This window comes from Furipterus horrens, unplaced genomic scaffold (genome assembly GCF_987537825.1).
Source record: "Furipterus horrens unplaced genomic scaffold, mFurHor1.1.pri manual_scaffold_4, whole genome shotgun sequence".
NCBI lineage: Eukaryota > Metazoa > Chordata > Mammalia > Chiroptera > Furipteridae > Furipterus > Furipterus horrens.
In genome coordinates, this window is record NW_028327174.1 from 35,376,152 (window position 1) to 35,448,240 (window position 72,089).

Here is a 72,089-nt window from a genome sequence, read left to right on the forward strand (position 1 = left end):
TACTGAGACAACTCCTATTAACATTTTTTTGATCAGAATGTATCTGTATCTCTATCTTTGTCTCTACTGATTTGCCAGTTGACCAATGACCACAGTAATATTTTGGGATATTAACCAATTTTTACGGTAACTTATTGAAATATGATATACAGGCAAAAAGTACACAAATTATAAGTGTATTTATCCCAAGTCGATGTGTTTTTATAAGCTGAACACACCTGTGTGCCTAACACCAGCTCAAGAAACAGAAAGTTACGAGAACTGGTATGTATTCTCTCTACATCTACTTGTACCCTAAGGCCCTTTCTCAATCTCCAGTAGTTGAGAATTTTCCACCTTCACAGCCCAGGAAAAAAGGTGCTAGCAGACCACAGAGGAACACAACATTACTCTTTGACAGACATCCAAGAATACGATGAGAGATTTTTAAGAACATGAATCAGTTTGAACTGATTTTTCTAACCCCAAGTCTAGACAAAGCATTCCTGGATGGGGGAAGAGGAGAGAAGATAGTACACAAATAGAGCGTAACCATTGGTGGGTCTCCTTGGAGGCGCACTGGCCCTGCTCTAAGTGCAGAAACTCTAGCAGAGAAACTGTGGATAGGAATTTCGAACCACTTAAAAATGTTTTCAGATCCAAAAGCACTGCTTTCAACACTGTGAAGGCCTGAACCCTTGTTCACCTCAACTACAGCAACTCCTACGTCCCATTTCTCAGTGAACCTTTCCATGACCCAGTATGCACATCTCAGACATGCAAGTGATTCTGATGCGTGGGGTCCTTAGTCCTCACCTACAGAAACATGTGCATAGGTTTTTGTCAAGGCCATGATCATAGTCCCCAAACTTGTCTGTGCATCAGAATCACCCAGGGACCATGTTAAACACACAACTTTCCAGGACCCAATACTGAATTTAATCAGGCCCAGCAATCTCAAATCTGACCAATTCCCCAAATTATTATTATGCAACCAATTTGGCATTCACTGGAGAATTAGATTTGGGAAGTGTTCTTCTGGTGGCCTGTGAACTATACCATCTTATAAGGACAAAGACTCAGTGCAGTGGGTCCAGGTGACCCAGCAGAGTCCATTTGTAAGCTGTCGATGGGAGGGGAGCAGTGCAGGTGGAGCGGCTCCTCTTCAACCAGACCAGCCCCTTCTGCCTAAAGTTACTTGCATACAGGATTCCAAGGTCAAGAAAGGTCTCCAATCCACTCTCCATGCCACAATATCAGCCAGTATCAACCATATCTTTTACTCTGTCATTTATTTTGTCAGCAGAGAAATTCATGCAAGGATAGGGCACCCGTGGGAAGAGCTTTGTAGGTCAAAGTCCTCTCCTCATTCCCCCCAAAAGGGATAGTGCAGATGATACACGGTTGGCCTGTCCTTTCCAACATCATGCCAGTGTCCCAAGGCTGCTGAGAGATGCTGACACAGATGACATTATGCCCTTCTGACTAGAAGGTACTCTGTGCCTGGCTAGGGAGGCTTTTAAAGCTCTTTTCTCCATTATTAACAGCATGGCAAGTCAACAGAAAACATTTAAAATAATAATAATAATAATGATAATAATAATAATAATGATAATGATAATAATAATAGTAGCCTTTAAAAGTCAAGGCTATAACAGGCTAATTCTCTTTAATGGCTCTAGATGAGCTAATCTAAAGTGACAGCTCCAAGTGTAACAACCTGCCAGGACAGTGTAGGCACCACTGATTCATCACATCTAGAATATGTACTTCTAAAGCCAGCACCTGTCACCAGCAGCGGCTGCACAGATATTGCTCAGGGCTGCCGCTGATTGGGAAGAAAGTTTAGCTGAGGCTCTCTGCCTGCCAGTGGGAGCAAGTGGAAAAGAATGGGAAAAGAAGAAACAGGATGGGAGGGAAACTAGAATTTGAGATACCTCAAATAGTCCTCCAAATGTGAGCCTGAAAAATTTAGGATATAAAAAGAACTTGTAGGGGCCAGGTGATTTTCATTCAAAATAGGGGACCATCCAAGAAAAACAAAGGATGGAGAAGGGGTGCTTATTGCATCACCCAAAATCCTAGTGCTGGCTACCAGGCACTACGCTGAAAGTTCTAACTTCTCAACTACATTCAGAAAGCAAGAAAGGGAAATTCAGAATCAGGTTGTGGTTTTTAAAAAATACGCTTTGAAGTATATCTTACATCCATAAAAGCACAAAGGCATAAACAGCTAGGTGAAATTTTATGAAGCCAACTTATGTCCTTTGTGTAGTGAGCACAGGATGAAGAAACGGAACATTTACAGCTCCCTGGAAGCCCCATCTTGCCTTCTAATCACACTTCCCACACAGAAAGCCACCATCCAAACTACTCACACAAGGGTTAGTTTTGCCTACTTTTGAACTGGACATAAATGGACTCAGATGGTATGTGCTCTTCTGTACCTGACTTCTTTTGTGTTTGCGAGTGTGCCACTGTATTTGTGTGTGGCTGCTCATTTTTATTACCACAGAGTGTTCCATAGTATAGATGTCCCACAGATTCTCTCTTCTGTTGTTGGGCCATTTAGGTTACTTTCAGTTCTTTGCTGTTAGAAATAATGCTACTATGAACTTGTTTGTATGCTTTTAAAGCAATCTATCTTTTATATTATTATAAAAAAGAATCTGAATGTTTTTATTTTAAGAAAAACACATTGAATATAGGGCAAAATACGTTCTGGGAATTAAAAGTTACACTGCAGCACTACAATGGTGTTGACGGAAAGTTATTTTAACAGATGAAGGAGCCTGGGGGTGTCTTTGATCTCAAGGGAAGAAGGCAACAGAGGAAAGACTAAAGACATGGAGGAAAATAATTAATAGAGTATTGTTCTAATGGAGATTGGTGGGGATAAAGTCGAGATCACAGATTGTGATAGAAAGTAGCAGAGGCAACAGTTTTCTCCAAGAAAAGAGGAACAGTGGTGAAGGGAGGGAATAATGAGTTGGAAGGAAGAAAAGTTGAAAGATAAATTACTGGTTAAAAGTAAGAGGTCCAGGATGAGATTACAGATAGGAGAAAAGTAAATGAATTTTGCAAAAGCTGTCTTGGGGCATATAAGCAGCACAGAGGTCCAGCTAGAATGGAAGAACGTGGATTTCTCGTGGAACCAATGAATATAGTCATGAAATGTGTCCTGGTCACTTTGATCAGCCTCAGGTTAGAAAAAGAGTTCCCACTTTCCCTTCTCCATAACTCCTTCTCCATGCAAATGCATGGCAGCCACGCACGGCAGCATAGCGGACACCTTGATAGGGTGCGCTACCATCGCAGCTGTACTGTGCGTATTTTATCATGACTTTCTGGCAGATGGCAGTAAAGCATCTTGTTTTCACAAAATCAGTATGCTACAAGTTTCTAACAGATGGAAGTAAAATGTCTTGAAGAGGGAGAACCTTTCCCGAGTTGGCAGAAAGGTGCTGCATGGTCTAGCACAGCGCTATGTGTGGAGGGTAACAGAGAAGTTGGGTTGGGGGTGACAGGGTACACGGAGGCTCTCAGATCCCACTCTGCATCGGAGAGATCAGGCCTCTGTGGAACAAACACGTGCTTCTCTGCTTTAGCTAATGCAGAAATGTCCTACCTTGCACTGCCATTTTCCAAATACTAAGGATTGTTGAAAATCTAACCCCATTTTCTCATCTTCCTCAAATCCTTTCCTGATTTCAGTGCCTGATTTTTTTCTCTGCTGTAGTCTGTTTGCTAGCACCTTGCCTGCTACTCGTAAGACACTACCCCTGTATTACTATCTTTTTAGATGCAAGTCTCTCCATAGTCCCCAAACGATTTGAAATCTACAAATAACAGCCGAGTTATAGTAGAGTCACTGAGGTGCCATTGGTCCACGTGGGTCAGCCGTGGGCTAGAGAGCCCCTACCTCACAACCTGTCTACCTTGTTGCCCAGAGATCTGATGTTTGTGTCATTCTTTAAAATGAAGAATCCTCAGTCATTAAGGTAATTTCTTCCATAAGGCCCTATAGGACTTGCTCAACCCCTTGCCTCTGGGATGGGATATTCTACCCTCCTCCTGTGCACACCAGTTTCAATTATGTCTCATTCCTGTTCCCTCCACATACCAGACACAGTCACCCTGGAGTCTTTGTGCTTGCCACCCCTACTGCTGAAACTCTCTGCTCCATGCATCCAGGTGGCTTGTTCCCCATCTTCCTCAGAATGGGCTGACATGTCACCTTAGTGATACCTTCCCTGTGCAGCCTATTCAAAATTGCCATCGACCGACTCCAATCTTCCCTTATTACCTTTCCCTGTTTTGTTTTTTCAGCACAACACCACCTTCTAACATGCTATATTAATGTATTCTCTTCATTATTAGTTCACCACCACTAAAATGTAAGCTCCATGAAGGCAGAGATTTTTATCTGTTTCCTGCCACCTGCCCAGGTCCAGGATACCCTCAGCATTGACCATGACAATGACAATGGCACTCAATCATCCTATGGTAAATGTGATGCTTGAAAATAACTTCAAATATTACTCTTTTAGAGCATGGGTACAATGACCAGAGTAGTTTCTAGACCAAAAGTCGATCTGACATTTGCAAGTTACTTCCAGATTTCTGTGTAACTTGGGATGTAGAGTTTGAGGTCTAATGCTTCATTTTTGGGGGGAGACAATTTGATGATTCAAAGACAGTAGAACAGTGGTTTGAAATCAAGATGGTCCTGTAAATTCAAGAACTCATCATGGCCAAACCATGCCTAGATAAACAATAGCTAAATCCCAACAGAAGTCCTTTAAACCCTAAAAAGGTACCTGGTTTGACTGTAAAGGGATTCTTAGCAGTCAGATTTCTCAAAACTTCTTCAGACCAAAACTTAAGCAACCACCTAGTTTACTTAATAGGTCAGTGAATGCATACTTAAGTGACCAACATAAGAGGTCTATGCAGAAGGTATTCAGCCATGAAATACAAAATGTAGAGACATATATTGAAGAAGATACAAGATACAAGCAACATTGTACATAGGACAATGATGCCTCAGTCCCCTTCAAAGGTCCCCTTGGGACCTCACACAATTCTCCCAATCACTACCAGCTACCCCGTCGTATTTTCCTGAATCTCATCGACAGTCTGAAATCTCTTCCCTTTCAAAGGTGATTTTAGTTTTGGGAAAAGCCAGAAGTTACAGGGCACCAAATCTGGGCTGTAGTGGGGCTGAATCACCTGGTTGATTTGATATTTATCAGAAAATTCTGCAGGAGACATGGTGCATGAGCGGGCACATTGTCGTAATAAAGTTGCCAATCAGCGGTTGCCCATAGCTGGGGCCTTCTGAGTCATCCAAATAGTTTCCATGGAGGAGTATTCAAGCTTAAGGCAAAATTAAATGCAGATTTGTTGCTCTACTCGCTCAGTCATTTTGAATGTGATGATCACACAGTACACGTTTTCACTCAATGGCATCTATCACCCCCACTGACAAGTACAGTGAGGTCATCATTGTTCACACATGCACATTCCAGTCTGTTCTCCTTGGCTGCCAGGTTACATCGATGCCACACAAACCATTCTTGTTATATTAACAATGACTGGACTGTTTCCAGACAGATCTTAGTATATTAATATACTGTTTCTTCTTATCTATCTATTTATCTAAAGAAGATTGAAATTAAATTTCTCTGGGTTTTTATTTAAAGGCCATAAGTCAAGAAATTAGTTTTTTGGGGAACTCAAATCTCCTTATTATATTTTCCTTTGTGGTAATAGAAGTTAGCTGATTTAAGATGATTACGTAGAAGTGAAATAATTTATAAAACAGTTCAAAATAAATATGACAATAAAATGGAGGCAAAACCAAACAACAAAAAAGAATTCCTGCCCTCGCTGGTGTGGCTTATTGAATTGAGTGCCAACCTGTGAACCAAAAGGTCGCTGGTTTGATTCCCAGTCAGGGCACATGTCTAGGTTGTGGGTCAGGTCCCCAGCCGGGGTTGTACGGGAAGCAACTGATCAATTTCTCTCACAGACTGATGTTCCTCTCCCTATCTTTCTCCCTCCCTTCCCCTCTCCCTAAAAATAAATAAATAAAATCTTTAAAAAAAATAGAACTTTAAACTTCAGGCTATAAAATGTCTGTCGTCAGCAGTAAACATGACAGTTATGTGTAAAGTGATAAACTGGCAAGTTTGATTATAATAAAAAGAAGGTAACATTTTGAGACTAAGTAATGTAACACTAAATATTGATCCCCAAACCACGTTAGCCTCCAGTCTCCATCATCTTTAATTTTCTATTTCCTAGTAATTATTTTATAATTGTCAAAGATTATTACTGTAATCTTAAAGTTCTAAGGCAATCTACTTCCATGGGGAAAAAGAAATTAAAACTCAGGACATAACACAAATTTAACTGCCCCAGTAAGGAGCTATTAATATTTAGCTGTTGACTTATGATACTTTTTGACAATGAGTTGGGGATATCCCTTTTCCTTATGAACCAAATCAATTAAATGTTTGATAGATCTTTTGCTAATGTTCCCAAGCAAAAACTGGTACTAAAATTCAAGAGGTAGAGACAAGTGTCTCCTCCAAAAATGAAGGAACAGGAAGTCAGGTGGAATCTATCATAATTTCAATTTTTCCAAAAGACACCTCTCTCAAGTCTCCAGAGCAAGCACAGCACGTTCACTGAACTCCCATCGTCCTAGTGCCTTAGCTGGGTGATTGTGCTTACGTTCAGCCCCCTCACTTGAGGAGGCTCAGGCTTTGGAAACAGCTGCTCACAATTAAATTAATTATCATTTGTCAGCAGTGCTCTGAGGCCCAGAAGTTCTGTGTCTGTGGAGGAGGACGCTGCCAGACCACAGTGCACTTCAGAATGTGTGCTCACTTACTTACCCATCCAGTTTGGTAAAGTGCCTTTAAGGTTTTCAAAGCACTGAAATATCTTTGTAAAACTATTGCCACACATTTCACTAATCTTCTTTACTTAACTTTAGAACATTTGTTTGTTCATCATTTGTTTGAGGATGTTTCCACCACTTAAAATGAAAGACAAACAGTGGAGAATAAAGTGGGTATAAGAAATAATCAGTGTGATCTTCTAAGAATGAATAATTGATGGGTGAAGCTGAAGTTCTTTGGTAGTAATGCTGCAAAATTTATGAATTAAAATTCTAACCACTTAACCTCATGGTTAAAAAATTGCTGATGTCAATAGTCTGAAGGCTAAATAGGGCTGTCACTGGACTAATGCAAAAGGTGGTATCTTTTCACACAGAGCGCAAGTGCAGCCAGGAAGGGGATTAACTTTGAGCTTGCCAGGTAACACACACACACACACACACACACAATTTAAGTTACTAGGATAGTTACTTTTGTTTTTTTGTTTTTTTTTCTGGAATTTAAAATGTTTGGGGGAGAGAGTTGAGAATGGGGAATTCAAATTTAGAAAATATTCATATGTTTTCAATTAAATTATCCTCTCTTTCTTTCCCTTCCTCCCTCCCTCCCTCCCTTCCTTCTTTCTTCCTTTCTTTCTCTCTCCCTCCCTTCCTTTCTCTCCTCATTTGACCACATTATTTTATTTCTCTCATAGAAAGAGGAAGAGAGAGAGTAAATGAGAGAGAGAAACATCAATTGGTTGCATCCCTTATGCGCCAGGACTGGGGATTGAACCCACAACCTAGGTATGTGCTCTGATCGGGAACCAAGCTTGCAATCTTTTGGTTATGGGATGATGTTCCAACCAACCGAGCCACATCGGCTAGGGCTATCTTTCTTTCTTTTTATTTTATTTTCCAATTACGGTTTCCTTCAATATTATTTTGTATTAGTTTCAGGTGTACAGCACAGTGGTTGGACAATCATACTTTACAAAGTGGTTCCCCGATATTTCCAGAATCCCCCTGGCACCATACATAGTTATTACAGTATTATCGTGTATATTCCTTATGTTGTACTTCACACCCCCATGATTATTTGATAACTATCAGTTCTGAATATATTTCTTAAGGCATTGTTTACAAATAAAACATTTTAAAAATATAAATGTCCCATAGGTGAACAGATAATGAAATTTGACCCAGTGCCCATTTTAAGTAGTTATGAAGAGTCTGAAGCAACATGAACTATACTTATGGTAAAATTACAAAAAGAAAATTTAATGATATTATTGAGAAATAAAAAGAAAATAACAGGGTATGAAGATTGCATGTCCAGATTTCAAGTATACTTATTTCTATAGCTTTCAAAATATTTATGATGTGGCTATAAATTTATTAGTTTAATTTGAAGTAACATATTAGAAAGATTTATTTTTATACCAAAGAGAGACTATAAAAATCTTGCTGATAAAATCTAAATAAAACTGGACTGTTTAGTTTCTTTTTGAACTATTTGAGCTCCATGATCCCCTAACTTCCAATGTGTTCAACATTTAAAGGTTTTTAATAAGCCTATAACATGTAATTTATTCTTCTATAACACTATCCCATATTCTTTTCTAATCTCTCTCTTTTAGATAGCAAGAAATAAGCAAACAAATCTACAGCTAGCGAAGAAACATTATGGACAATGACAGACATCTATAGAATTTTTTGTTACCTGCAGAAGAACTAGGAAAAACTCCATTTGGCAAGTTCAAAGAGGGTTTATATTCATAAAATTTTCCTGCATAACTGAAGTTTAAACTATACCATCTCCTTCAAGGACATCATCTCTGAAACACTTGGCAATGACAAAGCTTAAAAAGGTGTATATTCTTTAGTTGCCAATAAACAAAAGTAATAAATCTATTACCTAGATGGAGTGAATACATTCATAAGAGTTAAAAATGAAGCACTGCCACTTCAGGTTTACAAAAAACCTTATTTTATGGAGATAGAAACATGAAAATCACTTTTTAAGTTTTTGCAGATAACTTGAATTCAGAATGAAAGCCTTTTCTTTCTTTCTCCTGTTGCACTGTTAAACTATTATGCTTTTCTTCTGGGGACACAAGGGCATCCACATCCTCTTACGCTGAGCCAGCAGTCCTACCTGAACACAGACCTTAATCAACATGTATATGTGAAGCTTCTGTGATTTGGTAACATTCTGACTACTCTAGACCAGTGCTTCTCTTTGATGTGCCTCCTAACCACCTAAAGATAGGATTAAAAATGTGATTCTAGTTCAGTAGGTGTAGGATGGATTCTAAGGTGGTGAACTTCTAAGAGGCTCCCAGGTAATGCAATGCGACTGGTCCAGAGATTAATTGTTGACTAGCACTAACCCCAGAGTACCAAAAGGCAAAGGTGCATGCCTGTGTGAAAGTTAAATAGGGAAACCACCAAGGTGAACCAGAGTCTTGGCCAGATGTAAATGGAGCGGCTGGGACTGAGCTCTAGCTATGGGCTGGTTTTGGGGACCCAAGTTTGCCTGAGGATAAAATGAAAACTTAAAGCATCCAGTTCAGTGGCTGGTACAAGGTAGGTGCTCAATACTTTTTTCTTCTTCTTTCTATAAAAATAATTTCCAAATGAACCTATTGGGGAACATGACCAAATAACATTTCAGCGTTTTATACCAATCAGGTCAAATGCTGATTAGAAAAGAAGCCAATGGGTATAAGGCAGTGTGCAGAAGATACTACTTAGTACATCTAAAATCAGTGATCCTTTAGGAAGATTCACTGTAATCATAAAAGCTAGAAAGATTAATTTTTCATAAGAGAAGTAACTGGAAAGTCAAATGTGGTGGTGGTGGAGTTTGGTGGAGAGTCAAAACTGAACTGTGAAGCTAAGGAAATAGGGCTAAGAAGGAAGGTCAATGGGGCCACATCCCTTTTATGACAGAAAGGTCCTTGAGAGGTTCCTGGAGATGATAATGCCTAGAAGAATACAGAACAAGGGTGTTACACATTCAATTCTAAGTTCTTTGCTATGCTGTAGACTAAAGGACACAAATCTTCTCTACTGCCCTAAGGCCATGTGTTCTGGACACACACAGCCTTGTGTAGGAAGTGCTTTCTGATGTGGAAGATTCTGAGTGGTAATGTGATGCAGAGAAAGGAAAGTACATGTCGAGGCAAGACAGGACTGGCCCATGGAGAATTCAGCAGGCCATTGGGGCAATCAGCAATCCACAGATATTGGGAGACTTGGAGGTTTCCCCATGATGGGGGTAGTACACTTAATGTACTGTCAGATTCCAAAAGAGACTCTGGAATTATTATTTCCCTGCTATAACATATGGGGGCAAGTTCAAACACTTGGCCCCACAACACAAAGCTCATGATTTGGCCTAATCTACTGTTCTAGCCTCATTTCCTGTTCCTTTTTTCATACTGTAGCTAAACGCACCAAGATAAATGACCATTTCTCAAAACCATCCAGGCTTCTCATTTATTTGTTACATGTGCTATCAGCCTTCCTTTTCCCCATTTGCCCGAAGCATCTTAACCTTTCTCTTAAAATCAGCACCTATCTGGCATTCCTCATTCCCCAAAAACCCTACAGGACTTTGTATTTAGCTTTATTGTAATACTTTTTTTATTATTTTGCTACAAGTATATTTCCCACTGGTCTATGACTCCCATAAAGTCACAGACCATGTACATCTTTTAAATTCCAATGCTTATCATATAATAATAGATGCTCAAAAAATATTTGACTATTAAGAATGCATGACAGAAAAATAAGTTTGCAAAATATATGTAAACTGAACAGACAACTACAAGCTCTTCAAAATAAATATCCAGCTAATCTACAAAAATTTTGGTCATTTAAGAAAGAGAGGAAGATGTTGAGGGGCCCTAGAAAGGTGGTACAAGAAATTAAGAGGTAGTGTATAATCTCTAAAGCTAATTATTTCTTCAGGGCAGTATTTCAGACAGCTTTCCTTTGTTTTATTCACACTCACAATATCCTCCAAATAAAGAGAAGGTCCCAGTTTCTTGCCTGTTCTGTTGTGATTATTTGAAATATCAGAATTCAACAGGTCCATCAGCTGAACTTGGGGATATATTTTATTTTCCAAGATTGGCACAGACATTCCCCATTGAGATTAAAAGGTAAGATCAAGTTGTAAAGCAGTATGTCTTTTCCCAGTAACGTACACTTAGTGGTGATATTAGAGCAAGGCCATGACTTTCTTTGACATGTGTCCTACCGATGAGTGGGAATCTGTGTCCCCTCACCCCCCGAATCTAGGCTCTATAACTGCTCGACTCATGTAAAAGGGCAGAGTGATGCTATGTCAGTTTCTGGGTCCAGATCTTAAGAAACAAGTAGCTTCCATTTGCTGTTTCTTAGGCCACGTGCTGTAGGAACCTAGACACCTTGCATGAGGGAGTCCAGGCTGCTTATGGAGAGGTCAGTGTGGACATAAACACATAGGCAGCACTGATTTGCCTGCCATGTGAACGAGCCATCTTGAGAGTGCATGTCTCTCTCCTACCCCACTCATCTGCAAATCCCTTGTAGTTCCCTTACTTGACAAATAGTTCCTATGATATTTCTGCTCATGATTACAATGTTCCTCCTGGACATGAACTCAAATTAATTATTAGTTGGCTAATGTTAAATATACTGTGTGATGCAGGTATTAAAGCAGGAAAGGTTATTATTATGATGTACTACCTTTGCAATCTATTGATATTAAGGCAAAATTTGGCTCTCTGGGGATTATATTGGCCTCACTTAGAGAAAACTTTTACCCTCTTTTCAGACCACAATGCAGACACATACATAACCTATTTAGAACAGACAATACTGCTTTCAAGCAATTCCAGAACTTTTACATTTTCTCATATGGTGGTAAAATATAAACAACAAGCTGGTAATATCATGACATTCAACATACGCAAACGGTCCTTAGTCTAAGAAAATTAAAATATTAATCCCTGGCTGGGTGGCCCAGTTGGTTGGAGCAACACCCCTTACACCAAAAGGTTGCAGGTTTGATTCTCAGTCAGGGCACATACCTAGGTTACAGATTCAATCCCCAGTCAGGCATGTATGGGAGGCAACCAATCGATGTTTCTCTTTTACATTGGTGTTTCTCTCTCTGTCTCCTTTCCTCTCTCTAAAATCAATAAACATATCCTCGGATGGGTATTTTAAAAAATTAAGAAAGTAAAACTCTTCTAACAATAAAACAAAATTTCTACTTGTACCTGCTTTTTCTTAAAATGTATTCTCAAGAATATAAATGTATTATAAACATATCTATACAGGTGTATTACAGCTCAGTATTTTTATAAACATAGATAATTGAGTGGTAATAACTTATGTTATTCTTATGCACAAATTCACATAATTACTACATATTTTAAACTTATTCAGATGGTAGATTGTAATGTCTTCACTACGTGGACTTGGGATAAAGTGCTAAACATGTAGGAGTTCACCCCTTAAAAGAACTCTTGCCCTGATGCTGATTGGAAAATTTGGATTCCTCTTCAAAGCTCACTGACAAGTAACCAAAAACACTTCCATCATCAGAACAATGTTTATCCTTTCACAATATCTTTCACTATTTCCTGCCAAAGTCATTGTGTGTGTGTGTGTGTGTGTGTGTGTGTGTGCGCGCGCGCGCACGCGTATGGGCGCGTGTGAGGGGGTGGGGAATGAAAATAAATATGCAGGGGTAGGGCTTAAAATGTGTACCTCTTTTAGGGAGTATTCAGCAGTAGGTAAAGTCTGCGATTTCTTTTGCCTTGTAATTCATCTAGTTCATCTATCTGTGGATGAATTTGTTGCCCTAAACAGTGAATGTTATTTAACAATGTTCATTACTCAAATGCTTTGTGAAATGATCCTCACAATTCACAATTGCTGTAAGGTAATTTTTAAAGAGTACTGCTGCTAACTCACAGAGGGGAATAATGAAGTGTCAGATTTCTGGGACCATAAGCAAAAGTCACTGCTATCTAAGGATGCTGAAGCCTAAAGGATCAATCTTCAAACTTTTATTCACAGAAACCTAGAAAAACAAAATATTCCAAACCCACATTCTTTCTTTGTAATCCTTAAATAGTGTTGCTTGAGTATTAGCATTTATGCAAGTAATAATCTGTATCATCGAGATGGGTTCATCTTTCCCCAGCTATGCCATTCTAGAGAGACGGACAGTCCTTGAGGAAAATGATAGTGGAGGCATAGTGCTGGGACTCTCAGAGGTGACGTAACTGACAAGGAATCTACTACAAATCCTAGCAGTGAGCATTTCTCTCTCTCTCTCTCTCTCTCAAGGGCAAAAGGCTACACACTTTCTAAAACTGCATTTCACAAAACCAAGCAATACTGAAATGAACCATACTTTTGACCACCCAAAGAGGAAATGATCATGGAGAAGAGCTAAGAGGAAATATTATGCTATTGATGAAGTGTCAATGAATCATAGATATGCAGATGAAATTCTCCTGAAACTACACAATCTGCATCTATAAGGAACACGACTTGAACTGAAATATGTTTTGGATTTAGGAAAACTCTGCTCATGAGGGAAATAATTGGAAACACCTGAACAATATATGCCACTTCTTCATGTGTTTCTATTACAGATCTTTGTGGGAAGGAGGTTGGGAGGGAAGTCAGTCATGGGTGAGATTGTTTATTGGCTACAGTTACCAGAGCCCTTTCGGTTGTATGTTTATATTCCCAATGTGAACATGCTAATCACAAATGGAGACAGCTGGAAGAAATTATAAACCATGGAACAAATTAACTTTTATTGTACACTCTCACATGCCCTTGTAGTCTTTTCACAACACCATGACTACAGTTTCTATAGTAACCATGAAAAAGCCAGAACAGCCTACATGATTTAGCCAACATGTGATTCAAAGATCACACTTACTGGTTCAAAGTGGCATAAGGTGTTATTGACAGTTTTCTGAAAGTGTTCAAGTCTACTCCTGAGTGTCCAAAGAAGTGAAATACTGTGATCAGCAAGGCCTTATGGCTAGAAAATATTTAAGCTGCATCTTTATGCAGGAATTAATGTGAATATTTTAAATTTAAACCAGAAAGGATATGACAAATTATTTTGTCAAGCAATGTATGTATTCTAAGATGCTTCAGATTGGCATATGCCTTTTTTCATTTCAAAAAATACCTATCAGAAGTTATTAAGATTGTTCCTATTCATTTATTTTAAGTGTATAATTCAGCAGCATTAAGTACATTCACAATATTGTGTAACCATCATCACTTGCTATAACCAGAACCTTTTCATCATCCTGAGAAGAGATTTGGTACCCACTAAATAATTTCTTCCTATTTCACCTTCCCCCAGCCCCTACGAAACTCTATTCTACTTTCCATTTCTATAAATTTATCTATTCTGGCTACCTCAGAGGAATGGAATCATAGAATATTTGTTTTCTGTGTCTGGCTTACTTCTCTTAGTATAATGTTTTCAAGCATAATCTGTGTTGTAATATATTAAATTTTTACTTTCAATGGATGAATTATATTCTGTTATATTATATGCTACATTTAAAAAATCCATTCATCTGTTGATAAAAACTTTGGGTTTTTTTCCACCTTTGGGCTATTGTGAATAATGCTGCTAAGAACACTGGTATACAAGTGTATGTTTGAGTCCCTCGGCACATAACTTTTTAAAAGTAAATTACCTTTAGTTCTTGATGTTTTTATGTATTAAAACAAAACCCAATGGTCAATGCTGACTTGGGGATTTGCTTTCTTATTAAACAAATAGGTATTGGGGAAAAATTCTCACTTTTCCCACTCTTCCTCACATTTCAAGACTGTATGCCCCATCTTCCTGCATATGCTGTACAAATACAAATCAGTTAAATTAAATTAAGCAGAGCTATAATGCATAGAAAGGATTCATTCTCAAAGACTGAAGCAATCATACATTCTGAGTACAGAAAGAGCCAACATTAAAAAATGAGCATATTTTTTTATTTTCTCAACTTCTATACTCTCAATAAGTATAGAATAAGCTAAGAAATAAGAAATGAAAATGCTTTTTAAGAGGAATTCTATCAGATTATTTCATTAAAACATTCTTGGACTTTTGATATTTATTTCCTATTCATGGGGAAAATTCTGTGTATCACAAACAGGAAAATGAGATTATCTTGGTTGGATTTGAGGTAAGTGGAGGCAGGTTTAAAAACTCCCAACTAGTTACTGCATAGAAACTTTGCTTATCATTACCAGTCATTAGGATGCTATATTAATCCATGCATTAAGGAGACAGATTCCAAGTATGTATATATAGTGAATCAACAGACCACAAGATTTAGAATTCCTGAAACAGGTGCATTTGGAAAGCACATCTGCAGAAATGACAGAAGTTGTAGACCTAATAGTTGGGCAAGGTATAAAAGACTGAAATGATCGATTAGGAAACTTTATATGCATAAAATGAAGACTGTGCTGGTTTTGTTTTTGACCAATGTTCTTCTTCTTAACAACCTAAAAGACAAATGTTTTACCTTGTCCACAAACTTTATCCCTTTCTCTAAGAAATGGTTACAGTAAAGTCCTGAGGAAATATCTTTGTAAAAGAAACCACTTTCTTGCTTGCTGCTGGCTTCCTCTCCTATGTGATGCAGGCTGGCTGTGACATATCAGGCATCCTTATATTCTCTAGACTTGGGTGTCATTGTCCTGAACAAAAAAAATAAAATGGCAATGCATATTGAAATATAATGCAGACTGTTAATATGGTGAAATTGTATTGTTATAGCAGTATAAAGAACTGGAAATAGCAGATCTTGAACATATAGATGAGAACTATAACAGGAGGGAGAATATTATTTCTATGATATCTCAACTTTAGCTGAGGTGAAAGAATTATTCATTTTTAAAATCCTTCTAACTCAACTCTGTAACGTGTACTTGTTTAGGCTGCAGTTTTAATGGTGATTTATGATGGGCAGATCTCTTTGACTCTTATGGATACAGTCTACTTTTAGTCTTAAAGATCAAAATGGTCCTGAGGAACCCAGTTTAATGATCAATTTCTAAACATTCATGTCCTTCATTTCCTTCCTTTTTTTTAACTCTCCCCTTTGGCAACCATCAGATTGTTCCCTATATCTATAGGTCTATTTCTATTTCACTTACTTTTTTGCTTTTCCACATATAACTAAAATCATATAGTGTTTGTCTTTCTCTGTCTTATTTCACTTAACATAATACTGTCTAGGTCCATCCATGTTGCTGCAAATGGCAATATTTCATTCTTTATTACTGTATTACTGAATGATATTCCATTGGGTATGTATGTATGTGTGTGTGTGTGTGTGTGTGTGTGTGTATGACATCTTCTTTATCCATTTATCTATTGGACATCTATTTTGCTTCCATATCTTAGCCATTGCTAGTAATGTTGCAATGAACATTAGGGTGTGTATATCTTTTCGAATTAGTGTTTGTTTTCCTCAGATAAATATGCACAAATGGAATTGATGGATCAAATGGCATCTCTATTTAAAAAAAATTTTTAGGAATGTCCATACTGTTTGCCATACTGACTGTACTAATTTGCAATTCCACCATCAATGTCCAAGGGTTACCTTTGTCCACATCCTTGCTAACATTTGTCATTTATTGTCTTTTTGATAAGTCATTCTGACAGGTGTGAGGTGATATCTCATGGTGACTTTAATTTTTGCATTTCTCTCGTTATGAGTGATGTTGAGCATGGTTTCATAGATCTATTGGCCATCTGTATATCTTCTTTGGAGAAATATCTTTTTAGGTCTTCTATTTTTTAACTAGATTTTTTTTATGTTAAATTATGTGAGTTCCTTTTGTATTTTGGATATCAGCCCCTTATTGGATGTATCATTTGTGAATATCTTCTTCCATTCAGTAGGTTGTCTTTTTTTGTTGTTGATGGTTTCCTTCACTGTGTAAAAAAATTTTAGTGTGATGTAGTCCCATTTCTTTATTTTTCTTTTCTTTCCCTTGCCCACAGAGAGATATTTAAAAAGATACTGCTAAGAGAGATTTCAAAAAAATTATTGCCTATGTTTTCATCTATGAATTATATTGTTTTAGGTCATTTAAGTCTTTAATCTATTTTGAGTTTATTTTTCTATATGTTGAAGAAAGTGGTCTAATTTCATTTTGGGGAATGTGTCTATTTTTCCCAACACCACGTATTAAAGACACTGTCATTACCCCATCGTATATCCTTGCTTCCTTTGTTGTATAGTAACCATATAAGCAAGGATATATTTCTGGCCTTTTTATGCTAGTGCATTATTTGTTTTTCTGCCAGTACTACACTACTTTGATTATTAGAGCTTTGTACTATATTTTGATGTCAAGGCATATGATACTTCCTACTTTATCCTTTCTCAAGATTTATTTGACTATTCAGGGTCTTTTGTAGTTTTATATCATTTAGAAATGGTAGGATTTGATATTTTAATTTTTAGAAGAATACCATTGGTATTTTACTAGGGATTGCAATGAATTTGTATATTGCTTTAGGTAGTAAGGATATTTTAACAATATTCCAATCCATGAGCAAGGTATATCCTTCCATTTTTTGTATCTTCTTTAATTTCTTTCCTCAATGTCCTATAGTTTTCACAGTACAGATCTTTCACCTCTTTGGTTGAATTGATTCCTAGGTATTTCATTCTTTTTGATACAATTACAAATGGGATTGTTTTCTTAATTTCTTTTTCTCATCATTTGTTATTATTATATAGAAACACAACAGATTTCTGTATGTTGATTCTGAATCCTGCATCTTTATTGAATTCACTTATAGTTCTAATAGTTTTTCAGTGGAATCTTTAAAGTTTTCTATAGGTAGTATCATGCCATCTGCAAATAGAATTTTACTTCTTCCTTTTTAATTTGGTTGCATTTTATTTTATTTTTTGTATGATTACTGTGGCTAGGACTTCTAATACTATGTTGCATAGAAGTGGTGATAGTGGGCATTCTTGTTTTGTTTCTGATCTTAGAGAAAAAGTTTTCAGTTTTTCCACCACTAAGCATGATATTAGCTGTGAGTTTGTCATATATAGCTTTCATTATGTTGAAATATGTTCTTTCTATATCCAATTTTTTGAGTTTTTATGATAAAAGGATGTTGAATTTTGCCAAAGCTTTTTCTGCATCTAGTGACATAATCATATGGTTTTTATGCTTTATTTTGTTAAGGTGATATATCATGTTCATTGATTTATGGATATTGAACCATCCTTGAATCCCTGGGATAAATCCCACTCAGTCATGATGTGTAATCCTTCTAAAGTATTGTTGAATCCAGTTTGTTAATATTATGTTGAAAATTTTTGCATATATGTTCATCAAGGATATTAGCCTATACTTTTTTTTTGGTACCAGGTAATGCTGGTTTCATAGAATAAGTTTGGAAATGTTCCTCCCTCTTCAGTTTTTTGAAATAGTTTAAGAAGAATAGGCATTAATTCTTCTTAGGATATTTGGTAGAATTCACCTGTGAAGCCATCTGGTTCTGAAGTTTTATCTCTTTTGAGATTTTTTTATTACTGCTTCAAATTCATTGCTAATAATTAGTCTGTATAGATTTTGTATTTCTTTCTGGTTCAGTCCTTTGTTTCCTTCTTCATGGTATTTGAGTACTACCTAATTATCTTTTCCATTAAATATCTAAGATGGGCCCTGAACTTAAGATATACCAGGTAACACACATAAAAATGCAATAAAATGGAAAGCTTTATTTCTCTGTGTGCAACTGGCTTGAGTCTTCTCTAAGATTGTTTAGGATGAGGCCTCACAGTCTGAGATGTTTTAATTCTATACCTCTTATGGAAGCAAAGCTAGAGACATTACAAAGGCATTTAGTTTTCTTTAAACTATGGAATACCTCTGACCCAGGAGAGTAGAATCTAGATTTTATGTCTTTTTATTCCTTCCGTACAATCTAAGTGTGATACCATAAGGATGAGGCTGGAAAGTAAGAGAATAGGGTGGCTGACAAACTTTGCAGGAATTAGATTGTGGGAAACAAATATAAAAAGTCAGCTGACTGAAGAATTTTGAAAATATCATTTTGACTGCTGAGAGGATAAAGATATCAGTACATAGATTGAAGAAATATATACAACAAAATATAAATAGAAAATGCTGACACCAGAAAATTTAACCCAAAGACTTTCAAAACTCCTTTTATCAGTGTTTTATATTAAAGAGCATTAAATATTAGTCCTTCTTTCTGAGCTATTAAATATTGACTCTTCACTCACACACACACACAAAAAGTGGCCCCAGGAAGAGAGATTGTTATGGAAAGTCCTTGTTAGGGTCCCAAAGAGCTAGAAAAGCATCCCATGTTTGGATTATCCAGTTTGGAGCACTGACAATGGTAAGAGATGTGTGAACGTAGCTCAGTTCATGGAAGGACTCCATCACCAGCCTTTTATTAGCAGCATCTACTACCATTCTCAGGAATGCCTCCTAGGAGTAAGAACTTTTACTGACTATGAATTTAATATCCTGTGTTTGCAATTTTGGTGTTTTTATTCAAGTATGCAATTTCACACCCTTAAGGTGAATGATATGTCACAAGTCCCATTCTGCCCCTGGTCTTTCTTCACTCATTATAATCTGTCTTAGATTTCTCAGTGTCTCCTAGCAAGCCCAAGAGTTCACAGGATAGGTAGCAGGCACAAAGGGAAATTACCTGGATTTTCCAGAGTTCTCTAACTCTAACTTGTGGAAAGTTCTGTTTCTGCACCATTCTGTGGCATCACTCACCTATACCGTATTGGTCACACAGCAGAGCTCCCACACATTCTTTGCAAAGTACTGAGCAAAGAGGGGATTTGAGAGCTGTGACTCTAAGTACAACTGCAGGGTTTTAATCATTGTTGTGCAGAAATGTGATTAGTCATCAAAGACTCCAGGGACTGAACTTTGATTTTTGTTTATTTGTGCCAATACTTGGCACTCGATTAAATTAGCAATTTGGGCATTAGGACCCAAATATATTTTGCTGTTTGAAACAGTCTTAAGATTCTCATGGTAGCCAACTCATTTTTTTGTGTGAATGATAGTATATTTTTCTAGCTTTACTTTTAAATGTGTGGTGTCTTTTCTTTCAGGCAAGTTGGGAGTGGAGTAATAAAGACAAATACAAGCAAATGCCAATGCTTGATTAACAGAGCTGTGTGGAAGAGCATTGGCTTTAGGCTAGACTTCTAGACTTAATTCTGCCATTTACCATTTAAGTGGCTTCAGTTTAGTTACTGAATATCTCTGAACTAAAGTGTCTTTAACCATAAAATGAACATAATGTCAGCTTCACCTACCTCACAGGCTCAAACAAAATAATGTTTGAAATGCTATATAAGTGCATAGTATTACAAGTGACAAATGAAGGCCCTGGCTGCTGTGGCTCAGTGGATTGAGCATCGGCCTGCGAGCCAAGTGTTGCTGGTCCTATTCCCAGTCAGGTCCCCAGTTGGGGGCGCAAGTGAGAGGCAACCACACAGTGATGTTTTTCTCCCTCTCTTTCTCCTTTCCCCTCTCTGTAACAATAAGTAAATAAATAAAACAAAACAACAACAAAAAACAAATAAATAAATTATATTAAAAAAAGAGTAAAACTATATTAAAAAAAAAAGATAAATGAATGGTCATGAATTCCAGTGAGAACTGAATAATGACTTAATCTCTGAACAATTTCCCATGAACAGATATAACAGACTCAGGAGCTGACTGCAATATAGAAGTCATTCACTGATAGATGAAGTAAAATTTTGCTCCCAGTAAAAGCACAGGAAATATTCTGAGGGCACATTGATGACCAATCTTAAAGATACCACCAGGTGGGGATGGAAGATCTGAGAAGACAGAAGTAATTCATTTTAAGGGGCCTGAAACTTTTCAAAACAGAGTGAATTTAAAAAAAAAAGAAAGAAAAAGAAAGAAAGAACAGAGAGGATCAATGAACAAATTTGTGACCACAGAGTTAAGCAAAATAATAACTGAGGAAACCAACAAAGGCTAAAAACCTTTGTCATGATTATGTTATTCAATATTTAATGAAAGGATTTAAAACATTTTTCCAATCTAAACCAACAACAACAAAATACTTTTTTTTTGCATATAATAAAGCGACCCTTTTCCTACTCATTTAAATTAAGTATTTGGTATAATTCCCTTCTGACTACAGAAAGTGAAGGGTATTTGAATTGTAGAAGTGCTGGTTGCTAATGTCTGTGGCAGGTTTCAGATACGGTTTTTTGCATTTCACCTACACCCTCCTCAGGGCAATACCAAACGGGAGGAAATGGCTCTCAGTGCAGATACATCTCTAAGAGCTCTGGGAGTAGGAACTACATATCATTAGGGGTCAAGGGAGAATTAACTCTTTTCAGTTAAAAGACTTTGGGTTTTGTTTTGGCTCTGTGATTGATTATTAGGTGAACTTTGGTAACTTATCTCTACAGATTTCAGTTTCTTTTACTGTAGAATGAGGTGGTTGGAATAAATCCCTCTATAGCCCCGATGTCCTATTAAGAAGCATCTGAGAAAAATAGTTTCTCAGAAGAATAGGAAGGTTGTGATCACAGTTTTAGGAAGTTGGAAGCTAAAGGATAAATGGAGAGCATGAACTTGTAAAAGAGTAGGTGACCTTCAGAAAAATAGAAGATGATGATTAGGGAAAACTCTAGTAAGAGATGAGCTGAACGAAATTAGACATCTTAGCATCCTGAAAGGATGGTACACAAACGTGGGTAGGAGGGGCCATGGAGGGCCAGTAGGCTCTGTGGAGTGGTCACTATTAAGTGGCTTATGCCAGCGGAGTCTAGAATACTAACAAGTTAGAGATAGGTGGCTGTAGCTTTATTCTTAAACCAAGGAATGAACCAAAAACCCAGTCAGAAAAAAAGAGCAAGAAAACATAAGATAGATCAGACATGGAGTAAGGCAGCAAAAGATGTCAACTAGAGAAGGATACTGACCCAGAAGAATCCTTGACCGAAAAATTACCTTCACATCAGCTCTTTGGGGAAGAGTTTAAACACACCACTTATAAAACAGAAAGCCATTGAGATCTTCCTCAATTACTTAGATGTTGATATCATCATAAAAAAAGATGAGGCAATGTAGGAAGTGACGAATTAAATGCTGGAAGGCCATTTATCAACTAAATAGCAGAAGCCAAAGTTCCTAACCTTCCCTTTCATTGCCATTTAAAGAATATACAACTACAGAGCATCCACAGTCTTTTTAACCAGAATAACTTCTACTGTGCTATAAATAATCTGTTGCTCATAGGAATGAAAATGTATTGGTATAGATGCAGAATTGTTTTGTTTTGTTTTTTGAGTATTTGAACTGACTCTGAATTTCATTCACTCTTACTTATCTATCAACAAGGACAGGGTGAGAAGACAGGGCAAAAAACAAATATGTGATATTTCCTTGTTTCCTAGTCTTAGAAGTTCATCATACCCAACAGGAAAGACAAAAACCAGTTCCAAAAGCAACATAAATATTTAACAGAAAATTAATGACTATGGGCTATATGAGCACAATCCATATTCTTTCCGATGACTCTTAAAGGTGTATCTTCAAATTATTTCAGTTTCATAATTATTTTTCTACAGAGAAAGCACATTTGCAATCTTGTTACTACCTTTAAAGGTTGAGGTGACTGCCTATTGTTTCATAACTCAGATGCTTGTTTTTCTTGGTCCACGCAACAGCCCTCCCAAAAGAAGGACATGGGTGACAGGCAGGAATTTAGTCCAGTATTTCAAGCATTGATTTTTCACATTAAAACAAATACTGAGTAAACTATTAATAAAAGGATTTTCTTTCATTTGAAGGAATTTTAGGTTTAAGAATATTATTTGATGGTAACTTAAACCAAGTGGTTTAAAAACCCCTTGCAAAATACTGTTTGATTATCAAGTCTAAGTTTTCAATAAACTAGTTAAAAGAAAAACATATTTCAAGACATAATAAAAACTTTGTGAGGAAAAGTATCCATCTAGAAGATATGTTTTTAAAAATTGAGATTGCAGCATATATTTTACCAGTAAAATTCCTCAAATGCTTTCTACTTTCTGCACTTACAGCTGCCATAATGATGAAGCAGCCAGTGGTGGAGGTATAGGAATCGGCTGCAACAGAAGCAGGGCACGAGGCGGTGTGTGGACAGGGGCAGATGCCGCTTAGCCTACCGTTTTAGCTCACTCCACCCTGGTGACAAATGAAGTGACCGAGGTGGTGGCCTCCTTCACCTTTGTATACATGAACAAGGGTTGAAAATCACTTTAACTATAATTTCTACATTAAAAAAAAACTAGTGTATCAAACTGAAGTCATGCTCAGTCTAATGTTCCCAAGTACAAATTACTTATACCCCAGAAAAAAGACACTTTGTCAGTCCTGTAAAATAAAAGAAAGCAAAATAATATCCTAGGTAAGGACAACAATGCGCTCCTCTGACAGGGGGTGGGGGAAGGGCGAACAAGGACAGTAAAAGCTTCTCAAGTCATAGCTAACTCTTTCTTTTATTCTGCAAGGTCAGAGGAAGAATTATCAAATTAAACTGTCAGCATTTGATTACAAGGAAACAATTATCCAGAAGCTGGGTGTAAAAATGTGATCTGCAAGAAAGATGAACAAAAGCGCCAGGTGTTTCTGGTTCACATAGTTATTTCTTAGCCATTAATAGGTTTCTGAATCCAATGAGTCAGGATGTTGTTTGGCACATCACAGTGTAAAGTTTCCGAATAGTAAGTTATGGACCTGGAATACAAGTAGGCTTCTAAGACACTTTCCTTACCACAGTGGTGGCTTAGATATAAAAAGTATCTAGCACATAACTTCCCATCTTCTGGAGAAATTTGCTGGCATGAAACAGACCTTGTAAATATTTTATGTATGTCCTTCCAGACTGATTTGCCTGAGGGTGAAGGTTTTGAATTACACCCTGAACACTTGTTCTATAGCAAAGTACTGTATTTAAAGCTAATAACATTTATAAAAAATTCCCATCTATAATTTCTTGACATTTATTACAAGATTAGTAGTAGAAGTGGTGTTTGTTTCAATATCAGAGGGTGATGGCTATTTCTTGGGTTATTTGAGCCTGAAATATTCAACACTCAGTAGCATGAATGTGAATACCCTGACTTCTTGAACAATATTTCTTACTTGTATGAAGAAATGGATTATTAAATATATATATTTCTAGAAATGAGATTGTGATCTTTCAAAGCTAAAGGGCAATTAATTTAAAATACTTATGTCTTATAATGTTGAAATGTTTTGAAGTAAAAGATCTAGTCATAAAGTTACCCAATCAGTCTGTCATTAGGACTAATATCTTGTAATTCTTCTTATGGTCATTAAAAATACCTGCATTACAGCAGTAAGAAGAGATCTATAAATGTTTTTTTCTTGTCTACTATTTACCAAAGAAAGTCTTCAGAAATATGGTGGTATTATAATCTAAATTTTCTGAAAGAAAGTAACAGAAGGGAAGAATCTTTATCCTTAAATACATGATGTAATATAATTTTTTCTTTATAAAAATGTTCCTAATTTTTGATGCTATTATTTGATAACAAATAACAGACAGAAACCATTGGCAGTTTGCAGTGCTTCTTCAAGTAATTATTTTCCATTCAGTTTGATTGTAGGAGACCTAAGTAATTGACCTTTTCTAAGGATAATCAGATTTTTTTGTTTAAAATTTCTAAATATCAATTTACACAATTTTTATTCATAATATTTACTAAAAATTTCCCCAATCACAACAATGTGACATATGGCATTTCAATACTTAATCTAATAAACTTAACAATGTAATACAGACATAAACATCAATAAACAGAACAGATACTAATATGGAGGGCACGTAAAAATAATTGATTTCTAATTTGTATATATTTTCTCTTTTTCTTACCATTATGGGCTGGAAACATGGTCTTATGGGAAAAAGGATATTTTGATCCCAGGAAAGATAAGCCTTGTCTATTGGACCATAATGAGTAACCAACCACAGTCTAATTAATGTAAAATTCCATAACTGTGATTTTTAAGATAGTTTACATTGATGGGATTTTAAATGTTTCATTCCTGCATAATGTTATCTATGTTTTAGTTTCATTTATTTCTAACAGGTTGGCTCTCACAGAGTGGCTCTGCAACCCTCAGAAACAAAGGAACATTGTTAATATCATTACTACAATGACATTTGCATGGCAGACAGTAGCAACTGTAGAGTCACAATGAAAATGAATCCCCCTGCAGTGTGCTCTATGGATCACACATGATAGGCTAAGTATATTAGTGGGCAAATAAAGTGCACTAAACAATGCACACACCACAGTGTTAGTTTAAAACGATGTCTGTAGAGCACTATCTTTGGGCTAGTTTCTGTCATTTAACTTGACTTACAGAAGAAGACTGACAAAGCTATCAAAATCTGTAAACTAATCTCAGCAAAAAGAAAGCACATTCTCTCTAGGTCTGGGAACAGTAGAGGTGACACAACCCAAGCACATCCTCTTTGTAAAACGTTCTTATCCTTCCCCAAAGCTGCTCTTTCACACTGTAGTCAGCGCCTCACCTCTGTGTGCTAGTAGCCCCAAGTGCATACTATATTCTATCAAAAAATATTTTTCTGTTTTATTTTTTCAAATTTTTATTGTGAAAAATGTCAAGCATACAGAAAATATGAAAGAATAATACAACCAAATCTATAGCCCTATCATCCATTTTCAATAATTAATATTTGCCATATTTGTATTATCTACCTATGCTTATATCACTAAACCACTAGAAATTAAGTAAAGATTTCTGTATGAATCTAAGAACAACCAATGTAACTAGAGCACAATCAACACACCTAAGGAAAGAATGTGACTCCTCTAAACCAATATTCATTTTATATGCAAATTACTTGTTTGTATTAAAAATGTCCCTTCTAACTGATATTTTTGTTTTCTTTTTAACCAGTAGCCTATTAAGGAAAACTAAATGGTAGTGATCCTGTGTGGACCATCTGGTTCAGACAGAACAATGGCTAAAACATTATTTCTCTCCCACTTAACGGCCTGGAGATGTGCCAATACAGGCTATGTAGAATGTCTTTTTCATCCTTAACACATGGCTTCACCTCTGGGGTTGAAAGATGTCAACTCCAGCTCCTATTATCATGGCACAGAGGAGACACAGGGGAGCACTCACTCCAAGGGCATGATCAGATGCTATATACACGATTTCTGTTCACATGTCATTGTAACAGAATGTAGACACATGGTCCTAACTGCAGAAGAGACAGAAAATCAGGCTTCATTCTTTTATTTAAGTATATTTTGTTGATTATGCTATTATAGTTGTCCCAATTTTCTCCCTTTGCCCCCCTCCTCCCAGTACTGCCCTTCCCTCCAGCAATTCCTCACCCCCTTAGTTCCTGTTCATGGGTCATGTATATAAGTTCTTTGGCTTCTCCATTTCCTACAATATTCTTGACATCTCCCTGTCTATTTTGTACCTTCCCATTACACTTCTTAATCCCTGTATCCCTGTACCTTTCCCCCTTCCTCCCCCTTCCCCCTCCCAGCTGATAACCTTCCAAATGATCTCCATACCTATGGTTGTGTTCCTGTTCTGATTGCTTGCTCAGTTTGTTTTTGTTTTTTTAGATTCAGTTGTTGATAGTTCTGAGTTTGCTGTCATTTTAAAGTTCATATTTTTGATCTTAGTTTTCTTAAAGGAGTCCCTTTAATATATCATGTAATAATGGCTTGGTGATCATGAATTCTTTTAGCTTTATCTTGTCTGGGAAGCACTTTATCTGCCCTTCCATTCTAAATGACAGCTTTGCTCGATAGAATATTATTGGTTGTAGGTCCTTGCTTTTCATTACCTTGAATACTTCTTGCCTGCAAACTTTCTTTTGAGAAATCAGTTGATAGTCTTATGGGAACTCCTTTGTAGGTAATTCTCTGCTTTTCTCTTGCTGCTTTTAAGATTCTTTCTTTATCTTTAACCTTTGACATTTTAATTAGGATGTGTCTTGGTGTGGTCCTCTATGGGTCCAATTTATTTGGGACTCTGTGTACTTCCTGGACTTCTATGTTTATTTTGTTCTCCAAATTAGGGAAGTTTTCTTCATTATTTTTTAAAATAGATTTCCAATTTCTTACTCTTACTCTTCTCTTTCTGGCATCCCTATGATTCAGATGTTGGCACTTCTGGAGATATCCCAGAGTCTTCTTACATCCTCTTTGTTTTTTTGAATTGTTGTTTCTTCATTATGTTCTGGTTGAATGTGTATTTCTTCTTTATGTTCCAAATTGTTGATTTGAATCCCAGCTTCCTTGCCCTCACTGTTGGTTCCCTGTGGATTTTTCTTTATTTCACTCGGTGTGGCTTTCATTTCTTCCTTTATGTTTTTGCCATATTCAATGAGTTCTCTGAGCATCCTTATCACTAGTGTTTTGAACTCTTCATCTGATAGGTTGACTGTGTATGTTTCATTTAGTTCTTTTTCTGGGGTTTTGTTATGTTCTTTCATTTGGCCATATTTCTTTGTCTCCTCAATTTGGCAGCATCCCTGTGTTTGTTTCTGTGTATTAAGTAGAGCTGCTTTGACTCTCTGTTTAGTGCACCTGTTAAGGTGTATAGGGCGAACCCTTAGGTATTTGCCAAGATGAGGCAACCCACTTCACTGCTTTGTGGCTTTGTGCGTGTGTGTGTGGGGGGGGGGGGTCAGAGAGGGGACAATGCCACTGCCTGGCTTCTGGAGGCCTTGCCCCAGTTCTAGTCACTTAACCCACTTCCCATATGAGACTGGTGCCCTTCTAGCTTTTGCCCTGGTGGTGATTCCAAGTGGGTGGGTTTGCATACATTCTAAGCCCATTACAGTCCTTAAAACAGACTCTCCTGGGAAACTAATAGTTTCTTCCACCACCCTAACCCCCACTGGTTTTTATAGCCAGAAGTTATAAGGCTTTATCTTCTGGTACTGGAACATGGGGTTGTGCAGTCTGGCCTGCGGCTGGGAACACTCCCTCCCAAGGTACCTCTTCTGATTTTTTTCCACCACATGTGAATCTGGGACCATCTTCTGTGCTGACATTCCACATCATACCACATCTTCTCCACCCCCACTCCTGATTTCTGCCCCTAGTACCCATCTGGATGAATTTGGCTTATTTAAATCCTTGGTTGTCAGACTTCCATAGAGTTCGATTTTCTGGGAGTTCTGGGTGTTTTTGTTTTGCAGTCAGTAGTGATTTTTCTTGTGGTTGCACAAGGAGACAAAGTATGTCTTCATCTTGACTGGAAGTCTGCAGGCTTCATTATTAGTATCCATGTGTCTGGGTTTCCCTGGACCTGTGGGTCTTGTGTCTAGAGGAACAATGGCTTAGGAGCAGTAATTAGCCATCTAGGCCACAAGATGTTCCTGGAAGTAACTGAACTATGATAATCTTTATTAAAATTAATTTTCAATGCATTGCAATACAATGATAGGCTTAGACTTATTTCAGGTAAAACTATTTTTCTGCTACACCACGTAAGCCTCATATTATTAATATTCATTTTGAGTTCATCCATCTATTTTTTTAGGTTTTCTCTCTCCTTCCTTTTCAGGGTACAAGCTGTCAGTGTTCATTACTATAACTGTGCTGTCTTCCCTTTCTAATTTTCCTTTTCTTGTCATCAAGTCTCTAAAAATCAGTTTTTATTGAAGTATAACATACATGCAGAAAAGATCAGAAGTCATAATTACACAGCATGATGTCAACACCACCCAGGTCAAGAAATGAAACGTTGTCAGTGTCCTAGAAGCAGTTTTTGTGTAACCTCCAAGAGGTACTCCCTTCTTTCTTCCAGAGATAATTACTATTCTCACCTTTACCACCATGGTTTTGTATGTGTTTGAATTTTATATAAATAGAAACATACAATATGCAATCCTTTTTGTTTGGCATCTTTTGTTCAATATGATGCTTATGAGATTTATTGATGTTACCACACATAGCAGTAGTTCATTTTCATTGCTTATAGGATTGTACTAATATATCATATAATTTATTTATTATACTGTCACCAATAATTGCATTACTTCTAATTTTTGACTATTACAAGTACAGTTGCTATGATCATTATTATATTTGTCATTTGGTGTATATATGTACACATACATTTTAAAATATAATTTCTGGGAATAGAATTGTTGGCTTACGGGGTAATGAAATATTTGTATATTCATTTTTTTGCCTTATTTCCCTCAGACTTCTAGTACAATGCTGAAAGAAGTCATCATGTAGAGAATTGTTGTCCTAATATAAATCTCAAGGGGAAGATGTTCATTACTTCACCATTAAATATGATGGTTTACTTTAGAATTTTTGTAGATACCATTTGTCAGATTTAGAAAATTTTTTCAAATACTAATTTTCTAAGGTTCTCTCCTAATTAGTGGGTATTAAATTTTATCAAATGCTTTTTCTGTATCTATTGAGGCAGTTATATAATTTTTCTTTTTATTCTGTTATGATGATAAGTTTAATTAATTTTCAAAGCTTAAACCAACTTTGCATTCCTGAAATAAACCCACTTTACATGATATATTATTCCCAAAGAACTCATGTATCAAAAGAGATCACATTGGAAATTAGAATATATTTTTTACTGAATGATAATGAAGATATGGTATATATCATGAATATGAAAATCACACACTATATTTTAGTGTCTATCCTAGATTCCAATATACATATCCTTGACTTATGATAGTCTAATATTAATTGTTACTTTTGCAAATTATTGGAAAAGTTGTAACACTTTGAGTAGTTTAACTCCATTTACTCCCCGCCCACCTTTTGTGCTATTGCTGTTGTTATAAGTTAAATTATGTCCCCCCAAAATATAGTTTGAAGTCCTAACCCCTTGAAACAGTGCATATGTCCTTATTTAGAAACTGGGTCTTTGCAGATATAATCAAGTTAAGATAAAATCATACTAAATTAGGGTGGGCCCTAGTTCAGTGACGGACATTCTTATAAAAAGAGGGAAGTAGGGACACACACAGAGGACAGAAGGCCATGTGAAGATGGAGGTAGGGATTACAGTGATGTACCTACAAACCAAGAAACTAAGGAATGCTGGCAACAACCAGAGACTAGGAAGAGGCAAGAAAGGATAATCCCCAAGAGCTTCAGCAAGAAGTTGGCCCTGCTGACACCTTGATTTCAGACTTCTGGTTTGGGGTACTTTGTCACAGTAGCCCTGGGAAACTAATACAGTTGTCACAAATTTAAATTCTATACAAATTGTAAACTCTGCAAGATAATATTAGTATTATTTTGTATAGCAACTATTCACTTATGTTTATTCATGTTTTGACTCTGCATTTTTCTTCACTTCTTCCTTCTTTGTGCATCTCTTTAGGATCATTTTCTTTCTGCTTGAAATATTTCCTTAGTGTGACTTTGTTGTTGATGAATTCTCTTAGTTTTTGTTTGCCTAAAAAATGTTTTTATTTCATCTTCACTCTTTGGAGTATATTTTTGCTTGGTATAGTACTCTAGCATAGTAGTTCTCTGAGCACATTAGCACATTGAAGATATCATTCCATTGTCTTCTGACTTCCATTATTTGGTTTTCTAAATATTTATTATAATATACATTAGTGTGCTTTCCTTTGGAGCCATGCTACCTGAGATTTGTTCTTCTTGATTCTATGGCTTGATGTCTTTTGTCAATTTTTGTATTTTTTGTCATTGTTTCTTTAAATATCACTTCTGCCCCAATCTTATCTCTCCTGTCCTTTGGAAGTCAAGTTACAATTCTACAGAACCAAGTTGTCCTCAGTCTCTTTTGCAAATATACTTTGGTCTTTCTTTCCTTTTTTCGCCTCTCTTATTATACCCCTCCTTCTTTCTTTCACCCTAGATTCTGGAATACTTTCCAGTCCACTTCATTTTCAACACTGCTTCAAAATTCTCTTTAAAATACAATGTAACTCTCAGATGCCTGCTTAAAAACTTCTGTGTCTCCTTTTCTGTCTGTCCTTCATCACATATTTAAACAGTGTCATGCACTGTATTTATTGCCATTTATGTGATTAAAAACACATCAATTATACTATATGTACAGGTCTTTCCAGAAAAAACCCAGCTGCTGTTAATATGATGAGAAGTTTGTGTGACATCCATGTAACCTGGCAGCCAAGGAGAGCGGACTGGAATGTGCATGTGTGAACAATGATGACTTCACTGTACTAGTCAGTGAGGGTGGTAGACACCAATGAGTGAGCATGTGTACTGTGTGGCTGTCACATTCAAAATGACTCAGCAAGTAAAGCAATGAATCTGCATCAAATTTTGCATTAAGCTTGAATGCTCTTCCACAGAAACTATTCAGATGATTCAAAAGGCCACAGCTATGGGAAACTGGTGATTGGCAACTTTATCATGAAAATGTGCCCGTTCATGTCTCATGTCCTGTGCAGTTTTTTGGCAAAACATCAAATCACCCAGGTGACTCAGCCCCGCAACAGCCCAGATTTGGTGACCTGCAACTTCTGGCTTTTCCCAAACTAAAAATCAGCTTTGAAAGGGAGGAGATTTCAGACTGTCAATGAAATTCAGGAAAATATGATGGGGTGGCTGATGATGATTGGGAGAACTGAATGAGGTCCCAAGGTGCCTATTTTGAAGGGGACTGGGGTGTCATTGTCCTATTTACAATGTTTCTTGTATCTTCTTCATTAAATATCTCTGTTTTTCATATTAGATGGCTGGAAATCTTGTGGACAGAACTCATATTTTATTGATCCATATGTACATGATTAAAATATAAAAATGAGGACCAGAATAATTTATTCCAAATATCAATGAAAGGAAGGGATTTCAAATTTAAAGGGCTTTTCCTGGTAACATGTGAAAATGTTAACATCAATTTTGAATGATTAGTACATGGGTGCTTCTAACATTATCCTCTATGCTTTCTGTATTTTAATAATTTTAAAAACACAAGTTTTCTTTGTATAAATTGGGCATATGTTTCTTTAAAACTATCTTCACTGTTAAGTCTCTAGGCTCCTCTGTGGTATAGTTGAGAGGCACAGTTAAAAATAAGGCAACTATTCCCAGGTAGAGGTCACGTGCAACTAAGGTTCTTTCTTTTGTAACTCAGCAAACTAGCCTATTTATTCCAGCATAGGGGGCAAGGAGCAGGATTGAAGAACCTATGAGTAAAATTGAAGGACTTTTGTTTTATCTCTGTTTTTTTTGTCAATTATTATTGAGAAGTATGCTAATGACAATAAATAGTCCAGTGAGTAGGCAAATTAAAAAGAGACTGGATAATTAATCAACTAGGTAATTTCCCCTTGAAGGATCATGTTACACATTCTTTCAAAGAAATGAACTGATGATTCCCGCATTGCTGTAATAAAATGAAAAATCAATTGTTCCTAACATCTGTCTATGTGGCAATCTTTCACAGTTTAAATGAAATAAAATTTCTCACAATTTTGACGTATATCTGTTCATATTAAAAATTTATTAAGTAAAATCAAAAAGGTATATATTGATGAACAGAGTCCTTGAAAGTATCAAAACAACTATCTTTTTGGATTACTATTATAAATTATAGGATATACACATAGAATAAAATCTCTTGTGTTGAATATCAAAAATTATTAAATAAATAAGGTGAGTTGACACTATTATACAAAGATGAATCAAGAAAATCTGAATATGAAATGATATTGAATGTAAATTGTAACTGAAAAAGTTAAAAGAAAGAAAATTTGAAGTCAAATTTTTGTGGCAAACTTGTCCAAAATGAATAAAATAGTGAAGGGTATCATTAATTGAAGAAAAAATAAATTAATATACTTTTTAAGAGCTTCAAATCTAAGTCACAGAGTATTAAAGGTATGTATGTGTGTATAAAATAATATATACCATATATATATTAGGTGTATAAAACTTATTGATGAAAGAGCTTTTTAAGTTTCAGACGCAAATCTCTTACTTTAACAATGAAGAAACTCAGACATGAAGATATAGGATACTTAATTTTATGAAATGGAATGTATCAGAAATTTACAAAATTTCCATCATTTCACTTCTGAAGGGTGTTATTTTGGGGTGGCATCTCCCAATGATGTGTTAGCATACTAACAGTGGTTTTCATATTGTGTACAGAATCCTGTGATGCCAGGGAAGGAGGGAAGAAGAATGGTATAACGAAAATCACTGCCTCCTCTTCCACTTGGGCAGGTCTGCTCTTATCCATTCTATACATTGGTTCTCTATCCAAGATGTCATTTTAAAAAAGCATCCGTCTGCTAAATAAAAGTTTGCAAATCATTTTAACTTCACCAGGACACAGCTACAGTATGAGACAGCCTTTCTCTACAGCTTAGGGTCTAGCATCGTGTTCTTCTAATCGGTTCTGAAACATTTGGGGCATCTGATGAAACTCATGGACTCTTCCCCCAGAAAAATGACATAGGCACAACATTTTTGTACCAAATTTAGCAGATTCATGGACTTCCTGAAATCCATTCACCGATTCTGAGTTAATAATATCAACTCTAAAAGTTTTATTGAGAGAATTTATATAAGAAATTTCTGGTTGAAAAAAATAACATGTTGGGATTAATATTAGAGTATGTTTGGAAAAGACAAATACTTTTTTAGCATAGTATAATGTCTAGGCCCAGTTTATCTTGCCTAATAAAAAACAAAATGTCCTTCTAATCAAACGTCAACAACTACTTATTTTGCTGGCCATGCTGTTTGCCTGATCTTTCTTTCTTTTTTTAAAAATCCTCACCCAAGGATATGTTTTTATTGGTTTTAGAGAGAGAGAGGAAGGAAGAAAGAAAAAGAGAAAAAATAGAGAGAGACACAGATGGAAAAATAGAGAGACAGAGACAGAGAGAAACATTGATGTGATAGAAAAACATTGATTGTTGCCTCCTGTCCTCACCCTGACTGGGGATTGAACCCGCAACCTAGTTAAGTACCTTGATCAGGAACCACAACGTTTTTGGTGTACAGGATGATGCGCCACCCAACTGAGTCACCAGCCAGCACTTTTTTGCTATTCTTTTGATTCATTAATGCATTCAACAGATATTTATCAAAAACAGTAAGTACACTATGGTAGAGATGTAAGTGAATGATTGACAGTAACTCCTTTAGGAGCCATCTATTTGTAAGGAATAGTTTTTAATAGTTAGTGTATTTTACCACTTAACCCCATTTTACCTGTTCTACACATACATGCACACACACGCACACACCCTACTCTCTGCTGGAGTAAGTATCCACTTGACTTACCAGGGCTGATTCATACCTGGCTGGCTGAGGCCTGGGCTGTCTATTTAAGCTGCTTCCAGGCATGCTGGTATTTTGAGGTTCAATCAGAGGACAGTAAGGATGTGCAGGGACATTGGGACTGTGGCACCAAGGGCTGCGATTCGGAAAAAGAGTTGGTGGGATTTCTGTTTCTCTGTTAAAAAAAAGAAAATTAAGCCTAAATCAAACTCAAAGGCATTTCATGCAGTGGCATTAATAACAAAGGCTCAATTAGAAGAGAGCATGTTTTAAGACCAGAAAAAATGGCTTTTCTAAACTTTGTGAGAAGCACTTTTATTACAACATCAGAAGCATTTGCCTACAAATGAATAACATAACAATAACAAATGAATAACAAATTCTGCACCTTCAGCCACAGCCAGCTCTTGGCCCAAGATAAAATTCTGAGGTGTTACACCTCTCCCTTCACCTCTGCACTATTAAAGATGTGATAACTTCATCTCTTCACCCCTCTAACAGCAGTGCCATGAAGAAGTGAAATGGCTGGGGGTCCTCCATTGCCTGTGAAAATTGCCTGCTTTTATTGTCCCATGAGTATATCCCTGCTTGCTCTGTGTTTTTATGTTTTAAAGCTATTATGGGTTTTATGGTCCTGTTCAAAATAGATATTTTTGGTCATTACTGATTAACCTATTCGTCACATACTTACTTGTCACCCAATCATTTCCACCTGCTCAGTTACCTCTTGTGGGAAGGGCTCAATTAAAAAAAAGAAAAGAAAGAAAAGAAAAACAAGCAAATTTTACCTCTTAAGAAAACCTGGAACTGGTTCTATCTGATAGCTTGAGATATCTTTCTTAGATTGATTATGTTTTTCTTCAGTTGTAGTTGTAGTTTTTGGCCAATGGAACATGTGCCTTTGAGATGTTAGACTTACTATTGAGCATCTGTCAAAATCAATGTCAGTCTCTAATTTCTCCCATGCTTGCTTCCAGTGAATAGGAGTATACCAGGCAATGGCCTAACAAAAGAAAAAAAAACACAATTCATTAATATTAAATACTATAGGAGTTAGAATTTTAAAAAATGTTATGGCTTATTGCAATAAAACTTTAAAGTCAAGTGTATAATATCACTTACCTATAGTGAAACACCCTAAAGATGTGGTAAGACATCCTGGCCTTAGTTTCCAGTTCTGAAAATCATAAGCTGCATGATCTCAGCAGGTTAATCATTTGCTATCTCTCTGTGTCCTCATATACAAAACAAGGAGGCTGGTGGTAGAAAATCGCTATATGAGGGTGTTTTGAGATTTAGTTGAGCTGCTAAATTTCATAATTATGAAGAACTGTGCTAAAAGTAGTTATAATAATAAGTTAAAGTGTTAAATATTTAATACACTATAATGCATATATGTGTATATATGTATAGGTATATATGTGTGTGTGTATATATGTGTGTATATATATATTACACTATATATATATACACACATATATATATACCTTATTTGAGATGGGAAAACAAGCAGTAAAACCAGAAACGTTCTCCAGTGTGGATCATAAGTGGAACTATTAAGGAGACCCATGAGGGCTAAAGCTGGAGTTTATTTTGGTTTCTTGAATATGTGGTATGTGAATAGCATATACATGCAAAAATTATTCAGGAAAATCATGTATAAGCACTAACAATTATGTCTTTGTTTGGCATGACATAATTAAGCACCAAAGTGTGCCTTAATATTCTACTTGCTCCTGTGATCTGTTTTTAGTTTATAAAATCAGGAGTTTTGGGTTTATGCTATTATCATTAAAAAACTGTATTGGGTTGATTGGATTGACAAATTAACCAGACAGAAAGGCAAATTCAGCTAGGTTAGGCCTATGGCAGAGAAAGAGAAAAATTAAATCTTTTATAAAAAGTTCAATTTCATGGATCACAACAAGAAAGCTTAATTTTTGCTTCAGGTAATCGGTTAGGGATTACTGTATCCTCTTTTAGTAGCTCAAACAGAGACATTTTTGTTGAAAATATATTACGATTTGTTTTTAGTACAATCTCCCTCAATCAGATTGCGAGATTTTCCTAGACAACAGCAATATTTTATTTCTTCCTATATTACAGGGACTTAAAAATATTTGATGACAATGACAATGATAATGTGATAAAATAAAACAAAGATGGTTTTAATTACACTTCTGGAATGTTGGTTATATGAACCTTGTAGGCTATTTTTAGTACAACAGAAAAATTCTTGGAGTTAGAATGTCTGGTTCTATTACAGTTCTGCCATTTTACCAATCATGTGACCTTGAGCAAGCCATTTAACTTTCCAAGCCCCATTTACCTCCTTTGTAAATACTTAATCTGAGAATCAAATGAGATAATGCACATAAAAGCAGCTCTTCAATGAGCTCCTACAGCACAGGAACATTCTGTCCCATATCTCAATCTTTAATGCAAAACAATGTATTGGGAAGGCCCCAGGTATTTAATAAATCTAAGATGGCTATTCATTTTCTGACATATAAAGAGGCTCTAAATATGATAGTATAATGATGTAACTGGTGGAAAAAATCTAACCCTGTTTATAGACTCATAGAATCTTAGTGATTATATTGTATAAGCCCTTATGTTATATATTAGAAAGTAGAATAAAGATTACATGGTTAACTCATGGCAGAGCAGGACTAAATTTACCTTTAGATTTGGTATCTATATTGAATTTAACCATTGCCATATTAGTGATGACTAAAGAGTATCTGTCATACTTTATTACCGGTTTCTTCCTTTTAATGACCCATGACCAATTATATAACTTCTTTACTCAAGTTCAGAAGCAGAACCTACTTAATTTGTATGATTGGCCATTGTTTTAGGCAGAGATTGTAGGTTCTATAACTTCTACAAGATATGGGATATTTTCTTTATACAAGTTATATAAATTGAAAGAAATTTCAGAGTCATGATAAAACCTTGGGTCTCCCTGTGTTCTAGCCTGTTTATGGGAATGTAGCAACCCATGTTAGCATGGAAAAGCTACCTGACAATTGCAGATAATGAGGTTCAGTGTCACTGAGGTGAGAATAAAAATAAATTTGCTGTTAAAAAGAGGGGTGATGGGGAACTCCGCTTACATTAGGGTTTTAGTTTGACAGAAAGTCACATTTTAGTGTACTTAATAGGACATGTTTTCTATTTGAATTAAATAATGCTGATTACTTTATTATTGGGTGGGAATTCTAATGCGATTCCAATAGGACCTCAATTATTACAACCCTTAGAACAGAGAAGAACCTTGGGGTTTTGATCAAGATGGCAGTGTAGGTGGACATAGCTTGCCTCTGCAAAACCACATCAAAATTACAACTAAAATATAGAACAACCATCACCCAGGACTTTCAGAAATATAATTGAATGTAAGTCTGACAACTATGGAATTAAAGATATCATATCTATCCACCCCAAAAGGGCTGGTCCCACACTCATGTGTGGTGGATAAAAATTTGGGAGGGATATCTCAGGAGCAATGAGTCTCAGCCCCACACCAGGCCCTCCTGCCCAGGGCTCCAGAGCCAGGAGGATAAATTCCATAACATTTGGCTACAAAAACCAGCAGGGATCGAGCCTATGGAAGAAACTGCTAGAGCCTCAAGAAGTTCCTCTTAAAGAACCCACACATGGACTCTCCTACTCAGACTCACTCTCTCTGAACTCAAGCATGGGGTAGGAACTTAAAAGGCACCAGTGGCATGTGTGGTGGGACTGAGGTGTCTGGCTTCAAGGCAAGCAGAGGCCATTGTCCCTTTTTTGACTCCATCACCAACAGAGCCAGCAGGCCAGTGCCATATGTGAGGCCCTATCAATCTGGCTGACACTTTTGACCCACCTTGGAGATCCCCAGAGACTCCACTCCACTCAACTTATGGCCTACCCAAGCTGCTTTTCAATATGAATGGCTGGTCTTGGATCATGCATCACACCTTCCTAAATCCTCTCAAACAAGCAACAACTGGCCTCAGTGAGCCACAGGCCTGGCACTCATAGGAGCCAGCTTAGATTCACAGCTTGGCTTCATCTGGTAATCTCCAAGCCCAGCACAGGTAGCAGCCATCTCAGATTGCTTTATAGTTCAGGCAGGGTGGCCCCAAGCAAAACACAGTTGAGGGCTGACCTTGGCTGGCACCACCTGGGAAACACCAGGGACAGTGCATCCAGTGAAAAATTACAGCCCACGTCAGAGCACCATGACCCTGCCCCTGCACAGCTGATCCTCCACGAAGAGCAGATGATAGTAGCAAATGGTCACAACCAATACTTAGAGTTCACTGGCCTTGGTAAATCCTTCCATTGATCTTCCAACAGCAACCAAAGCTCAACCACAAGAGGAGGGTGTACTCAGTTCAACATGAAGAGTACACCTCAAGTACCTATCTTGAGTGATGGGAGAGCTGTGCCACTGGACCCTACAGGACACCTACTACATTAAGTACACTAATAAGACATGGAGTCAAAGCAGCTCTACCTAATACAGAGAAACAAACACAGGGAAGCTGTCAAAGCAGGGGACAAAGAAACTTGGCCCAAATGAAAGAAGAGATAAAAACTGCAGAAAAAGAGCTAAATGAAATGGAGAAGAGCAGTTTCTCAGATGGAGAGTTCAAAACACTGGTTATAAGGATGCTCAAGGAACTGAGTGAGGAACTCAACAGCGTAAAAAAGATCCAGTCAGAAACAAAGGATATACTAATTGAAATAAAGAACAACTTACAGGAAAACAACAGTGGAATGGATTAAACTGAGAATTGAATCAACGATTTGAAATACAAGGAAGCAATAAACAACCACTCAGGACAAGAAAAAAGAATCCCCCCACAAAAATAAATAAATAAATAAGGATAGTATAAGCAGCCTCTGGGACAACTTCAAGAGGTCCAACATTAGTATCGTAGCAGTGCCAGAAAAGAAGAAAAAGAGCAAGAAATTGGAAATCTATTTGAAAAAATAATGAAAGGAAACTTCTATAATTTGGTGAAGGAAATAGACATGCAAGTTGAGGAAGCACAGAGAGTCCCAAACAACATGGATGCAAAGAGGCCCACTCCAAAAGACATATAATTAAAATGCCAAAGTTTAAAGATTAAGAGAGAACCTTAAAAATAGCAAGAGAAAGGCAGTTAGTTACCTACAGAGGAATCCCATAAGACTGTCAGCTGATTTCTTAAAAGATACTTTTCAGGCAAGAAGGGACTGGGAAGAAATATTCAGTCATGAAAAGTAGGGACCTACAGCCAAGATTGCTCTACCCAGCAAAGCCATCATTAAGAACAGAAGGGCAGATAAAGGGCTTCCAAGACAAGAAAAAACTAAAGGAGTTCATCATCACCAAACCATTATTAGATGAAATGTAAAAGGGACTTATTTAAGAAAAAGAAGATCAAAATTATGAACAATAAAATGGCAATAATTGAATCTAAAAAACAACCTAGGCAAATAAGAACATAGACAGAACCATGAATATAGAGTGTGTTTTAGTGGTTTCCAGATGAGAGTGGGATGCGGGGGAATGGGTGAAGAGGTGAGGGGGTTAAGACGTACAGACAGGTAGTTACAGAACAGCCATGGGGATGTAAAGTACAGTATAGGAAATGGAGTAGCCATAGACTTATACACATGACCCATGGACATGAACAATGATGTGGGGATTGCCTAAGGGACTGTGGGGGTGCTGGGTGGTGGGAGGCAAAGGGGGAAAATCAGGACAACTGTAATAGCATAATAAATAAAATATAATTAAATAATTACAAAATAAATGGCAAATTGTCCTTGAAAAATAATAGACTCTCAACAAACATTTGAAAAATACAAAAATTAATAAAAAGGATCTGCACATAGATGCTTCCTTTCTTATCCTGCTTTTCATGCTGAATACCATAAATAAAATTCATCCTTAACTCTGAAATTTGAAGTAGCTTGAAATTTGGAATATCAAAATTATGTTTGCCAAATTGTATGCAGCTTATTGGCACTTTGGCATTGAGAAAAGGGTCCTGTTGATTTGCTGATTTGTTACAGTTTTAGGGACAGAAAAATAATTGATTAAGGTAAGTGTAGAAGGAGACTATAAGGAGAATATCCACTTAAAAACTATTGTTAAGAACCAGACACTGACCTCACCATTAGGTTTGCACAGAATTGTTGTATAATTTGGGCTTGTGCTAAACTTGTTTTCTTCCTTCAAAACAAAATCTGATGGTGGCTGATGCTTTGTTTCAGATGCTGCTGACCAGACCTGTAAGAAATAGTTTGTTAATAACAAAGGTAATTGGCGTTCAACAATATTGTAAATGTAGAGGGGGGACTGCAATGTCATCTTTCTCAACATATTAAGTTTTAAAATATAAGGACTGTGTAATACATAATGTCAAGCTGTGTAGCGTTGTATGTAGTTTAAAGGAAAGCATGAGAAAGAGGAAAAACCTTCCAGTACCAACTTTTAATTATCTATTCTCTAGGCAAGCAATCTGTTTACTTTTCTTTTAAGAATTATGCTTACTTTATTTTTGGAAATTAGTTATTTTATTTTAATAGTTAAATAATAAGACAAAGGTATTGTACAACAAATTGAAGAGAGCTATGGAAATTTAATTATCAGTATTCATTTACACATGGAGATGGACAATGTGACTCAATTAGCCCCCACCACCAAAACAAACACCACAATTTATGTAAAGAGCGAGTGATGAAGAAACCATTGGGGCTGAGTCACAGTCTGACCTGGGTAAGTGAGATTTTTCTTTACAATTTTAATTCATAGTATTGCTATCTTATACTCACTGTCACTGTAGAATTGACCTGTATTATGATATTTGGAGGGAATCGGTATAAAGAGACTGCTTGTCCATTCACATTTTGCTGAAGAATATGATTTCCAATTTCCAGTTCTTTGTCAGTGGAAGAGTTAATGAGCTTCACAAATAAATCCTTCACTTCCACTATTTTAATGTCTCCAAAAGCACTAGAAAAACATAAATATGATAAGGTGTCTTTAGATAGGCATGTCCTTAGTTCACTTTAGAATTGAATAATGAATATGTTTTGGAAGTTGATCCTCAACTGTCTAATCCATTGGACAAATTCTATGTACAGATAGTGTATTTTGTAATCTAAGACAAACGCCTGACCACTTAGTTCTGCTTATCTGTGCAATTAAATCATCTCCTTTACATAAAATAATTTTTAAAAAACTTAAAAAGTGCTTTAGGTGTCAAAGTATAGTTGCTGTAATGTCAGATAGCCTTGTTCTGAGAAATCACCCAGAGAACAGTCTAAGATTTTATACCAGGTTTATTGAGAGAAGAGAAGGAAGGAAGTTGAAGGGAACTGGAAACTCCCAAACCAACTCAATGGCCCATTGGAGTCTCCTGCCTATGTGCCTGCAGGTGCCGTCTGCACACCTTTCCAAACATACATTTCAGTTAGGGTGAGTTTACCCATCAACACATTTGGCAGGTTGTTTACATCTCCCTACTTTTCCCCCACCAGGCCAGTCAATATGTGGTGCTATGTCCCTCAACATTTCGAGCAAAGTCCATTTTTATTTCCTATGAGGGAGGCTGCGATCAGGTTAATTTGCATATGGTTTATTTCCATATGTCAAGAGTCTGGGCGGACAGTCCTGCTGCTGCCATGTTCTGACACATAGGAAGGTGCAATTCTCATTATTTAAATACTACTGTTCATAAAACCACTGTGATATGAAACTCAGATAGATCAAGAGGAATGTTAATTTCTGATAAAGTTACTGTGAAGATGACTAGCAACTACGTACTTAAAAAGAATTCTGTAAACAAAACATTACACAAAGATAAGATAGTATTTTTTCCTACTAACATGTTAAGAGCCTTAGTATGTATCAGAGACTAAGCTAAATAAATATATATTCACATTTTCAGAGTGTCACAATCCCTCTTGTGGGTTAGAGATATAATTTTTAAAATAAAATATACCCCTACCAATAATAACCAACACTTATTATTAGTGTCTGTTCAAATTCTTTGCCCATTTTGTAATTGGAATTTTTGTTTTTCTAGTGCTGAGTAATATGAATTCTTTATAAATTTGGATATTAACCCCTTATCAAATGTATCATTAATGAACACCTTTTTCCATTCTGTAGGTTGTCTTTTTGTTTTATTGATGGTTTCCTTTGCTATGCAAAACCTTTTTAGTTTGGTTTAGTCTCATTGGTTTATTTTTGGGTGTGTTTCCCTTGTTTGAGGAGATATATCAGAAAAAAATGTTGCTAAAAGAAATATAAAATATTTTATTGTATGTTTTCCTCTAGGAGAATTATGGTTTCAAGTCTTACATATAAAGTCTATAATCCATTTTGAGTTTATTCTTGTATATGATGTAAGATTGTGGTCCAGTTTCATTTTTTACATGTATCTGTCCAGTTTTCCTAACAATTTCTTATTGAATGGACTGTATTTACCCCAGTGTATGTTCTTACCCCCTTTATCATATATTAATTGACCATATAGGTGTAGGTTTATTTCTGGACTCTATATTCAGTTCCATTGATTTATGTGTCTGTTTTTATACCAATACCTTGCTGTTTTGTTTACTATAGCCTTGCAGGGTAGTATGATATCAGGTACTGTGATACCTCCTACTTTGTTTTCCTTTCTCAAGGTTGCTGTGACTATCTGATATCTCCTGTGGTTCCATATACATTTTTGGATTATTTGTTCTAGTTCTGTGAAATAGACCATTAGTATCTTGATGGGATTTGTGTTGAATCTATAGATTGCTCTGGGTAGTATGGGTGCTTTAATGATGTTAATTCTTCCTTTCCATGAACATGGTATATGCTTCCATTTATTTGTATCTTCTTCAATTTTTTTCTTCAGTGTCTTATAATTATCCAAAGTGAAACCTTGGTTCTCAAAAATCTTGATTCTTGAACAATTTAGTTCTCAACCAAGTTGTTCATGAAAAAAAAAGTCTCAGTTGTCAAACAAAACTTTGGTCCTCAATTCTCAGACTGACAACTCTTTCATGCTGATTGTATTATCAGCCATGTGTCTCTCAGGTAACAAAAAGATTTGATTATAAGATAAGTAAGTTTGGGGGATCTAATGCACAGCATGGTGACTATAGTTAACAATATTATATTATATACTTTAAAATTGCTAAGAGAATAGATTTTAAATGTTCTCAACAAAATTTAAAAAAGTAATTATTTGATGTAATAAATATGTTAACTAATTCTATTATAGTAAATATTTTACAGTATAGATATGCATGTGAAATCATCATGTTCTATACCTTAAACTTATACAATGTTACTTGACAATGTCTCAATTTAAAAAAAGAAATCAAGTTTTAAATCTTAAATATATACAATTTTTACATCAATGATATCTCAATAAAACTGTTAAAAACTGAAGGAAGAATTCATCACAAGCAAATCCATAATATGATAAATGTTAAAGGAAGTTTTTTTCAGTTAGTAGGATAATTATACTTGATAAAAACATGACTTACAGACATCAAAAAGCACTAAAAGTCACTAAAAAGCAGTGAAAACATGTAAGGGTAAATATAAAGTATATTTTTCTTATCATTTAAATTTATTTTAAAAGTTGATTATTTAAACAAAAATGAGTATGAAGTATGGGATTTATAACATATATGTACAAGTAAAATATATGACGGTGAAAACACAATGGCCAGGGCGAGAGAAATGAAAGTATAGTATTGTAAGGCTCTTATACTTTCTGTGAAGTGGTATAATATCACTTTAAGGTAGCCTGTGATAAGCTCAAGGTGTATCCTATAAACGTGGAAGGAACCACCAAAATAACAGAATTAAAGCTAATCAGTGAACAGTGAGGCTAAAGTCATTAATAATAATTAATTCAAAAGAAGACAGAAAAAGAGAACACAGGAGTGTTGGAACAAACAGAAAACAAATAGCAGGATAGTAGACTTAACCCTAACCATACTAACAATTACTTTAAATGTAAATGGTTTAAATGCTCAGACTAAAAGACAGAGATTTTTCAGACTGAATAAAGAGCAAGTCCCAACTACATGCTATATACAAAGTGTGCACTCTAAATATAAAGACATAATGGGTTAAAAAGAAAAGAAAAGATATACCATGCCAACACCAGTAATAAAGCTGGAGTGGCTGTATTAATATCAGACATAGTAGATTTCTGAGCAAAAGTAGTGTCAGAGATAAAGAAGGTGTTTCATAATGATATAGAGATCAATTCAAGAGGATATAACAATCCTAAATGTTTGTGCACCTAATGACAGGGCTTCAAAATACAGGAAGCAAAAGCTGATAGAACTGCAAGGAAAAATCAACAAATCCACAACTACAGTCAAAGATTTTAATATCTTTTTCTCAATAACTGATAGAACAAGTAGATATAAAATCAGCAAAAAGACAGACTTAACACCATCAATTAATTTGACCTGATTGACATTTAAGAAACATTCCATTCAACAACAGCAGAATATCCATTCTTTGAAAGTGCATCCAGAATATTACCAGGCTAGACAATACCCTGGCTATAAAACAAGTCTCAGTACATTTAAAAAAAACTCAAGTCATACAAAGTATGTTCTTTGACCAGAAATCAATAAGACAAAGATATCTGGAGATGAAACTGAAAAATCTGTAAAATATTGTATTTCTTATTACACAAGAATTAAAGAAATGCAAATGAAAATTAGAAAGTATTTTGAACTAAATTAAAATTAAAATACAGCATATCAAAATTTGTAGGATGCCACTAAAGTTTTATCTAGGGAAAATTTGTAGTACTACTAAATGCTTGTATTAAAAGATAAAAAGGTATCAAGTCAAGGATCTCAACTTTCACCTTGAGGAACTAGAATAAGAAAAGCAAATGAAACCTAAAATAGGCAAAGGAAAGGGAATACAGATCAGAACGGAAATCAATGAAATTGAAAACAAAACAAAACAAAAATAGAGAAAATCAATGAAAGCACACACTGGTTCTTTGAGAAGCTCATAAAACTGATAACTTTGGGGCAGGATTGATCATGAAAAATAGAGTAGACACATATGATCAGTAGCAGCATTAAGAAATGTGACATCATTATAGATTCCATAGACACTAAAAGGATAATAAAGGAATGAATGTGAACAACTTTATGACAATAAATATGACAACTTAGATAAAATTCCTTGAAAGGCACCAACTACTCAAGTTCACTCAAGAAGAAATAATAACAACTATCCTGTTATCTATTTTACAGAAATAGAATTTGTACATAAGATTCTACCCACAAAGAAACTCCAGGCTCAGATGGCTTCACTGATGAATTCTATAAAACATTTAAAGAAGAAATTACTTCTACACAAACTCTTTTAGAAAATAATACAGGAAGGAATAGATATATCCAACTCATTCTATGAAGTAAGCATGACCCTGATACCAAAGTAGACAAAGACATTACAGAAAAAAAAAAAAAAAAAAAAAAAAAGACAGGCTGATATTCTTCACATAGATATAAAAACTTGCACAAAATTTTAACCAATTGAGTTCATAAACATTATGACCAAATGGGGTTTATTCTATGAGTGCAATGTTGCTTTAACATTAAGAAAAACCATATGGTCATCTCAAGAGATGTATAGAAAGCATTTGACAAAATTCAACATTTATTATTTAATATTTATTGCCACAGATTAAATATTCTGAATCGCAATCTTGTCACTCCTCATTTTGAAACCTTCCCATTGCTTCCCACAGTGAAGTTCAAATTCTTCAGTCTGGTATTCAAGAACCACTGTGATCTGTCCCCAGCCTTGACCCCTACAACCTGGTTACACCTCTTCACCTGCACTGCTTAATATAGCCATGCTGCAAAGTGCCTTGTACCTGATCTTAGCTTTTCTGCCTCCTTCACTTTATATATGCTGCTCCTTTGCTCTAGGCTAGTGGTTCTCAGCCCTGCTGTACATTAGAATTACCATGTGATTTTATATATATATATATATATATATATATATATATATATATATATATATATGATGCCCAATTCTACCACTGAAAATTCTGACTCAAATTTTGGAGTAGGGCCAGGAAATTAGAAGCACCCCAGGTGATTCAACTGTGTAGGTAGAATTGAGAACTAATGGGTTAGAATGTTCTCATAGACTAATATTTATAAATTTAAAATTTACTTATCCTTTCAAGGTATTCTAACTGATAACTGGTAAGTCCTTCACAAAATCTTCCTGGATCATCCTCTGCTTGAAACAAGCTCTCTTCTGAATGCCTTCATATTTTATTTGCCTTTCTCTTGATCTTTGCCTGCAACTCTTCCCTGATCTGAGTGAAAGTTCTTGAAAACTATTCATAAGCCTTTTCCTAATTTTTGCCCCAAATGAGTCACCATTTTTAACATAGATGGTGCTTAAATAAAATAATTTAAGTGTTTTCAGGAGGTTGATAGGTTTTCACTACAGTTAAATGGTGATAGTGGTTGATTTTAGGAAATCTTACCTAAGGGGGAAATGTTTCCTTTATGTCTGACCCGCAACTCTGGTTAATAACTTCTTGTAACCCTCTAACACTCACTATCAACATATGTGTATTGCTAACAATTTACAATTCAATCTGTTGCTTATGCAACAAGAAAAGCAGGATTAAGTAAATGTACAAATAAGTCAGCTTTTAATTTAGTTCAAATATCAACTGTTCTCCTTATCAATTCTTTTGTCATAGCTACTAACAACCATAAAAATGAACCAATGAGTTAAAAGTCCAGCTTTTTCCTTCTGGGTTGAACTCAAGGTCTTAGTAGAAGGAAAAAAGATACTAAGTCCATCTGAATGACTTGCCAATAATAAAAAATGACCTTGAATAATTAAGTTGAGTTTATTTGTAGGAACTATGTAGTGTTTTCTCTGGCATCTTTGAAGAATTAGCATTCATAATTTGGTTCCTTAGGAAGTTATACTGATTTGTTTTAATTTTTCATAACATAAAACAGTTATTTTTCATCTAATTCTTAGATGAAATTACACATAGCACAACAGATTAGAACTTTGCTTCCTGCTAATTTATTGTTCCCATTCCAATAGAAAATACTAAATAATCAGAATATGTACCTGGATCTAGAATGGCCCACTTCTTCAAGAATCATAGAAAAGTGCTTCCAACTTTTCTTGGTATGGAAAGAGTGTGCAGTAAGTTTCTTTGAATCACCAAACAAAGATAGGAAATAATCCTCCCCTTCCCCAATCACAGTTGTTTCAGAAGCATGGACTGACAGAGTCTTTTTCTTTGGTACTGTGAACCTGTTGACTCCTTTCAAAGAAATTAAAGAGGAAAGAAAAAAAAAAGTAAATAAAAGGACATTTAAAAAAAAGAAAACCAAAACCTCTATCTTTATTCTTTGCTTCTAAAAAACTATATTCTTTATACATTTTACTGTCACTGTCAAACTAAATGAAGATAGTTAAAAGCTTTATACCAAAGTCTACAAAATAACCAGTAAGTTTTTAATTTTAGTGATACTCAATTCTTAGAGATTATTTCAGTTATCTTTCTTATATAATTTATTTATTTGTTTGTTTATTTATTTTTAGAGAGAGGGGAAAGGAGAAAGAGGGAGAGAAGCATCACTGTGTGGTTGCCTCTCACTTGCGCCCCCAACTGGGGACCTGATGTGCAACCTAGTCATGTACGCTGACTGGGAATCGTCAGTTATCTTAAACTATCAATTATATCATTAGCATGATAACAGCTGAACTGATTACTTAGTTGTACTAGAAGCATCATAAGTTTTTGAGTACTTAAAACATTTGAGTCTTTCAAATTTGGATATGCCATATATAAACACAACTTTATTCTATTTATATTAACTATTGTCCCCAAATTGATACCCATAAGTTAAACCTTTAAATGCATCCTTTCCTAACAATGGTTAGAATTTTTTCCAGGTAAAGATTTAAGTTTCCTCTTATCAACTAAAATACTTTATCAGAAAGATAAAGTAATGCTTAATCAGATTCTGGTATCCTTAGAAATCTGCTCCTTTAAAACTCTCGCTACTAAGATTCAAACACAAAATAGGTTTCATGATTTTGCATAGAAAGACTCATGCTGGATAAATCTAATGATGTTAGTGGAAGAGAAAGTAACACTATAGAGAGGCAGCATGATGGATATTTAAAAATAGAGCAGTATGTCTTGGATTTAGGCAGACCAGCAATTGTATCCCACCTCTGTCACTTCCTAAGCCAACTGATTTCAACTTTCCAATTCTCAGTTTTCCTAAACACAAAATAAAAATAATACTACCTTGTTAAGGTGACATGAGGATTGAAGGTAATGTAGGTAAGTGTCTAGCAGTGTCTGGCATTTAGCAGGTACTCAATAAATGATAGTTATTATTGTGAGCTTGGTTCCAAAATCATCAAAGGATTAATACAATCCAGAGATTGTTTCATATTCATGTATTTTTAATGAAACCAAAATGAGGTGAAAGCATGGAATGGATTAAACTGATAGTTCCTAAAGAGGACTCCTCAAAGTATTCTGTTTAAAAGAAATGTTTGAAATTAAATTAATTTATTCCCACTCAAGTGAGTATTTACTTATTCCTTTATTTACTTTGGGGATAGAGAATATACTGCAGCTCTTTTTATAGCTTATCCTGAGGATGAAAACCTTTGTATTCTAAAAGGAAAAAAGACATTAATTTTAGTCCAAGTCATTATTTCATCTAGAGGAACAGATGGAAATGAACCAAGCACAACAGGTCAGAGCAAACTCAGACATCTGTTGACAGAAGCAGGATCTGCAGTAACTGAAGGAGAAGACTGCATCCTAGTTCACTCTCATCTTGCATGGGGAAGCCACTATATTTTGGTTTTTTTCCCCACTAATACAAGGAGCTTTCACAGCTTAACCCAAATACAGAACATATGCCATGATGAAACAGTGCTAAAGGATAGAAAATATTCCCTCCATGAGCCTAAAATCTGTATTTTCACATTTGAGCATATGGATTTGGTCGTTGTTAAAAGTCAGTATGAACTTAGGAGGCTTCTTTGAAAAATGTATCTTAGGCATGCAAACAACGGAGCACAGGAGATATGACAATAATGGAGTAGGTCAAAACCCTACATAACAGTGTGTCAAAGGCTTAGGAAGGTACAAGAGGTAAACCAAATATAGATAAGAAGTAGTCAGGCTGTAAATATCCACAGAATGGCAGAGGAAAATGGAGCATCAGGTAGTCATGAGCATGTTTGTGCTACTGGTGTTGAAACTTGTTAGTTGACTGGGAAGTGATATACAGGCTCCAATCTAGCCCATTCTGTGAGAAAGTATTTAGAGATATGTTCTGATTCACAACTAATTTTTATTAAGTACATACCATGTGCTGGGTGATTTTCATAAATATCTCACTTAATCCTTAGGATAGACCTGTGAAGTTGATATTTTAATCCCCATTTTGAAGTTCTGGAGTACGGGACTCAAAGATGCTAAATACCTTACCTATTGTCTCTTACTGTAGGGAGTTGAAAGATAGTTTGAATCCTGATCTTCTGTTTCCAAGGACAGAGAGTGGTCTTTCCAGTAATCTATGATAACATACCCTCAAAGTCCCCCATCCATGGTGAGGAACAAACACCTTGTAGCGTGGGTTTTGCTGAATGCACTGTTGACAAGTCTTAAAACTTTACTTCTTCCTACTATAGTACTGCTTTACTTTCCTCTCCTACTAGTTTTTTATTCCTTCTCCCTTTTCTCTCCACCATTTTACCTATTGTATTTTTCTTCTTTCTCTTGTCAACCCGTCTTTTCCTTACCAAAACCCTAAATCTCCTAAAGGCAAAAAGCACACAAGACATTGCTTAATCTTTCTGGCAGCATTAAAAGGAAGGACAGTTAATGTTATACATTAAAATTTTTTAATTATCTAGCAATTCTAGAATATGTAAGCAGTCAACCCGTGAACCATTATGATAACTCAAGATATTTTAATCATGGGACGATATACTTGGCCACATGCATTTATGTGACCATAATACAAATCCAGCGCTAGGATCAATAGTGAGTGTAGTCAGGTTACTCTGCATATGACATTAAGAAATTAGTATTATTGAATACTACTAATAAAACATCATTCTGGCTTCTAGGTACATAGAAAATTTGTCAAGCTATATGATTTTAAAATAGTATGGTGATCACCAGAGGGAAAGGGCGAGAGGGGAGGCTGAAGAGGGTAAAGGGGGATAAATGGTGATGGAAAGAAACTTGAATCGGGGTGGTGAACACAAAATACAATATACAGATGATGTGTTATAGAGTTGTATACATGAAACCTGTATAATTTTATTAACCAATGTCATCCTAGTAAATTCAATGAAACAAAACATAATAAAATAAAAAATAGTCTATAAAAATCATTGCACAGTTTTCTTACCCGAGTTGCTTTCTGACTGGAAATGGCTCAATGTAGTAGATTTCGAAGACTTTGCTGCAATTGTTGACATAGTCATTCTACTAATCTGAAAGCCAGACGGATTGAAACTGGGAGGTATTTCACTGCCTGATGACCATGACAATGGCAGTGTTGTGCTATCTGGATCTGTAAGACTTGGGAAAAAATGTATTAAAGATTGCTGGATCCTTGGGAGATCAGTATGTATATCTTCTCTTCTGTGTACAAAAATCAGTATAATAAAATTAAGAAATTCAAAATGAATGGACTATAAACACAAGAAGCATGAATTATCATTACTATCCAGAATTCTACTTTTCAAAGGTATTATGCATCTATCATAAGCACAAGAATATCTTAGATTTCTAGTTTTAGTAATCCCAATAGGACACTTTAGAATCAAATTAAGACATGCTTTTTTCTATTTAAAAATCAATAAATCCGCATTGTATATAGTTCTGAAAAAGTGTAAAAGTAGAAAGAAAATAAAAATCAACCAAAAATTGTATCATTTTTCAGATCTTTTAAATGCATTTTTACAGAAAACTGAGACCCTATAAACCATTTATACACATTTATCACTTATTATATATTCCCCCTTTTTAGTAATATAAAATACATTGTTTACTATCTCTTTTCCTTTAACTTCTGGTGCTGAATTAATTTGCTGTACTTATAAATATCCTAGAGTTAATGCCTGCTTTCAAATACACTGCAAATTAATAACTGCAAATACAGTACACATGTGTATCTATGTGTGTACTTGTGTGTGTGAATGTGACTATGTGTGAATGTTGAAGGGAATAGAGGGAGAAGAAAGATCTATTTCCAGGTACTATTTTTATGAGTAAACCCGACTAATGAACAAAGATTTTCCTTTATTTTTCATAAATATAAAAACATTTGTTAACTAATACACAATCATTTTTTAAAAGTCTCTAAACTATAGTATAATTATTTTACAAGTAAAACAATATTCTCATGGCATGACTCATGGAAAGGCTTATGACAGCTTTGTTTTATGAGTCACATTGAGACTCTTCTCAATAAACTAAAAGCAATTCGTGTGTGTGTGTGTGTGTGTGTGTGTGTGTGTGTGTTTAAATGCTTGAGTTGTGAACAAAGTTCTGGGGTCCGAAATCTTTTAAATCTCAGAAACACTGGATAAATGACCAGCCAGCTTAAGCCCGACATTCTGGGGCCTGACATTCTGGGGCCACATATCCACTGTAATTAGAAACTAAGTATTTTACCTCAGTGGATTGTCTCTATTTTGATCTGCTTGTTTTCCAGAGTCCCTATAAAGTTATTTTAGCCAGTTTTCTGTTGCTTTTTCTTTTCGAATGTTTCCATAAGGGAACAGGGGCCTGGAGCTTCCCAATCACTCTCAATCTCTGTTTACCAAGAGGTATTCACAGTCCTTTTGTTTTATAATTTGTAAGTTCCTTCATCAGAGAAATATTAACCTGGAGAGTTTTTATTAAAAACCAGACTTCTCTAAATGTACCTTTCAGAAGGCTCAGACATCTCAGGTAAGTTATTTTTTTATAATTGAATGGCATTGGCTTTGAAAACTGCAACATCACTGGCCCAGCACTTATTAAGCTCAAGCATTGCTATTCTGCTGACACCTTGAGCACTCGCTTTTGTCTGAAAAGCTCAAACCCATGATTATACATTCAAGGATGACTGTGGTGGCAGTGGGACAGAGACTATAGAAGTCAATTGTCAAATTACAAATATTTTACCTCTGTCCAACCCGAGACAGGCTCATATGACGTGATTTCTCCCTGACACTGGCTACAATAAGCAGGAAAAGTACTTTTCTCTTTCAAAGTTCTTTACATCTGGGTTTCATTACAGACAAACTGGCTATATCTTTCAGCATGTTCATTTTATACACTCTGAATATTTTTTTTTCTTTCCTCCAGTAAAACAATAGCGTTGCCAAATAAATTCAATTCCACAAAAGATTCCCAATAAGCCTGGGAAAATGTTGCAATCAAAGAAATCTGGCCTGGGACCACAGGGTGTTCTTATTTTTATATTTGAAGAAGAACCTTCTAAAGGCCACACACACCTTTGAAAGAGCTGAAATATTTCAGGCAGAGATGTGCCTGACACAACACATTGTCCAAAAGCCCTGCACTCGCAGACCTATGAGACTCCTTTCGGAAGATGAGAGGTTTGTCCTAGTGCTTAGTTAGCCTTCTCTAGTGCTTAGTTAGCATATGGAGTTTTCCAAGCCCTTTCTTGGTATTTTGCTCCCTCTGTAGTTGATTAGCATGAAACCAGAGGCAGATATAAAATTTATGTTCAGTTGCAGCATTTCAATGTTATTCAGGGAGATGTTGCCCTGGAAATACTGGCAACAATCATTTCTCAGTTGACCTGAGAAGTGACTTAAAATATTTATTTTAATAAATAAAATATTTTTTAAAATTGACTTGAACTGAACATTAAACACAGGACATCTAGGTCCAAAGTAACATTAACTTTAAGTTGCATATATTCATCACAATAGGTCATTTTTTAAAAAACCAGTGCTAATGCTTTAGTTGACAGAAAGATTTACATTGGTTGTAAAAAATAATGAGTTGTAGTTTTTATTTATCATCCTCACAGACATCTCCTAAACCAAAATTCTTTAGCAATTCTTTGTCCTCAGGTCAGTAAAATTATTCTAAGAAAATTATCTGTCAATTGCCTTAACATGTTAGATACGAGCTTTGGATGATGATAGAGATCTTTCTAGTTGCATTTTTATATTACTCAATGACTTAACCTTATAAAACAGAGGCTGGAAAATAGTTGTATGTTATAGCTAATTTTAGGAAATGTATGGAACTAATTCTAGTTCTACTTCATTAGATATTGTGAAACAAGAGGTCAGATACTCCATCATTATCCTTTAAAGCTCAGGCTCTTCTCTCCTGTCATATTTGTGCCATTCTTACTGGGTTTGTTTCTCCATCTTCTCTTCCTGCTCAGGGACTTGACTCTGCAGGGCTGCTGGTGTATACTGAGTAACTTGTATGTCATTCATCTTGGCTAGAAGGAAAGTCTCTTTTCTTTCCTGGGGAAACAGATTATGACATTAGGCAATGCATATCAGCTGAGGTTCAAACCAGATTTTCTTTTTTAAGTGACCTCACCTGTTAATCTAACTACCTTAAAGCACTTTCCAGGTTTAAGTTTTCTTTACCAAGCTAGTTCCAGGACCAGGATTCTAGTGGGACTATGTATGTTCTGACATAGTCAATATTGATAATGGCTAAGGCTATTGGACAAATCAAGGGGAAGGTGTGAAGCACTCACTGGAAGCCACTCAAATGGCAGGGCGGCAACCCAGCATAGCTATCTTTATGACTACAACTTCTATATCTGGCCAATGCTGCCTGTTAGAACACTGTGAGGTAATGTCTCCATAGTTACACAGTTCCAGTCTCTGCACAATTACTATGTTGTTGTTGCACCTGTTTTGCAGTTTGCACACGTGAAATAAGGTAACTTGCTTTTAGGAGAGCCGGATCTCCCACCAGACAAACTTTGTCACCAAAATGTTTGATATACCATTTTGGATTTCTGAGTATGCAATAAATATTGGGGAGGTAATTGCTATTTTTACATGTTGATTTTAGACAATTTTTGTATTGTTTTTTGTTTTGTTTTGACAACTATTCTTTGAACACTTGGAAACAGCCAAGCAGCAGAAACAGAAAACACATACTTCTGAAGAAAAAATAAACCTACTGGTAGAAATAGTAAAATTAAAGACAGAAGACCTAAATTCTTCTCTTAGTTATGCCAGCAGTATGAATTAAAAGAAATTATTTAATTTATATTCTACTTTGATGTTTCATGATAATGAGAGCATGAGAAATAAAATTAATACATATGAAAGTACAACACTGTAAACATGAGACAATATATTAATGATTACTGGATAAGTAAGTTAATTCAAAAAATACTTAAAAGCATCTACTATGTAGCAGGAACCAGTAAGGTACTATGAATAAACAATTCCTGCTTCAAGGAATAATGATAAAACATCTTCCAATTTAGATTAGAAAATGACTTCCATCTTAGAATTATAAACAGTATTTAAATACAAAGGACAATGAACAAGGTAACCATTTTAATAAATCAAAAGACAAGATATGTATCACATAATGAAGCAAGTAGCTATAGGAGAGTAAACATTTGGCTATATATTTTCTCCTCATAGATAAAGTGTAATTTCTTAACAGTGTTATGGGCCAATTAGGTAAATATAAGAGATTTATAGTAAACTATAATTTCAAAAAAATAAATAAAAGGAAAGGGAAATCAAAAATAAATTTGAAAGATTTATAAATTTATATTTATGTTTAGCAAAGAATTAAAATTGATTTATTATTTCTGACACTATACTGGTTCCCCTAACTCTACCTGTCTGGATGGTTTCCTAGCTGTTAAAATTTCTGCACTTGAACTATATATATTAGCATGAAGTCATTATGACCACATGTGTTTTATCAGAGAACCTATTCACATTTTCCAACATAGTTTGGAGAAACAAAATTCTGTCAACTGAGAAAAAGTTTGGAAAGCTTTAAATTCGTGAATGTTTCAATAGCCATTCCCCATACAGGATATTTGCCTTATTTCCTTCCTAAAAATTATAGCATATATGCAACTAAAACTAATTTCCTCTTTTCCTGCTACTTGAATCAAGCCAGTGTTTTACAGCAAGGGATGAAGTGAACCATAGGGTGCATTTTGTCAATATGAGGAAACATTAATAGTAGTTGTAAATATTTGGTGGGGTGCTATCGGCATTTAGTGGGCAGGAGCCAGAGATGCTAGATTTCTGCAAGGTGGCAGATATTCTTACTTGGCAAAGAATTTTCTCATGTATTACTTGATTTCCCAAAGATTCATGCAGGTGAAAAATAGTTTATAATTTTCTGAGCTTAAAGCCTAACTCCAAGATCCAAGATGGCAGAGGAGTAAACTGAAGCTACACTAACATCCTCCCAGGACCAATCTGGAATTACAGCTAAATTGTAGAAAAATCATCCTGAATAACACAGGAGAAAGATTTTTAACATAATTCTTGCTGAGTTTGATTTTTCAGCTGTTTTAGACTTAAATAAGCATGCTGATTTCAAAACTGCAGTTAGTTTTCTTCTATCGTGTCATTTTCCCCCTGTACAGCTTATCTTAATGTGACCACTCTAGGCTGGATTGAGCCTGGATCAAGGGAAGCACTAGTGCTCTCCTATTGGCTGAGAGCAAACCTTTCTCAAGTGGGGAGGAATGGGAGATGACTTTGGGGACCAGCGACAGGTTCATACTTGTCTAAGCTATTTAGTTATACATGAAACAGTGTGGTGAGAGGTTGTGTGCCACTCTATATAGTGAATTGTATTCCGAAGTGTAGTCCAAGTTCTTGTCTGTATACAAGGAGTTAGCAGAATTTATTTTTTTATTTACATACTCACTTATTTCCTTTCCTTCATATCATGTCTGCCTCTGCTATTTCTCATTGTAAGTGCCTAAACAACTCTAATTCATTTTGTTCTATCTGTGGCAGTTTCAACATTCCCAGTCAAAGGACAAACATCAGCGCATTTGTCAGGCAAGCCTATTTTGCATATTTTAAAGTAAAACTTGGTGATCAAGATAAGTCTTGAGCCCCTCATAAGGTGTGCAAGCAGTGTGTTGAGAGTTTATGGATGTGGACGAAGGGAACACGTGATAAATTGCCATTTGGTATACCTATGGTTTGGTGAGAGCCCAGAGATCATTCAAGTGACTGTTGCTTTTGTAGAGTGAAAACGTCAAGATAGAACAAGAAAAATAAATGTAAAACAGAGTATCCTAGTCTACCATCAGCTATACACCCAGTGCCTCATTCAGCTGAAATCCCAGTGCCAGTTTTCATTGAACTACCCTCTTTCGAAAAACAGGAGTATGGTGAAGAACTAAGTGACAGTAATAATGAAGATTTTGAAATTGAAGATGAATCAGTTCATAAGAGATTTGATCAGCATGAGTTGAATGATTTGGCATGAGATTTGGGACTATCCAAAAAGGCTTCAGAACTAGCATCAAGACTGCACAAGAAAACTTACTTGAAAAAGGAGCGAAGGTATCCTACTTTCAATCAAGAGAAAGTGCATTTCTGCAGTACTTTCAAAGTGACAGTGGCTTTGTGTATTGCCATAACATACATGGTTTAATGGAGGAATTGGGACTTCCATTCTATAATGCAACTGAATGGCAACTGTTCATCGATAGCTCAAAGCAGAGCTTGAAGTGTGTCCTCCACAATGGCAATTTATTTGGTGCAGTCCCAATTGGCCAGCCATTCAGTTTATTTTCGTGAAGAATATGAAGACATAAAGAGAGTCATTGATCTGTTGCAATATCACAAGCACAATTGGATCATCTGTGTTGACCTTAAAATAGCTTGCTTTGTTCATGGTCAGCAACATAGACACACCAGTATCCCTGTTTTTTGTGTATGTGGGACAGCAGAGCTCGTGAGAAGCATTGGATGGGGTCAAATTGGCCTCCAAGATCTGACCTAAAACCTGGTGATCCAAACATTCTACATGAGCTGCTTGTTGACAGAAAGAACATTATAGTCCCACCTTTGCACACAAAACTGGATCTCATGAAGCAATTTGTTAAAGCCTTGCTAACTGAAGGAGACTGTTTCAAGTACCTCATTTTGGCATTTCCTAGCCTGTCATTTGAAAAGATAAAAACCTCAATATGTATGTTTGGTAGCAGAACTTTACTACTTGTACACAGTTTGACTTACAGTAACAACATATAGCCTTTAAATGAGTAAAATAACTAAATAAACAGTCTACACAGGTAACTTTTTCTTTGTTTTTCTTTGTATGTGTATTCTGTATGATTTTGGGGAAAAGGGAAGGGTATCCTGTACCTTAAAAAGTTGGCATGATAGAGAAAAATTGGCATTATTTTTGGATTCAGATGCCAAAAGTTAGTCAAAAACAAGTGTCAGATCTAACTCAATGACAATTGTGTTCCCCAGTGTAACTGACTGAACACTAGCTGGAGCAAAACCTTTTAACCATGGACAGAAATTGCTTGTAACAATATTTTATTGGCTATATCTCCCTAGGCAAGGGAAACAAAAGAAAAAATAAACAAATTGGACTACATTAAACTGAATAGTTTACACACAGCAAAGGAGACTATCAACAAAATAAAAGGACAACCCACTGAATGGGAGAATATATTCACCAATACAACTGATAAGAGGTTAATATCCAAAATGTATAAAGAACTTAGAACACTCAACACCAATAAACAAACAACCCAATTAAAAATATAGACAAAGGACCTGAATAGACACTTCTCCAAAGAGGACACACAGATGGCCAATAGACCTATGAAAACATGTTCAATGTCACTAATCATCATAGAAATGCAAATAAAAACCACAATGAGATATCACCTCATACCTGTCAGAATGACTACCATCAATAAATCAACAAACAACAAGTGCTGGAGAGGATGTGTAGAAAGAGGAACCCTAGTGCACTGTTGGTGGGAATGCAGACTGGTGCAGCCACTGTAGAAAGCAGAATAAAGATACCTCAAAAAATTAAAAATGGATCTGCCTTTTGACCCAGCAATCCTTCTTCTGGGACTATATCTTAAGACACCCAAAACACTAATTTGAAAGAACATAAGGACCCCTATATTCATTGAAGCTTTATTTGCAGTCACCAGGATATGGAAGCAGCCCAAGTGTCCATCAGTAGATGAGTGGATAAAACAGCTATGGGACATTTACACAATGGAATACTACTCCTCTGCCACAAAAAAGACAAAAATTTTACCCTTTGTGACAGTATGGATGGACCCGCAGAAAATTATGCTAAATGAAATAAGCCAGTCAGAGAAAGACAAATACTATACAATCTCACTCATATGTGGAATCTAATGAACAAACTGAACTAACAGGCAAAACAGAAACAGACTCATAGATGGAGAGCATATGACAGCTCAGGAGGGCGGAGAGGTTAGGGGTTGGAGGGGTTGAGCAAAAAGGAAAAAGGAGTCATGGACAATGACAAGAGTGTGGTAACTGCTGGGGGGGTGGTATAAGGAGACTAAATGGTAATAGAAAAACAATACATAAAGATTTTTTAAAAAGCCTTTCTCCCTATTACCTAGAAACACAAAATATGTTTGTACACCGTTTATATACCAGTTTTCCAGGAAGTTACTACTTACTGTTTATATTGGAAAAAGATTATATATTGGTTTGTTAAGACTTTTTCAAGAGTCGTTCATCAGTTTGGAAAAATTACATCATCAATGGCAATACCACTGTCGTGTATTTATGTGGTTGATGTAATTTATCTGACATAGGTAATAATAGTAGTAACAAGAGCAGCAACAAAATCAACCTGAGTCTGATGAATCCTCTCACATAAAATGTAGAAAACAGAAGAGCAAGTCAGCTAATAGATTAAGAGATTTAAAGACAAACTTTGTAATTTGTGGATATAATTTATATTCTAATTCAAGTAAATTGTAAAAAATTTATAGGACAATAGGAACTCAAGCACACTGGATACTTAATAATATTAAGGAATAACTGTTAAGCATTTTAGGTGTGTTATGGCATCACCTATTTTTTTTAAAGAGGACCCTTATTGGAACATTTATAGAGAAAATGACATAATATCTGGATTTGCTTCAGAATAATACAGAGGATAGAGAGTGGATGTAGATTTAAAAAGATGGGCTGGAGACTTCCGGCCAAGATGGAGGCTTAGACGGACACGCTCGGTCTCCCTCTATAACTAGAGAGGAATACAACTACTTCAAAACAAAGGATAACTAGAAATTCCAGAAAATAAAGCTACACGGAAGCCCAACGTATGAAGTTATAAACCAGCGGCACCCTTTGGGCAGGTAAGAAGTGCGAAAGGGGGCGGTGCTGTTTGCGGTCGCACCAGGGACAGCGGCAGGGAGAACAATCCCAGCGGCAGGGAGGACAGTCCCAGCGGCAGGGAGAACAATCCCAGCTGCAGTCAAACCCCGGTGGCTTGTGACCCCAACGCTGGGAAAAGCAGCCACCACATCACCTCGAATGGTGAGGCCCAGAGGACGGGAGGACGGATCCCGGTCTCCTAGCGGAATAACTGCAGGAATCCATCTTGGACCCCCGCCCCCACACAAAGCGCCACAGGGCTGTGAAATAGGTTGCGGATCGCCACTGGTCGCTGGGCAGTGACGACAAAGCGCCGGCGAGAATGGTTGCAGATTGGAGCCAGTCGCTGGGTTGTGACTAGTACACAGGCACTGCCCCCTACAGCCGGCCCAAGGAAACAAAACGCATCCGTCAAAATGAGGCAGACAACTATAGAAATCCCGGTGGCGCAGCTCACCAGGCAACAGATGAAGAACCTGACAGATGAACAAGTAAGAAACCTGTCAGAGGCTCAGTTCAGGGCCATTGTTATCAGGTGGCTTACAGAATTAACAAAAGATCTGGAAAAAGATGAGAAAGAATTGAAAAACACTCATACTGAAAGGAACAAAATCACATACGAGACAGATGGTGAGAAAATAAAATCCAGAGTTCAAATCAACAAACCAGAACATAGAGAAGGAACAAACAGTCAACCAGTGCAGAGAGAGGAAACGGGAAGCAAGGAAAATGATGAGAGGATCAGAAACCTCTGGGACAGCTATAAGAGATCGAACATACGGATTATCGGATTGCCAGAGGGCGAAGAAGAAGAACTAGAAATTGAAAAATTAAGTGAAAATATAATAAAGCAGAACTTCCCAAACTTGCGGAAGGAAATAGACTTACAGGTCCAGGAAGCACAGAGAGTTCCAAAACAACTGGACCCAGGGAGAACCACTCCAAGACACATTATCATCAAAATGTCAAAAGTTAAAGATAAAGAGAGAATCTTAAAAGCAGCAAGAGAAGAAAAGAATCATGTACAAAGGGGTCCCAATTAGACTATCAGCTGACTTCTCAAGGGAGACCCTGCAGGCAAGAAGGGACTGGCAAGAAATATTCAAAGTAATGAAAATCCAAAACCTACAACCACGAATACTTTATCCAGGGAAGCTGTCATTCAGAATAGAAGGGCAGAGAAAGTGTTTCCAGGACAAAATAAAACTGAAAGAGTTCATTAGATCCAAACCACTGTTATATGAGATGTTAAAAGGACTGGTTTAGAAAAAGGAGGATCAAAACTATGAAATCTAAAATGAAAACTACATCACAAGAAACAACAACAGAAGCTAGGGAATTGAAACAAAGGCAAACTAAACAGGCAATGAGAGTGGAAAAAGAACTATAGGTATGGGGAGCATATTGGGGGGAGGTCAGCAGGGAAGGGGAAGGGGGAGAGGGAGGGAGATGGTATAGGAATTAAGAAACATCGTAGGAGGGAATGGAATAGACAGAGAGAGGTTGAGAAGAACTATATGCACAACCAATGGACATGGTCTAAAAGGGGGGGACAACTGAAGGGAGGGGGGCCACCGGGTGGAGGGGAGAAGAGGGAAGGGAAATTGGAACAAATTTAACACTGTAATCAATAAAACACATTTAAAATAAATAAATAAAGTAATTAATTAATTAAAAAATAAAATAAAAATAAAAAAATAAAAAAGATGGGCTGTGACTTATAATTTTTGAAGCTGGGTAATGTGTACCTGGAGGTGTGTTATACATTATGTTAATTTTTTTCTGTAGACATTTGAAATTCTCCATAGTGAAAAGGCTGAGACCAGGAGGATCAGTCTGGGACGTGCAGACTTCCAACACCGAGAGCATCATCATCATGCCTGTCTCTAGCTCAGGAAAGATGGGGTAAACAAGAGTTTAAAGGGAAAGGCAGAAGCACAGCTTCTTTCAATCAACACATTCTGGAACATGGGAATTGCCCCATTTTCCCAAATGAGGACATGGAAGTTCAGAGAGATGAATACCTCTTCCAAAGTTATACAGCCAAGGATTTGGCCTCACATCTATTTATTATGAAGATGCCTTCACTGTACTCTCTGTTTCTCAGCTATAATTCCTGCCTAGTATCTTCCTAACTCCTTCCGTGGTAGCTGCCTAACCAGCTTTGCCCTGATCTTTCTCTCCACTCTGGTCTCAAATCACTCTGTCCCCCAGCTTCTGGACCTGTGTCAATATTCTGCTTGGCCTTACCGATGTTGGGAAAGCACCAGAATGTTAATTGAGAAATGGAAGCCCCATAAGAGTTGATATAGGGGCAGATAGGATTCTGGAGACTGAATTTTATATTGTGATCTTTTACTTTGAGTAAGAAAACATTTAAAGTGGCAAAATACCATATTTAGTAATTTTTAAAAAACAGGCAAAACATTACATGTCCATAATTTTTTAAAAGCCAGAAAAAAACCCACAAAGAACTGGCTTTATGCATTCTAGTCCTCTGTCTCCACATATGGAGAACATTTGCTCACTAGGGGATTTTATTAAGTCAGTAATATAAATAAATGTCTTGTGTGAATGAAGGCTGTATATATAAATAGAATTTTCCTTCCCTCTCAGGCCATGGGTGGGAGTTTTCAAATTGAGCAATATGCAGTTGAGGATTACAATTTAAAACATGACATGTTCCACTATCTAAGATTCAAGGAGTTTGTATATATAGGAATATAGTTTCACATTTGTACCCACATAAATGTAGCATAAATTCCTATTGTAAAGTGTCTTGCTAGTTTAAAATGTACTGGGTTCATTTATTTCCTTCACACAGATCCACATGTAACTAGCACCACCTCAAACAGAGATGTTATTATTTTACCTTGAAGTCAAGGTCACGTTAAGGTCCTACTGGAGGTGTTCATAGAGAGAATAAAAGACCATTTAGTAGGGGGTTCAAATTTCAGATAGTTTGTCCAAATACCTTCACCAGACTTCCCAGTCAAAAATTCTATTACAACACAACACTGAGATCTTAGATCTACATATGTGATACCAAGTGTCAAACAGTGGTTTGAATCCTCAGACATTCACATCAATTTTAGTAGTGGTTAATAAATAACTGCACAGTTACTTTACACATAGGGTACACGTACTTAAGGCTTAGCCTTTGTCCATCAATCTTTTCTATCCATGTTCTTTAGAGGAATACAATAGTACTTATTACTTTAAGATAGTGCATCTCAGACTTGTTTAGGAGGTAGAGATCCAGAGCACGTGACCTTATTTGTAGAATTCTATATTCTTGTAAAATATTTTTAAAAATACAAATCAGTATATTTTTATCTCATCTGTACACTATTTTTATATATTTTACTAGCAAAACAGAAATCTACTTTTTATTACTTGTACACCATATAACCTCACAGCCAACAGCTCACACGTCTAAACCCAAAATAAAACACCCAATGAACTGTTGAACCAAGAACAAATGCTTGGTTTTCAGTTTCCCTATTGATATGAATTTGCAGTTTCTTTCTTCTTTTTTTTTTTCCTGTCATTCACTGGCGACCTTTAGCAGAAAAGTGGTGTCTGGAGCCAAAGACTTATAAAAAAATTATTGGAGAACAATTTGAATTGAGAAAATTCTATCCACTAATGTTTTTTGCCTCTGCAAACAGGGTAAAGGCAATCATTATTCAATATCAGAGTTGAAGGCTCCCTCTCAACAGCTTTTGAAACTCTGGAGCACCATAGGAACACTGTGTGGGACAAGCACCAGATTAAAGGAGTATGAATGAGTTATTAGAAGCCCAAATGTGAACCTTGCCCATGTCAACGGGCACAGAAATAAGAGCGTATGGAGCCCAGCCAAGCTCAGTGTGGAAGCACAAAAGGTGAGGAGGAACCTAAACTCCACTTCTCTTCCTCTCTGGTTACCATACACCCAAATCTGATCCCTGGTAGCTACTGTTATCATTATTCATCACTGAGGATGGCAACAGGTGGCAAGGGGCATACAGTTCCCAAGGTGTGGGTTTGTTATTCTTGAGAAACCTCATGATGCTATCTATGTAAATGAAGTTGCTTTCATTAGCCTCCTGACAATTTGAAGTATAAACAAATTTAAGTTGAAAATTACATTTAAGTTGTTTAGCAGCTTTTTTCCTCATGTGCTAATGAGAAAACAGGAGAAATTGAGAGTCTTCTAAGGTTATCAAGAATTCTAAGTTTCAAGTTATGACTTTTGTAGGAGAATACGTCTAATCTTCACTAGAAGCAGAAAAGAAACCATGGGGGTGGATAATACTGTGTCTGAAATAACTTTGCCTCATTTGTTTGAGATTCTGTATATTACTAAGAGGTGAGAAATCAGACATCTGTGACAGAATGAGAGAACTCATGCAGTGTTGGGAAAAAGAATTCTGTGAAAGACCTTTGATCACGTGTAGATTCGTCTGCAATAGAGGAAAGACAAGCTGGACATTTTTATGTGCTTGGAATTTTCCCTAGTGATTGCATTGTTCTTATTTTTGTTGTTCTGTGTTCATGTTTATTTCTCCTTTAGGTTTCTGGGTAAATGCTTTTACAATTCAGAGTCAGCCATAATCAATAGTGAATGCTACTGCTACTACTATCATTTATCACATTTCCTATTTAAGCATTTTGTGTATATTATTCCATTCCATCCTTTTAGGAATGTATTTTTTTCTGCCTTTCACAGATGAGAAAATTGATGCCTCTAGTATTCATGTAATTGCCCAGAGCCACACATCTGTAAAGTGGCAGAAGGGCCAGAGTTTAGATCTGTCTGACTTTAGAGATGTATTTGTCCATCACACTCTACCATTCCCTGAAAAATACTGAGCACCACTATTTACAAGTCAATTGAGCAGATACTCTGTAATATAAGCAGGTGTCAGGCATGTTCCTTGCTCTTCTGGAATTTATTCTTTCGATGGGACCGTAGTATCTGTGAATATGAAAAAAATATGCATGATAGAATATGATAAGAATCTAAGGAATAGTTCTGTAAAGAGTTAGAATAACTCAGGAAAAAATGACTTTTGCTGTTACGGTTAGGAAACACTTTACAGAAAAGGTGATATATGGGTAAACCTCAAAGAATAGGTAGGATTTCAAAAGGCAGAGAACAGGAAGGAAGGCATTTATGAACTTTTTCTTTTATACATGCATTTACTCATCAAGTGTCTATGAATTGTCCGTTGTGGCCAGACAGTGTTGAATATACTTCCCTGGTAAGCATTAAAATGCAGGGGTAGAAATGGTGCAGGCATGTTAAGTGGCCGAGGCAGAGAGATGACCTGAGTGTGCAGGGGAGGTAGAGCCAGAGAGAGAGGGGAGACCGGACTGTGTATAGCCTTGGAGTAGAATAATTTCTCAGTATGCATTATATAGCCATTTATTTGATCCTAATGGATCAGTAATTAGAATCATTGCAGCACACTTCAGGAGTTTCTTATTTCTATTTGTATTTGTGTGTGGTGCTTGTGACTGGGTTTTTGTTTTTATTTTTATTTATAGGACTTTTTAATACACCCCAGATCAAAGTTCTTTGCTGGATGTATGTATCACAAATATATTTCCCCACATAGTGATTTGTCTCTTTACTCTCTGGATGATGCATTGTGTGAGTAGAGGTTCTTAATTTTAATAAAGTCCAATTTATCATTATTTTTTGCTTAATGATTATATGTACTGTTTTAAAAAAGTGTATCTGACTTGTGGACATAAAAATTTAGACATTTTTCTCCTAGGAATTTTACTGTTTTTAATCTTTCACATTTATGATACAACTTAAATTGATTTTTATGTATGGTATACAGAAAGATTCAAGGTTTAGTTCTTTCCACATGGTTATCCAATAGATAATGCATTTTTCCCAATGAAAGACAGTTACATATGGTCACATGATTTAAAAATCATGTGACCATATGTTTGGGTCTCTATTCTTTTTATTAGTCCATTTATCTATCTTTATGCCATTGCCACAACACTGTCTTAATTAGTATAACTATAGAGTGTAGTATAGATCTTCTAAATTTGTTCTTTTACAATGCAGGTGGAGCAAAAGTAGATTTGCAGTTGTGAGTATGTGAAACAGAGTTTATTCTTATTATTTATTAACTACTGTATCATTTCCCATATAAACAACTGTAAACTTACTTTTTCCATACCCTGTATTAACATGACTATTCTAGGTTCTTTGATTTCCATATGAATTTTACAATCCTCTTGTCAATTAAAAAATAACCAGCTTACATTTTGATTGACATTTCCCTCAATTTATAGATCAATTTGGGAAGATTGGACTATCTGTAATCTTTTTTTCTGGTAATATCCTCATCAAGTTTTGGTGGAAAGATTATGCTGGTCTCATAAACAAGTTTATAAATGTTCTCTTTTTTCCCATCATCTGGAAGAATTTGTGAATGACTGACATTATTACTCCCCTATATCTCAGGTAGAGATTACTGGTGAAATATTCTGGTTCTGGACTTCACTCTCTGGGAAGTTCTGAAGTTCAATTTCTTTTGTAGTTACATGGCTGATCATTTTCTGTTTCTTCTTTGTCAGTTTTTCATAAGCTGTGTTCTTACCCCAACTTTTTCAAAATATCCTTTTAATGTCTTCTTTATGTTAGTGGAATCTGTGGTGTGCATCTATCCCTTTTCATTGCTGATATTGGTTATTTGTCTTTGCTGTTATTTTATCCATTAATTTTATCAATCTTTTAAAAGAACCAACCATGGCTTTTGATCCTCCTTACTATATGATTATTTTTACATTCCCTCTTTATTACATCTTCTTTTACTTTCTTTAAGTTCAATTTGTTGTTCTTTTTGTGGCTACTTGAGATGGACACTTAGATCATTTCTTTGTGGGTCATATTGCCTACTATAGGCAGTTAAGGTATACATTACCCACTAGGCATGAGTTATTTCAATATATCTTTAAATTTACATAGTTTTTAAAAGGGAGCTATCAGTTAATTTCCAAACATATGAAATTTTCTAGTTATTTTTTTGTTAGTGATTTTTAGCTACATTCCTCTGTGGTCAGAGAACATTCTCTGAATAATTTATGCTCTTTGAAATTTATTGAATTTACCTCATGGCCAGCATATGGTCCATTTTGTAAAATTTTCATGCAGTTTTGAAAAGAGTGCGTACTCAGAATTTGTTGAGTATAGTGTTTTATGTCTCAGTTAGATTAATTATGAAAGCTGTGTTATTCAGATCATTTGTATCCTTACTAATTTATTCCTAATTATTATAAAAACTACAGAGAGAAGTATATCAAAATTCATCATTTTGATTGTAGGTTTTGCCTATATTTTACATTCCCACCAAAATTATACAGTTTCTCTTTCTTCCAAATCTTCACCAATGCTAATCTCTTGTCTTTTTGACAAAAGCTACCGTAACAAGTGTGAGATGATATTGTGATTTTGATTTAATTTCCCTGACAATTAGTGATATTGAGCACCTTTTCGTGTACCTGTTGGCCATTTCTATGTCTCCTTTGCCCATTTTTCAATTGAGTTATTTGTGGAGGGTTTTGCTATTGAGTTATAAGTTTGTTATATCTTATATCTGTCTGTGTTCAGACATCTGCATGCTTCTTCCTGTTTCTGAGTACTCCTGATTAAGTACCAAACGCAGTTTGAAAACATGATAGACATAATTTAGGCCTAAAGTGACATTTTATTCCTCTAAAGAATATATTGTAGGTAACTACAGACACCAGAAAGTCCATACAACCTTAATTCAATCAAAATGGAAAATATCTGTGTTAAAGGTCAACCTTGTACCCTAGGAAGTTGCTAAGTAGAAGTGGGATAGAATTGGCTTAAATCAATTCTTTTATTCTAAACCAATCTTTTTCCTGTGGATCATTTTCTTCTCTCAGCTTCTCATATTGGTCCCTGAAAGGTCTTCCCTCAGTATTCATCTACCTCATGAGGCACCATGGTTCAAATTACAAGGATCACCCTTGGTACATCATGGTACCTCCCTGAATTGGATTGGGTTGGAAGCACCCTCATTTAAGATGATCCCTCCAGGAAGACTGTCCTTGATTTTCAGAACTTTGTGAACCTACCACCATTGATTACATCTTACATCTTGCTTGGTCTTTCTCCCAACCCCTTTCTCTACTAGCACAGTGTCAGTACAGTACTTTTATAATTAAGCTCGTTAGGACAGAATCTCTATGTCCAATATTCTCTTGAATTTGCTATTTCTTCTTCTAGGATCACTTATCCCCAAATAATTTCTTCATCTTTGACAAATCTGCCTCCTATGTGACACTACGGTAATCTATCTGCCAGGTTATTTTAATCTATCTCCACAACAACACCTATTTATTCCTCCATTACCTAGTTAAAACAAAATGTTCAGTTTTATCTCTTATTACTTACCTATACACATCCAGGGCTCCAGTCAAATTAAACCAGGAGCTATTGTGTTGTATTTTTGTATGAGCCCCTTGCCTTCCAACATTCATGTCTTTGTTCTGACTATGCCCACTGATGAGCTGTTCCCTACACTACTTCTGCCTCAAAAAATCTACCCACTCACCAAAACCAGTATACTTACCTGTTAAATGGAATTAATATCTATTTCATAAAGGGTTAAGTAAAATAATGAATAAAACATTTTAAATGGTAATTGTTATTATTATTACCCATATTTTCTATAAAGTATTTTTTGATTCTCCCCAAATTAGAAATGGGTTTTTCTCTCCTCAATACCCATGGGGCACATTTTGCACCCCTTTCCCCTGGCAACATCACTTTCTACATTACATTGTAGTTATTGTGCACATGCCTTACCCAGTCAGAATAGACTCTAAGATCCCTGAGGTTAGGGGTCACTTCTTGGGCATCTGTGTACTTCCCCAGGGCACAGAATAGATACCTTATAAGCATTTGCAAAAACAATGAAAAAAATCACCAGAGTGGTAATTATAGATTTATCACAATCTTTACTCACAAATTACATCTTGATGAAATCATAAATTAACAAATCCCTTTATACCTACAAATTGCATAGTGAATCATTCATCTGGAGGGTGATTACCTGGCTCTTTCTGAAAGGTGGGGGCAGGCTCTGAGAGACAAGCAAAGACCTGAAGAAGGCAGTGTTGCTGCTCAGAAGTAGGAAACTGAGAAGATTTTGTTGTTGTTGTTCCTGGTGAACTTTTCCAATTCTAATATCGAATTTTTAAATCCGTTTGGCTATAAGATACAGCATTATTTTATCAGCTACCAAGAGGAAAATGTCCAGATAGGGAATCTAATAAGAGATCCTGGCATGGAGCTGGGATCCCCAAGTAACAACTTACATTTGTCAACTTTAACAGTGGGAGGAGAAAGTAAAGAAAAATATCCTCTGAGATTGTGAACCACAGCCATTATTCACATAGGTATGGTGTCTCAATTCACACCACCAGTGTGATGCAAAAAACCTCCAGAAGAGAGTTTAATTTAAAGTGGTCTCAGATCAGAGCAGTGGCCCTAGGTAAACTGTCAGAAGTAAATGCTTATATAAGAAATTCAGTGCCAGCAACACCTGTGCCACAGAGTGCCATTTGATTATATGATACATCCCAGCTTCAGAGGTGTTAAACTGTGAAAAAATATTATCTGTGAAATAATGCAATATGTTGTTTCTGTTAAGTATGGAGAAGGTCTACAGATAACTCAATGAGGGAGAGAGTAAAAACAAACCTCTCTTTCTTTGATATTTTGACCAGGGCCAATAGCACCTCTCTTCTAGAGACCAGTCATGAAGTAACCCCTGTGTTCAGAAATAGAATCGGAGAAGGTGGGGTGTTTCAGGGTCTGTACTGGTCTCATCCTGTCTTCCCGAGCTCTTAGTGGGGGGATATCTGGGGCTGGGGCGGAGACGGTAAGAACATAGCCTCTAATCTCAATGTACTGACTCCTTCTTCCTACTAGTGGCTCAACTACCTGCTTGGTTGTCTCCCTTTCCCCATGTCACAGAGCACCACAGGAAGCAAGTTACTCCTAGAAGCAGATATTTTATATTGTGGGGCACAGACATCTCTGTGTGTACATACACACACACACATTGGTAGGATTCGATGATTGTTTCTGTACTACTGTGAATAAGCCTAAATCCTTAAAATGTGGTATTGCCTTAAATGGGAGTTTAAATGACACCAGAGAGGAGGAGAGAAGGGGATCTGGGCACATGTAAAGCACAGGTTTGAGTGAAAGACTGCAGTGCTGGCCTTTGGGAAGGCCATTAGCTTGAGGATTTAGGTGCCTTAAGGCTGGGGGATCCGTGACACTGGTAGGTGAGTATGCTCCAGAAACAAAGTACTCACTGTAGCTTTTATTCCTGAGGACCCTAAGCGAGGGCAGGTAACCAAATAGAAAGAGAATATGGCTTCAGTGTGACTTGAGATACTAATCACACAATTTATTACTTGTGTATATGAATCTGTTTAATGCAAAATCATGTAAATGGGGGAGCTATTTAATACCATGCTGCTCATTGATAAGAAGATTCACTACTGCTAGTGTAAACTAGAGCCAAAGCAGAGAATGCACCGATTCTCCCAGTTGTTATTTGCCAGTCAGTGTTGGCGTCTCTGTGCGGTCCGGTACTATACGTCGACACATGATCTTGGAATTCACTAAAGCTAATAATAAAAACACTTTTCAAATACCTGTCTCAGGAATATTTGCAGATCAAACTCACCTATAGGCAATCAAGACCTAACCTTGGACTTATTGGCAACATAAAATACCTGAATAAGCCAAACTCAGTTTTTTAATACATTTTGACACATAAATTATGACGTGCAATCTAGAAATTGACCTAAACCATAAAACTAGAACAAACTGTTTTCCTAAAGGAAGAATAATTATATTGCAAAGTGTTGCCGCCTCAGGCTGTGAGTTGTCTGTCAACTAAGTCTGTGTGTGTGTGTTCCATATAATTCATATATATATAATGTATACATGTGTATGTATATACAATCCATATATATGTGTGTACACATACACACACACACATATATATAGTGTGTGTATATATGTACACATATACCTATATCCATATGGCATAGAATAGATACTCTCAGTTATCTGTATCTCCAATTGCTTGTTTGACTTCTCTGTCTGGATGTTCTGCATGACAGACTACAAACAAAATTAAGATCATTATCTTGCTCACTTTCTAAACATACTGGAGAAACTATCTCTATTTGTCTGTACTATTTCAAGTAAAACCAATAAAGTTACACCCAAGCCAAGTGCTTTGGTCATTCTTGACTCTTTCTTCCCCACCGCATTATATTCAATCAGCCATTACATATAGTCAAAATATGTTGCATCAAACACTTTCTCTTTGCAACAATACCAGTATGGACTCTCATCCTATCTCTCCTAAACAGTTAAAACAGCCTCTAAATGATCTTTTACCACCAGTATACCAAAATTATCTCAAACACAGAGGTGATGGTTTGGGTTCCCTGATGTCCAGGGAAGAAAGCGAAGACTCTAGCTTAGCTTCATGACCTGGCCTGATATGACTTTCCACTATTCTCTCTAGCCATTACTCCGCCTGAGCCCCATAATCTAACCACCACAGGCTGCTAACCATTTCTCAGGTTGTTTATGTATTTACATTTAATTTTATTTTGGTGTGGTAAGAATAGTTAACATGGGATCTACCCCCCTAACAAACTGTTAAGTGTACAGCACAGCACTGTAGAACGTCCTCGTGCTGCTGAACGGAAACGTTATGCTTGCTGATTAGTAATTCCCCATATTCTCCTGCTCCCCAGCCCCTGGCAACCACCATTCCACTCTGATTCTATAAATGTGACTATTTTAGGGACCTCATATACAGCCTTTGTTTAACATAGTTGTTTTCTCTGCCTAAAATACTCTGTCCTCTTTACCAATGGTAACCTCCCACGTATCCTTAAAGGTTCAGATCATATGCCATCTCTATTTTGTAGTTGTTCATGACCACCTTCGTCCCTTCTTTTCACCCCTTTTCATCTGTGCTCCACATCTCGCTCTTTGAGTATTGATTACATTATTGAAGACCCAAGGCAGCTCTTTGTTTGTCAAAACAGAAACTACTGTTGTTTTATCCTCAAGTATCTGGTTTTAAAACATCTGAATCCATTTTCAGTGAAGGCATCTCTTTTGCTGATGAAATATGAGGAATAACTGGATAATGTAGTTGCTAGGTCAACTGTCAAGATTGGCAGCATAATCATAGCTACTTTATTTCTTTTACCTTCCAAACCTAGTATGACTAGGAAA

The 72,089-nt window shown here is 36.1% G+C and overlaps 1 protein-coding gene across 1 annotated transcript; it reads right to left on the reverse strand.

Annotated features, from left to right (window-relative positions):
• Nucleotides 1–13,796: 13,796 nt before the first annotated feature.
• LMNTD1 (lamin tail domain containing 1) lies at nucleotides 13,797–53,839 on the reverse strand. Its single transcript, XM_090275489.1, is given in 9 exon segments — nucleotides 13,797–13,887; nucleotides 34,303–34,331; nucleotides 34,333–34,474; nucleotides 35,088–35,302; nucleotides 40,454–40,573; nucleotides 41,119–41,299; nucleotides 47,447–47,645; nucleotides 50,776–51,011; nucleotides 53,751–53,839. Coding segments are annotated over 9 exon segments (1,302 nt in total).
• Nucleotides 53,840–72,089: the final 18,250 nt, after the last annotated feature.